The 52,500-nt window shown below is 45.7% G+C and overlaps 3 protein-coding genes across 3 annotated transcripts; 1 reads left to right on the top strand and 2 right to left on the bottom strand.

The window, feature by feature from the left end:
- Nucleotides 1-8,712: 8,712 nt before the first annotated feature.
- LOC308175292 (D(1C) dopamine receptor) lies at nt 8,713-10,071 on the bottom strand (the record flags this gene model as incomplete). The annotated part of the gene is made up of 1 exon (XM_080550217.1): nt 8,713-10,071. The coding sequence occupies one exon, from the start codon at nt 10,069-10,071 to the stop codon at nt 8,713-8,715; it is 1,359 nt and encodes a 452-aa protein (XP_080406343.1).
- Nucleotides 10,072-12,444: 2,373 nt separating this feature from the next.
- LOC308155387 (TBC1 domain family member 12-like) lies at nt 12,445-26,051 on the top strand (the record flags this gene model as incomplete). The annotated part of the gene is made up of 13 exons (XM_080528705.1): nt 12,445-12,962; nt 16,824-16,947; nt 19,873-19,997; nt 20,757-20,839; nt 21,281-21,398; nt 21,884-21,990; nt 22,704-22,784; nt 23,011-23,105; nt 23,568-23,639; nt 23,998-24,126; nt 24,936-25,045; nt 25,327-25,585; nt 25,983-26,051. 13 exons carry the CDS (start codon nt 12,445-12,447, stop codon nt 26,049-26,051), a joined length of 1,890 nt encoding a protein of 629 aa, XP_080384831.1.
- Nucleotides 26,052-29,433: 3,382 nt separating this feature from the next.
- Nucleotides 29,434-32,567, bottom strand: LOC308155379 (F-box only protein 39-like; the record flags this gene model as incomplete). The annotated part of the gene is made up of 4 exons (XM_080528692.1): nt 29,434-29,565; nt 30,249-30,425; nt 31,212-31,587; nt 31,747-32,567. The coding sequence occupies 4 exons, from the start codon at nt 32,565-32,567 to the stop codon at nt 29,434-29,436; spliced, it is 1,506 nt and encodes a 501-aa protein (XP_080384818.1).
- Between the last annotated feature and the right edge of the window lie 19,933 nt (nt 32,568-52,500).

Here is a 52,500-nt window from a genome sequence, read left to right as displayed (position 1 = left end):
ATCCGCACACTTGTGTGTATTTTATACCATTCCTCATTCCATTCCATGCACTACAATGAGCCCGTCCTCCACTTTCTACCTAAACCAGCCTCCACTGGACTACACCATGCAGTCTACTTCAGACTACTGGCTGTATCAGTCGTATTATGTAATGCGATTAGCTTGTTCTAGGACTCCAGTAGCTATTAGCGACCAGCCCTGGTCACACAGTGTTTGTCTCTGTCCTTGTTTACCTGGCAAGGTTCCAGTCTGACGAGAGAGACTACACAGAGCAGGCTCCAGCCTTTTTAGCAGTTATTTGAGCCTTTCACTCCTCAGAGCACAGACCCCATTCACGTAGAACATCATCAACTAGATTTTGGGATTTGACATGTTGGCCCACAAGAAAATAACTTTAGGCCTGGCTGGTAGGCCTACTGTTGTTACTCTTTAGTGCTGTTGCACCCTTCAAATGAAAAACATTTTTTCCAAATTGAATCCTGTCAAATGTTTGTTTGTAAACTTTAACGAATCAGAAGATTTGAGTCATCTTCTTGCAATGAGTGTTCTCTCTTCTGGGTGAGACGTGTTTGAAAGAACAAGTGTTTGAAAGAAGAACATTTCGATTTGAATATTAAACCACATTAACATCTTAAGTTAATATGAACATTGATTGATTGATTGATTGATTGATTGAAAACCTTTATTGTCCCCAATGGGGAAATTTTGTTGTCAAACAGCTCAGTTAGGGCAGAAAACATTCAGTACAGAAAACAGAAAACATTCAATAAAAAACATAAAACAGTGCAGGCTCAATAAGTAAAAAGTTCCAAAAGTTCCATCTCCAGGTCTCCCCCACCCTGCAGGGCCTGGTTGTAGAGTCGGAGTGCAGCTGGAATAAAGGACTGTCCAAATCTTTTTGTACTTTGACGGGGGAGAACAAATCTGTGGCTGAACTTGCTCCTCATCCCTGCCAGCTCGCAGTACATCGGGTGGGAGGGATTGGCCAGCATGGCCGCCAGTTTTTTCCCCATCCTCTGTTCTGCCACCACCTCTAGGCTGTCCAGCCCGGGACAGCCCGTAAGCCCATAAGAAACCATTAAGAATCAGATATCTTTTTCTAGGCTGCACAATAAACACGTTTACGCACGTTGATAGTCCGCTTTTCTGTGCGTTTGACTGTGGATCCTTGATGACGCCAGAGATTTGAGAGGACCAAAGCTCTGCTCAATTGTTTTTGGAGAGATGTTTGCAATCAATGTTCTGTAGCCGGCCGCCCCTTACCGACACCATTGAGTGTGATTAGAGGCTGATTGAGCCGCCAAGCGGTGCCCCCACCGTCACCCCTCGGACCGTAATGACAAAGGGAATCTAATTGTACAGCCGAAATGATGTGAAATGATGTGCCTCACGCAACAAAGTTACTATAGTGAATATTAATACGATGATGATCGCCCTTAGCGCATGTTTCCATGGCGACACTTAGGTAATCAGGAGCGCTTCATTGAACTGAACGAGCGCGAACACAGACATAATATTGACTGATGCTCCAGTACTATCGTACTGTCCAAGAGCGCACAGATAATTGTGTGTGTAATAATTAATAATAATGTATGTATGTAATGTATGTATGTATGTATGTATAATAATAATAATAATAATAATAATAATAATAATAATAATAATAATAATAAAAAAAAAAATAATAATAATAATGTATGTATGTATGTATGTATAATAATAATAATAATAATAATAATAATAATAATAATAATAATAATAATAATAATAATAATGTATGTATGTAATAATTATGTATGTAATGTATGTATGTATGTATGTGTATGGGGGGGGACAATGAGGGTGTTCTTTGGAGAGAGTGGTACTCTAAGGGGGTCCAGTACATTGCATGTCTCTATCATAACAATACCTTAAGAACATTCGAAGAACTGAGAAACATTTATAACTGAAAGACTTCTGGAGTAAAGACTTCTGGAGATTTCTTCAGTTTAGCGATTGCCTGTCTAAGGCGGGCCCAACAGGCACCAGCTTACCTTCCCAACCTCCTATAGCCTACTCTAAATGTATATTGTTTAGTAGTCTTCCACATCTGACTAGTCAAATCTACAAATACCTCATTGATGGATTTAAACGGCATTACCTTAGGCCTAAAAGCTGTGTGGGAAAAGGATTTAAGGGTCACATTATGATGAAAATGAGAGGAATAAACTAGTAAAGGAGATGCTAAATCCAATGAGAGATGTCAGATCGAAACTTACTCAATTTAAAATACTCAACAGACTCTACTGGACACCTGTGAGAAAGAATAGGGCAGGACTGAGTCATTCAAACATTCGCTAGCGATACCAAATAGATCAAGGAGATATGGTCCATCGGGGAGGGTCATGGAAAAGATTAGTGACAGCTTGGGTACTGGGGTGGTCCTTATATTACCCCTGCTCTATGACTCTTGAACAGCCTAAAATGGAAAGAATAGATGGGAGGAAGGCTCAGTGGCTAAAGAAAGCTCTCACTGCAGCTAAGAGGGTCTTGCTGAGGCACTGGATGGTTCACTGCCCTATCAGAAACTGCCTTGTATGAATGTTTGATAAACAAAATAAATGGGAAAATGGACACATACACAGAAATCTGGGACCCATTTCTAACACACATCAGGGAAACGTTAACTAAGATAAATCACTCATAATTTAAAACCAAGCCTAGAGTGCACCACGTTCGACTGGCGGGCAGGGGATGGGGATGGGGTAATGGGATGGGATGGGAGAAAAATAGTTTCCTTTCAGATCAAGTATTCACTTAGTCCTCTTTTTCTTCTCTTTTCTTTTTCTCTCCTTTCTTTTTTGTTTGTTTTATTTGCTCTTATTTTATTTTCTTAATGTAACCGCCGCTCTTACAATTCCTCTTATTTGTACCAGCTGTTTATTTGTACCTGCTGTTGTGTTTTCAGTTACTATATTTATCTGTTTACATTTATACTCTTCTTGCTGTGTCCCTTTCTGTTTTTGTGCATTGAACTGCCTTTTTGGATGTTTGTGAAGGAAATGATAAAAATCACACATGTTTCATATCATTCCTCATTCCATTCCATGCATTACAATGAGCCTGTCCTCCGATTTCTACCTCCACCAGCCTCCCCTTGTTTATGCAGCAGGGTCAATTGCATACTTGCACAGTCAAAATGTGGTATTGGTATATGTGTAACAGCCTCCAAGGATATGGGGAAAAAAGTATCTTCAATTGTTATTGTGTTTTAGGCACTTTTATACCTTTCATTTTTTTTACCTTTTTGAATTTGATGTTTTATTCACAACTGTCCTTCAGACATTCCGTTCAGCTGAATTCACATCAGGAGTATTTGTAAAGAGCTTCTCACTCCCAAAGCTGTGGGTGTAGTGGAGGCAAGCTAGTCTACGCTGTGGTTCTATGTCCACTTCCTGAGGCTAGAAGTACTGTCACCCTGGAGAGAGGACTCACCAGGGGAGGCTGGTGGAGGTAGAAATCAGAGGACGGGCTCATTGTAATGCATGGGACCCATGGAATGAAGAATATTCCTCATTCCATAAGCATTACAATGAGCCCATCCTCCAACTTGTGATGTGTGTGTGTGTGTGTGAGAGAGAGAGAGAGAGAGAGAGAGAGAGAGAGAGAGAGAGAGAGAGAGAGAGAGAGAGAGAGAGAGAGAGAAGGTAAAAGAGAACAAGAGAGAGATACCCATTGTTTAACTTTTTTCTTTCAAACCTTCCTCTCAGTAGATCTTGCCTCTGTCTTTCTGGCCAGCTTTCTTCACATTCAGGTCTATTTCAAGTTCAGCTTGTGTTTACATAACTTATTAACTTCCTGCTCACAATTTAATTATTTTAGCTCATGACATCATGTCAAGCCAAAACCAAAAAGTAATGAATTGTATAATCTGGGATATTATTATTATTATTATTATTATTATTATTATATTATCATGATAGTACTATTATTAGACTTGATGATATGAATAAATATGGGTTTGACAGAGATCCCCCACTGTCTTGATCCCAGCAGACCTTTTTGGCAAACAATTGTTAATTGCTATGGAAACAGACATAAGCAATCTGAATGGGACTGAGCCTCATCAAGCAGCTAACAAGCCTCTGATTAATTGCCTTTGCAGGATGGTTACACAAAGTAAATGTCAAATGAGCGTATCCTGGGTTTTGGGTTATGGTTATAGCTAGGGTTACGGCTTAGCCAAGGAATAGGGTTATAATTAGTCTTAGGGCTAAGGCTAGGTCTTGGCCAAGGGTTGGGCTAGGTTCAGGGTTAGGGCTAAGGTTAGGGCTAAAGTTAGGGCTTGGACAAGAGTTAGAGATGGGCTTAGGGTTAGGGTTAGGGCTTGGCCATGGGTTAGTGTTGGGATCTGGGCTAGGAACAGGCCTATGGTTAGGGCTAGTATAGTCAAATATACTGAAGACAATCAGGGTTTTGTTACATCTTGTTAACAGTTACACCATTATTACAACCCTTCTGTAATAGCGTGGACTGCCTTGCTTGGGTTTGTGTATGTTTTAAATGGAAGACTGATTGTCTGTCTTTATTGATTGCAGGCATTGATTTCACAACTCAATGGTTCAGGTAAGGGGGGGCAGGCTGTAATGAAATTAGACCAATTACAATGAACAACATACAGTTTCTCAGTATGTGTATAGTATCATGAAATGTACCACTTACTACATAGACTTTACTAAACAAGTAAGCTCTCTAAATAGTATCTAGTGATGAGCTTTCAGTCACAACCAATGTCTGTGTTCAATCCATAAAGAACCTCAGTGTATGTTACACTTCAATCAATAACATTGATACACAGCAACCTTTATAATGAAGGTAAATACTGTATGGGGTTGAGCCTCAAGTTCTCTGCTGATGCTCTTTGAACAAGGTTAGGGCGGGAGGCCATTTTAGGAAATTAATTCAAATGCAATAAATACGATTTTTTTCGTTTCCTTATATATTTGACAATTCCCAGCAGTAGCTCGCTAAATTATTCTGCTCTTGAACCCACGGACACATGTACCCAGCTTCTAAAAGACTGAGATTATGTCTGACGAACTCCCTCCTGGACGTCATGGCCTCTCTCCTTTACTGTGTGTGTGTGTGTGTGTGTGTGTGTGTGTGTGTGTGTGTGTGTGTGTGTGTGTGTGTGTGTGTGTGTGTGTGTGTGTGTGTGTGTGTGTGTGTGTATACTGTTATAAAATACGTTGATATTCTACTCCACATGTAGCAGCAAGTCAAGGACCCCTCTTATGGCAATTGCTGGACTGATGGCTTCAATCATAAGAAAGACAAAATAGAGACTGCAGATCAGTCCCTCTGAATCCTTCTGTCTGCTGAGGGGTAAGATGCCTCTTCTCTTTATGATGGGCCATTTCAACACACAGCTAAGCACACAGAACACACTGGAACACACAGCTAAAATGACATGTATGAGAAACTCCTCATCATTAACTCCCTCCTGGCCATCATGTGTGTGTGTGTGTGTGTGTGTGTGTGTGTGTGTGTGTGTGTGTGTGTGTGTGTGTGTGTGTGTGTGTGTGTGTGTGTGCGTGCATGTGTGCGTGAGTGCATGCATGTGTGTGTCTGTGCTTCTGTATAAATGGTGTTGGACTAAACTTACTAAACAGTCAAATGCATTCTTGGAGTAACATATTCTGTGTCATCATATCTCTGTACACCTTCACATTTCTGAAAAACTAAACTCAATACTCTGTGACTCAATGTCTCCTTTAGACAGTCATAAAAGCTTTGACAATCATCTCAGACCCAATGTTGCTGTCAAGAGCAGACAAATAACACCATACAGCATTGCATTCCCACTGGCTGTACAATCAATGCAAGCACGTTCAGAGCCATCCATTCCTTCAAGCTATTTTACTAGAACATAATCCAAAAGACAATATTCAGCATGTTGCTTACCGCAGCCTTCGATTGAATGAGCACTAAAAGTGAAACTAAGTCTTTCTATCTCCTCCAGGGACGGACTTGGACAACAAAGGACTTGGACAACAAAGGACTTGGACTTTCAGTCAATGGCCCTGGAGTTTCAGCCGATTGTCTGTTTGAGAGAATTGACCTGCTAACTCTGATTCCTACGTTCCTACTTCCTCAGCGTCCTTGGGTTTTTGAAAGGCGCTATATAAATTAAAGTTATTATTATTATTATTACTACTTACTTTTGATATTCAGGTTATTGAGTTATCGAGTTATACAAGTTAATCATCATTGAACTATTCAATTCTGAAAGTAAATATTACCTCTGGTGAACTGTAGCCTTCATATTCATTGTAACAGATCAGGGCATCACAAAACATGTCTTATTCTATTGCATGGGCATTACCATGAGCCCGTCCTCTGATTTCTGCCTCCACCCGCCTCCACTGCAGCAGACATGTTATTGCTCAGAACTCTCATCTCACAGTTGGCTGCCTGAATTAATTGAATGTTCTTTTTCAGGGAATGAAAGGATGGGATATTTTACCAGATGGTTTCATGTTTTATTTCTACTTTTGTCTACTAACTATTTCTGTTTGTCTACCAAACAAATCCGCTTCTGCGTGCACACATTGCATTTCGATCACCCCCCAAAACAATTGTGGATTAAATATTATGTTGGTCACTCAGTCCATCATCAAATGTCAACAAATGGAACAAATTAGTCAGGAAGCGTGACTGCAGCAGTGGGGTAGACTGAACACTATAGGTGTGGGAGGATAATGTCATATCCATATGCAAAAAAATCCACCAGGAATACCATAACAGTGTACACTGTCACATTTCAACAGCTGTCGCTTTTCTTGTGTAAATCCAGAAAGGTACTCAGAGATGACCGTCCCCCTGTAAGCCCTCTCTGGGTGACTCTGTGTCTGTGAAACACATCTGTGTGCCCACACACCTGCAGCTTAGTTCAGTAGGTCTCTACCTCTCCCTCGGTGTCCCTGGGGCTGCAGGCTTCTCTCTGTATCAGTCCTTTGTCTTTTGAAGATGAAAAGGAAGGGGGTGTGACTTAGTGGAACACACTCTGTTAAATCTACAGTCATCTCTTTAAAGTAGAGGGTTGTTCATTTCTGTCTGCACAAAGTCACTGTATAAAAAGGTACTGTCGTTGAGGTTGCATATAATATATGCATTCATGTGTGTTTCATGTGTATGGTCAATGCCCTGAGGTCAAATCAGATACTTTTAGATTTGTATTAACTCCATGTTTCAAGGCTCATTTTGAGACCCTTTCTTCACCCTTTGGATTTCAACCTGTGTGACCAACTCCTTTTTTAGCAGAGGTAGAACATATACACTATATTGTTCTGTTTTTACCAACTTTAGCAGAAAGGCTGTTGAAAATATAATAGGAGGGAGAGAGGGGGGGGGGGGGGAGAGAGAGAGAGAGAGAGAGAAAGACACAGTGATAGAGTATATATAGATCAGTGATTACAGCCTATAGATGCAGATTCACACTGGGACCAAGCCTCAGTCACTTTGTATAATAGTGTCGGTTAAATGGCATATGTTATGCAGAATAGGAGAATTTCATGTGCTGGATGAAGCAATGGCATTTATTTAACAATAAAAAAAAGCATAACAATGTAGCACTTGCGGTACTCAAATATTTCTTCTCAAGTTTTATTAATTCACAAATGGTTTAAAAAAAATGCATACTAGTGAATCTCAGGACAATTTCTACAGCTGATTTCATACAAAAGCAAGTTGATTGCAGCCCATTGTCCTCTACGTATGAACTCTCTCAATGTAGCTTCCAGAATGATTTGTTAACCAAAACAGCTTATAAATGAATAGATTCCATGGCGATTGCTCCATGCAAGGGTTATACTTAAATACAACAGGCTTACGGTACATCCATTCCTTTGGCAATGGAATAATAAATACACTCAGAATGAAATGGAATTACAATCAAGTCACAAAACACTAAACAGTATAACCTTGGAAAAAAGCATTAGCTTAATTATAGAATAAAAATAGTCTGCAATATCATTGAAATAATTAATTATACCCCTTGGTTATGATAAAGTAGAAACCTTAATGAGAGCAGTAGTGCTATCTCACCATATCAATAGGCATGGGACTACTCCATTGTTTATGTTTTTGATGCATCAGAGATTGATGTATAGCTTCAAATCAAATCATATTTAAGGAATTTCATCCATTGAGCACTAAAGACTACATATCTGTCATAGGATTCAATGGAATCTGAATAAATTAATGTGTCCCCTTACGTTGGTGTGTAGTGGCAAAACGACAGATGTATCAAGGCATATCACTAATACAGTAACTATATGAATTACATGTACGGAGCATAGAAATGGATTAGGCTACTATATTATCAGATGTGAAAGAGTGACACTTGCGCATTTAATGCAACTAACTCCATAAATAAATTAAAGACAAATCGTAAGCTTAGAATTATAAGGTTCTATCTCCGTTTAGGGCAGGTCAGAGATATTGAGCGTCAACGTTTTTACATTCCATTATGTTTTGTGAGATGGAACCTTTGTATTTTATGAATTACTAACTCAAAAATGTCAACATTTTAAAAATAACACCACACAGGCATTAATAAACACCTAATGGATCAGATTATGTAAAAAAACTAAATTTTGACAAAAATTGAGATAGAACCTTATAATTCTAACGTCACGAAATGATGAATCAGTCAAGTATAAGGCGACATTCTTATTCATGGATTTGACCAGGGATCGAGTCGCATTCCATAGCTCCCGCAGAGGTAAAAGGCGTTATGGTATCCAGTGAAAGTTCCCCCTCACACTCAAATTGGACAATGTTGGGCAGCAACAGGTTCTTATGGTGACGGGATGTGTCTGACATCAGAGAAACTTTGTCAAACGGTGCATGGTTTATGATCTCCCCTGCTGCGTTGAAGACTGCGTAAGGATTCTGGGCAGAAGCCAAGACCTGCTGCACGTCTTTTTGGAGAGTCGTGTCGTGGTGGTAGGACACCAATTCGTTGCTAAAATTAACAGCCTCCACCGTTGAGCTTGAGCAAATCTTATTACAGCCTAGGATCGTTGTAAAGGCCTTCCTGAAATCCGCGTTGAATGCGTAAATGACGGGGTTCACCGAGGAATTAGCCCAACCGAACCAGACGAATATGGTGAACGTGGTGTCACTTACGCACGGGGGATCGCAGAAAGGCACCATGCAGTTTAAGACAAAAAAGGGGAGCCAGCAACATACGAAAACCCCCATTATAATAGAGAGCGTCTTGAGAACTTTGGTTTCCTTTTTAAACGAGGTTTTCAACGAATTTTCGTGCTGTGCGCAGATGTTTGGTTGTTGGTTCTGTTGCGCTTGTTCCACGGCTCTTTCCAAGGAGGATATCCTCCGTATCTGTTTTTGCGCGATACGGTAAATCCTAGTGTAAGTGGCGATCATAATGACCACGGGGATGTAGAAACTGATCAGGGAAGATGAAATGGCATACGTCTTGTTCAAGTTCGCCTTGCAGTTGTCTGTGTGGTTGGTGAAGTTCGCATCAGCCAACGGTTCCTCCTCCTCAGCCTTGTGCCAATTCAGTTGCACGGGTATGAAGGAGATGAGAATGGACAGTGTCCACGCCACTCCGATCATGATAAACGCAACTCTGTGGGTCATTTTCCGTTCATATTTAAAAGGACTCGCTATAGCCCAGTATCTATCCACGCTTATGATACAGAGGTTAAGAATAGACGCTGTCGAGCACATGATGTCAAACGCGATCCAGATGCCGCAAAACCTTCCGAACAGCCACGTGCCGGTCACCTCCGAGATCGCCTCCCAGGGCATCACCAGGACGGCGACGAAGAGGTCGGACACCGCCAGAGAAATCACGAAAAAGTTCGTCACCTTGGAGCGAAGATGCCTGAATTTAACCACAGCGACACACACGAGCGTGTTCCCCAGGAGAGTGGAAACGATGAGAAGGAATAAAACGCAACCGGTAATAAGCCCGCGCAGCCCGTTATTCCCACCTGCCTCCTCCTCATCTGCGCCCTCCGACCGAACTTGCGTGTCATTTGCTGTAGAGTTTTCCATTTGTAGTTTTCGGTCTTTGATTGACTAGGCTACATCCCTTTTACAGCCAATTTAACACCAAACCACTTCATATATTCGCTCCATGTTGTGTCTATATTCACCACTGGACTGCGGTGTATCCTAACCCATGCGTTACAGAAACGGTCCAAAACAGCCCCTCGATTCGCTCTCTTGTGATAGGCTATGACTCATAGCAGCAGGTGAGACGAACTGGACTTCAGTCTTCAGTCTGGTGAGGTCCATAGTGTCCGCTGCACTTCAGACCTAGATCGAAATAGTTTATTTGAAAAGACAGTATTTTCTAAAGGATTTAGAATTTGCTTGATCTATTTTGAAATCGTTTTCAAAATGTTCAGTAACAGTCAGTAGCCTAGGCTATGTATGTTGGTCTTATTTCACATTTTACATCATTGTATAGAAAAAGTGTAGATATTAAACATGAGGGTTTAATAAAGCTTGTCTGACATTGAGCAGTGGTCTGGCCCTCAAACCTTTTTTGTTTCAACATTATTAACCTTGATATCAATAGTATTGACATATCAAGGTTAAATGGATTCATATAAAAATAAATAATTCTGATATCAAAGTTTATAATATTGATATCAAGCGAAAGTTCATAATGTTATCATAATATTTGTTTTATGTCATAGCATAGGCCTACTTCTTCAGTTTGATATAAAGTCTAGTTGTTCAACTCAAAGACATATCTATTATGTTTTGATTTAATTTAATTATTTAATTTCATTGCACGCGCTCTAGTATTTCTCATCAGAATAAGAAGACGTGTTTTTCATCCCACAGTATGAAGAAACGACGGACAGAACATTTGCCTACGTTCAGTACCCAACATTTGTGCAATGACACGTTCTCACCAGCAGATGTCACTACCAGGCCAACATTTAATGGCTCTCGGGCCCAGAAGAGTTGGGAGAGGAAAGACATGACGTCAGCGACATTTCAAAATGGCTCCTAGCCATGGAAAAGTGTTGCTGCATTTGAAGGGATATACAGATACTGTATCTCCCACGTCTAGTTTAGTCCTGGTTAAACCATTGTGTTGACATAGAAAAAAACTAATTTAAATACATTCTAGCAAGTGTTTGAGGGTCTGGTAGCAAGAGTGAGGTTCAGACTAAAATGGTAGCAAACGCGTTAAAAGAACAACGAGAACTGGGGAGAGCTCCGCCGGAGGAGGTGGCTGCATATCGCTGCGGGATTTTCTGTGCGGAGCTGCTTTTTTAAGCTCGTTTCCGCCGACTGAATGAAATGGAAACAACGGAACATGGACTCGGTTCGGTTCTTGCATTGCCCGGCGTCGATGTCAATGAAAACGAAGAGTCAAGAGGTAAACCGTACGGTGCACAGATCGACCGCAGTATCACCAAGAAGTCTCGCCCTTCTTTGGAAGACAGCGTAAGCAAAGTACGCCCGGTGGATGATGACTCGGGTCAAACGGGGAGGAAGGGTTATGATGTTTATATAGCCAGCAGCAATGGGAGTGTGAATGTCAACGTAGACTCACACTGTTCCGTGCTACCATCGCAGCACGTTCGAGTGAGTGGGAATGAAATAATGCTGGATCTGGTGGCTCGATCTGAGTGTCTTCCAGTTCCAAATCGGATGAAGAATGACGGCTGTGTCATGTCAGACCAACACAGACTCAATGGATTTACTGAGTCATCGGTGGAGCTAATGGTCGGGTTAGGGGGGAGCGGCGGGGGGGTCCTACGTTCCTGCTCAGACACAGCTGCTGCTGCTGCTGCTGCGAGGAGCGCCCTAAGACCAGAGGAGGGGAACGGAATGTTACTGCAGAATCCACTGAACCTCCAGGGAAAGGAAGTAAGGGAGACCCTGGACCCCTGCTCCTCCTCGGGTCAGGAGGAGACCCTGGATCCCTGCTCCTCGGGTCAACCGAACGACGGTTATTATTCACAAGAGGAACCGAGACCACCAAAGCCTCCCCCCTCCTCGTCGCTTTCGCGGTTTTCACGCACGGTGGTCAAGCATCAGTGTAATTGCACTACTTGCACCACCTCCTCCTCGACTGGTTCGGATATTATTAACATCATGACTAACGGGGATATGATGGACAGCCTGTCAAACACAGATGATGACACAGATGATCCTGATGTGTTGGACACTTGTTATTGCAGCCATTTAGACACACAGCCATGCCAAGTACTTGGCAGCCTAGTCAAGGAAGGGGGGAAAGTCAAAGTCGCGAACGGTGGCTTCTTACATATTGTACACGAGAACGATTCAGAAACGTGTGACTTTATTATAAGAAATACAACCGACAATTCAACGAATGTTCCGTTTGATGTCGTGGTGCAGCACGCTTCTTCTGATCAGAGACCGGTCATAAACATCCGGATGTCTCCTTCACCGGAGTCACGTGATGCCCATAGCGGGGGGCTACCAGCGGTGTGTGTGATCTCTCCCGAGGGGGGCGATCGCTCCGAAACCACCAGTGCCAAACTCCCATCTTCTCCATGCCCCCCGTCGACACTCTCACTCTCCATAAACACCAGCCCAGACAGTCCCATGAACACGGGGGGGTCCTCCAGCACTAGAGAGGAGGACTCGAGTGAGTCCAGTCTGGCTGCTAGGCACCACCTTACCCTCAGGACCCCCAGGACTAATAACCCAAACATCGCAGTGTCTCTCAGCTGCGACGCCACCCCTCTCGGCCCACCGGACGGGGGCTTGTTTTTCGGGGGGCCGGAGGAGGAGGGGGGCACCACCACCGACACGTTTGAGCTCAGTCGCCGTCGAAGAAGTGCCCCAGACAAACTTCCTGAGGACGGGTTGGTGGTTCTGTCAGATCCGTCCGATCCGTCGGATCAGGGGTTGATCACCAAGAAGTTCGGAATAACCGATTTTTTCACCAGGTAAAAACCGAATAACCGATTTTTTCACCAGGTAAAAAATATCAAAACAATCAATCAAACGCCTGCCAATATGTTGAAGACCCCCTCCTCACGTTGATTTCCCATAGCCAGCCAGCCAGGGTTGTTGTGAGTTAATAGCCTGGATATTAGTCATGCCCCAGTTAAGTGTCATTGATAGTAAGGGATATGGTTAGGGCTCAATGAGCAATTGCTTAGTTAATCTTCCCCTCAGGGGTTTGACTTTTGATGTCAGACACAGTGTCATTGATACAATGATGATCTGTTTCCAGTAGCTCATTTAGTCCACAGAGCCCATGGCACATCACTAGCCATGCCACTCTGCAGTCAGTGTAGTGAATGTCATGCTGCTGTTTAATGCCATGGCCATGGGGAGGGTTGTTTGTGTGGCAAGCCAGACTAGGTTCCTGTTTTACACTCTTTCCGGCTACTGTTCCCGGGTGGCTGTTAGTGCAGTCTTTGTGTGTGTGTCTGTGTGTGTCTGTGTGTGTGTGTGTGCGTGTGTGTGTGTGTGTGTGTGTGTGTGTGTGTGTCTGTGTGTCTGTGTCTGTGTGTGTGTGTGTGTGTGTGTGTGTGTGTGTGTGTGTGTCTGTGTCTGTGTCTGTGTGTGTGTCTGTGTGTCTGTGTGTCTGTGTGTCTGTCTGTGTGTGTGTGTGTGTGTGTGTGTCTGTGTGTGTGTGTGAGTGTGTGTGAGTGTGTGTGTGTGTGTGTGTGTGTCTGTGTGTGTGTGTGTCTCTCTTTGTGTGTGTGTGTGTGTGTGTGTGTGTGTCTGTGTGTGTGTGTGTGTGTCTGTCTGTGTGTGTCGTTCTTGGCATGCTTGCTAATTGAATTAGCCTACGTCATCCTGCGGTTAATAACTTCCCCATGCAGAGTGACAGGTTGGTTGAACACGAGACAGCTGGGTATTTTGTTTTGTTTTGTTTTCTGCAGATGGCTGATTAAATAGAACCAAAGAAGTAGGAGGAAGAGTATTTTTGATGGCTAGCTATGAATTCTGAGCATGACACAAACTAGAGATTTCCTCTTTAGCGTAGGTCAAGAAAGGAGGTTCCCTTTTTTTAAAACTTTCCCCCCCTACCAATGTCTATCAGTCCCTGACCTTTTTTTGCTGTCTGTGGTTTAAGTTTTTATTAGTAGTAGGCTATTTATTTTTATTATACTGTATGAATGAATGAATGAATGAATGAATGAATGAATGGTCTTTATTGTCATTGATATAGTACAGGTACCAAACAACGGAATTTGGGAGGGGGGGCTCCCCTGGTGCTAGGAAAGAAAATAATTTTTTTTAATTTTTATTATACTGTATGTGTGGATTATACTGTGGATGTTATCACCATGGATGTAAAATGTCTGAGTACTGAGGAAAGTGTCAGTGCGCTCATCGTCCATTTCAGATCATTGATTTGTATTCGTGCGGCCTAGGCTAGCCTAAATTCCCAGTCAGTCAGTATAAAACTCGGTCCGCCTAACAATGCAACACTTCACTATGTAGCAGGCTCAAGCAGTCAAGGTTAATTTCACACGTCTATTAAAACAACAACAACAACAACAACAACAACAACAACAACAACAACAACAACAACAACAGTAGTTTTACCAATGCTCAAATGCAAGCTGAGGCAGTTTTGCCAGGCTGAATGCAGGGCCTCATGAACTGCATCCTCCCCCTGGCATGTTTCCAGCCTGGATCCTGCAGTGGGTGTCGACATGGCAGGTGTGGGCTAGTTTAATTAGAGGGAGATGCATCTGGCAGAGGCTGTTGGGAGTGTTGTCGTGGTGAAAGGAGCCTGTGCAGCTCTGAGAGATGTTTTATTTATGGGGAGAGAAAGAGGGCCACATCGCCTTAGGAGAAGTGCTCCCAACATCAGATCTAGGGATCGGGATTGATAGGATGTGATTGATACTAGCGATGTGCATAACTAAATGTTTTCATATTCGAATAATCGGTGGGTGCTATGAACGAATAATCGATTTTCCCGATGTGTGCCGACATTCACAAAGGCAGCCATGGTTCTTCTGCAAGAAATCACTTAATATCTTAACCGCATAAAAACCCACCTTTTAACGGTGAAAAATCTAATTTATTCTGGTATTAATCCCTCTCAGATTGGGTTGAAGACGCCTGAGCACACAAATATGTTTGGGCAAGATCTGACAACAGGGGCAGGATGAAATGGGAGAGTATTTTGTACAGCATTAATTTTCATTTAGGGTTTCTTAGTCAAAGAAAAAATCTGCTACGCCTGCCTGTGTGGCACTAATATTATTAGCATAGGATATTTACCCTTAGTAGCGGACATGTTGATCGCTTGCAGTGGCACTCGTGCGTAGAGTGTAAAAACATGGCATTTCTGTCATTTTAGCCCATGTTGCGTCGAAAGATGTTTTAACATATTGCTGGAGTTTCCACTCTTACTTGAAATTATCATTTTACAGATGTTACAAGTAGCAATGTTGTAATTCTTTGTGAAATGAAGCTACACTTTGGACCCGCGTTTCTTTCGAGACTCAGCCATGACTCCTTGTTGCAAGTTTCAGAGTTTGACGTCATCATGACGTGCAACTGTCAGCACATGCGCAAAACATGCCGGCAACGATAAGAGGAACCAATAACCTCATAGGTAGGCCTATATGATTCCGATGCATCAAACAATTTGTTACCGGTTCCCAACTGGAACCAGTTCTCGATTCCCATCCCTAATCGAATCAGCGTTTGATACCATTCCTCATTCCATTCCATGCATTACAATAAGCCTGTCCTCCGATTTCTACCTCCACCAGCCTCCCCTCTGGCATGCATAGTGGCTAGCCTACTAGTTAATAATCGTAGCTACCCTACTCACTCACAGCCACTGTTGTTGCTGCTGTACTGGTGAGTGGGATGTCTTCCTTTAAAGATCAGTCTTGTGGCTCTAAAGCTCTTTTGATCGCTGCACTCAGGGTGCATAGCCCTGACCTGAAAAAGACGAGGGATGGGAGAATGTGTTCGCAGTTTCTTTGGATGTTACATTACAAGAACCCTCCCACCCACATGCCTGTAGAATGATTGCTGGTTGTTACGTGTGTTGTCTTTTCCGACCAGGTAGGACTAGTTTACAGAGAGTTGTTCCCTATGCTGGTTTGCATCATTGAAGACAACCTGAAGGAACCTGTTTTTGGAAGCGATTGTATTTGATTGGTTTTCAGTCATTGGTTTTGGTGTTGACGTGTCACAAGGCGTCACCCAGTTCAAACGGGTCTCCACCCCTTTGTGTAGCTACTTCCTGCAAAGGATTTCCCCAGGTTTTCGTAACTAAGAAAGCCTGATCTCAACAAGGTTACAGTAAGGCTAGTACTGTATTGATCAGTAGAAAAGCTAGTTTCCTTCATTGCTCTTTAGAGTAGTCTTACAGGTCCTTCATGAAGATCCTTCAGCAAACACAGACCTTGGGGTATATGAGAAACGGAGAGATGTTTACTTTGCCGAAATGTCTCAGAACCAGTGAAGTGCAAACAATCCTGGCCTCACCGTTCCACTCCCCTGCGCTGCCCCAGACAGACACAAGACAATATTTTCTCTCATATCTCTCTTTGCGGCAAAAGCTGTGTGTGTGTGTGTGTGTGTGTGTGTGTGTGTGTGTATATATGTGTCCTTTTCCTCCTCCACCAACCAACACATCTCCTCTTTGATCCCCCCCCCGTTTTCACTATGTACTTTCTGCAGTTGCCCTCTTCTCTCTCTCTCTCTCTCTCTCTCTCTCTCTCTCTCTCTCTCTCTCTCTCTCTCTCTCTCTCTGTCTGTCTTCCTCTCATTTAATTTTCACCTCTCTCCCTCTCTCTCTCTCTTCCTCTACCCTCCAGGAGCCTATTTTCTAGGAAGCCCAAAGAGCCCAAGCCACCTTCCCAGAATGCACCGGGGTGGACGTTGTTTGGGAAGAGCCCCTCGAGGGAGAATGCTGCTAAAGACTCTGAGCCCATCCAGCAGGTTAGCTCTCTCCTCACCCAACCGCCACCCACAGGAGTCCTGCCCGTGCTTATTGAAAAACCTGCACTCACAAGGGGGTTGTTGCTTTTCCAGTTTCTACCCAGGGCTAAGTTCCCCTGAAGGCTTCCCAGCACAAAGATCATCTTATCTTACTTATATCTTATATCATCTTACTTATATAGTGCTTTTCTACACACAAAGACGCTTTACAAACTGAAATATCGAGTAATAATAAAAAGAAACAAAAGATAAATAAAAGAAAGTATAGGGGTCTAATTCATTTTTAGATTACTAAATCTAAATCCAACCAAATCTTTGTAGGACAATCTACTCTGTGTGCTGCAATTACAACTAGATTTCGGGCGGCGAAGCGGCGAACAAGCAACGCCAGCGTCCTCTCTCTCAACCGGCATTTTAAGATGAAAGTCGATGGACAAAAGAGGATCTTTAGTGCTGTTATGAAGCTTTCGGGAGAAACTTCCGGGGGGTTGTCCCCCCTTCTGTCAGTAGAAGTCAACTCACTCATGATGAGGTCATGGAAGGAACATGTTCACTTTCCGATGTTGTGCTGCTACTGGTGCTGATGGTGGCAGTGGGGGTAGGAGCAACAGGTGTGTGTGCGTGTGCGCAATTAGTTTATACCTCGGGCGGGGTGGCTGGTCATTTGCAGCTGAGGACCCAGCTGGCGGCTCTGTGCCCCCTTCCACACCTCCCCCATCACCCCCCAATCCCCACTTCAGCATGCATGGCTGTGTGTCAGCTGGCAGTGACTGTGCCAGGCCGTCTACCCACTGGCCCTGTTCCTCTGTCTGTTGTTGACCACGGGCATTAGAATTCCATGGGTGTTAGAATTCCTGCCATGCACACCACAGGTGGTACTTCCTATAAGGGCACACAGCCACACACCCACACACACACACACACGCATTCACACACTCGCTCGCGCACACACTCTCTCATGCATACACATACTCACAGAGGATCTCTGTGTCAGTGTGATTTTAAGTAGCAGTCACCTGAGGTTGAGTGCTACAATTCAAGGCTCAATGATTAACAACCATTTGGGCCCAGTGGCAAACAACCGTCAGACATTGACAAAATGGGTTTTTATTTGTGTCCCATCAGGAAGATAACCCAGACACTCTATAGCCTATGACAACTCCAGGGGTACGGACGTTGTCATTTTCTTTTTAATAAGTCACATTAAGGTTAATTTACGCTTTGTCGATCGGCACTGTCGACAACTGTCAATCTGAAACTGAAAGGAGAAATGGCGTCTAGTCAACACTTTTGTGTGTCCCGTGGGGTGTCACACACTTTATTATGTCACTGAAGCTGTCATAGATCGTCTAGTGACGATAGTCACTCTCCCCGTCTCATCGGTTGTGCATGGAACTACTGTGTACAGCTGAGGACAACACTTTGACCCCCATAAATGATCATGTGAGCGCCACCACCATTACTGCAGGATGATCGGGCACTCACTTCACTAACTATGGTGGCTGTAAGGGCCCAATCCTAACGTGAGCATCACAGATAAAATAACTCCATTGGGCACTGCAGGCAGTGAGAGAAAAACCTCAGCTCATCCAGACTAACTTCCTGAGAGAGAAAACTGTTGTCCTGTAGCTGACCCCGGTCGGTGAATGACGTTTTTATTGGACACACACACACACTCTCTCTCTCTCTCCCACGCGCATCCATATACACACACACACACGCGCTAGGCAGAAGACGCCGAGACAAAGTGGACACTATTCCAACTCTAGAATGTCTTCCTCACCCTCTGCTGCCCACTGCTGCCAATGGAGGGTGCAGAGATGGATGAGCCATGGGTGATGGCTGAATGTGGCAGTTGTTTAGGTTGAACAGCAGCAGAAGTGGTCTTCTATACGGCGCAGCGCAGAACAACTCATCTATTGACGCACAGAAGGAGTGGGGGGACAGTGTAGGCTCCCCTGACATCCCGTCCATACATCATATGCATATGATATCATAAATCATGTTTATTTATCATATGCACAGGACATTAAACAGTATAATGAAATGCTTTGGGCGAGTGACTTCTCAACAGTGCAGTGAACTATAATGAGGATAGGAATCAAATATAAGAGTACTGTAATAGCAATACACAATATACAATCAATAGTACTAACAGTGAAACAATACGTGTACTGTAGCATCCATCCATAGACGATCTCCATATTATTGATTTGGAGTATGGAAAAAAACAGCTGCGTTTTTAAGCATGTTGACATGAATTACACGAACATACATTTATAGTTGGTTGTGTATATTTTAGAAACACCAGGTAATTACATTCCGTCTGAAGCGCTATTCGCCAATTAAACACTACTCACCAAATAAACACAGACTCACCAAATAAACAAATCTCATCTCATTAAATGAAGCAGCCCTCCTGTTCCTTGTTGGCCACAGTGCTCCGCATCAGGCCGACCAGCTGGTGCACATTCACCACCAGGAAGGACCTAAGAACCAGGGGAGGCTGGGGGAGGTAGAAACCGGAGGACAGGCTACCATTCCCTATTCCATTCCATGCGTTACAGTGTGCCTTTCCTCCGATTTTCTGCCTCCACTGCTAAAAAACAGTGTTTGTCCCTCCTCTGTTTGGAAAATGAGCACACAGCTAGTGGCCCTCAAGACTGAGGTCTAAAAGGCAATAAACCCGCAGGCTGATTCTATTATTTTGTATTATTTATTTTACTATTATTATCTCTCTACCTGTATACAAATAGATGTGATATTGGAGTTGATGAAATCATCATGTCTGTCTGTTTATCAATTGTATCCTATTTCACTTGTAACCCATAAGAAACATTTATTTTTATTTATTTTTTTACTTGTAATTTGTCCAAACATACTCCCTTAACACCTGTCCCTTGTCCCTGTCCTGTGTGGGTGTAGGAGGACCAGGCGACAGGGGGGGCAACAGCCTCCGGCCCCCAGGCCCACTTCCCCGCAGGGCGGAGGAAGAACCTGGAGTTTGAGCCTCTGTCCACCACAGCTCTCATACTAGAGGACAGGCCAGCGTGAGTATCACCAACTACATGTCCCAGAGTGCACTGCCTCTGTTTGTGCACAGGCAGGGCCAACAGAGCCCAACAGGCCAGTTTGGCGTGTTATACATACACTCTGTCCCAGTGCAATGCGTCTGTTTTGTTTATAGTGCCAGTCAGCTTGGCTATGGGTTTGTTTACGAAAACTACCACCAGAGCCCTCATACAGTACAGGGAAGGGGAAGGGCTGTTTCCTGGCTGGAAAGCATTCAAGTTACCTCATCACAATGCAAGCCGTTCATAATAATTGTTACCTCATCGTAAATGCTCCAAAAAGCAAGAACATGCCACACCCTAGTTTGGTGAGCTGCAGGGGTGGCGGGTGAGACTGAAAAGATAAGGACACTCTCACTTAACACTAGAACAGCCGTGAGGTTGACCTGTGAGTAAAGAAAAATGTTTCTAATTTCAAAATTTCTAATTTCAGGACCCTCCTTTCATGACTTTTCCTAGATATGTGCGTTCTACCACCCAGTATCCTTACATTTTCAAAATCACATCAGGATAAGCTAAGTACTATTAGTATTTCTGTGTAGGAAGCAGGTTAAGCTACAAGCGGCCAACTAGTGGTCGTTGTGTGTAAATAGCAGCTTGAGAATTGTAAAGAGGCGGCTCTTTTAGTAGGTAAAAAGGCACGGCTGTTCTAGTGTTGGGCAACGTTAGGGCTGCAAGCTGCTGCCTGGAGGGTTTCAGCGGTCCCAGGGCTGATCCCTGCTGTGTCCCTCTGACCAGGAGTCTTCCTGCCAAGTCAGTGGAGGAGGCCCAGCGCCACAGGCAGGAGTACGACGAGATGGTGGCAGGAGCTAAGAGGAGAGGTACCATATGGAGCTATACTATACTACACACACACACACACACACACACACAGTCTTTCTCACTCACTCACTATTTTACACACACACACACACACACACACACACACACTTTCACAGACACACACACACTCACTCACTCACTCACTCACACACACACACACACACACACACTCTTTCTCACTCACTCACTATTTTACACACACACACACACACACTCACACACACTTTCACAGTCACACACACAGACACACACACACACTCACACACAGACACACACACACACACTCTTTCTCACTCACTTACTATTTTACACACACACACACACACACACTTTCACAGTCACACGCACAGACACACACACTCACTCACACACACACACACACACACACACACACACACACACTCAACCCAACGCCTTCCCCTCTGCCGTCTCTCTACCAGAGATGAAGGAGGCCCAGAGGAAGAAGAGGCAGATGAAGGAGAGGTACAAGCAGGAGGAGAGCATCGCTAACGCCATGGTGGTCTGGAACACAGAGATCCTGCCCAACTGGGAGAGCTTGTGAGTACACCTTCCATATGCCCCACGTTGTACATGGAGTCCCCACGTTGTACATGGAGTATACCGCCGCACGTCTGTCTGCTGTCCACATGACTTCAGTTGGACTGAAGGGAGCTTGTTATGTGTGCAGCAGGGCAGGCTGGGGGAGGTAGAAATCAGAAGGCAAGCTCATTGGGATGCATTCTGTACCCCTTTTGTACATAATACTGAACAACATCTATAAAGCCACAAATATAAAGTTTGAGTGCAAATACAGCGGGTAAAAATAAGATATAATACAATACCAGTCATCTCTGATTCTGCTCACTCCTTCTTCGTGCAAATCTTACACACAGCCTCGTCAAGATTTGCTGGCTCGCTCTTGTCATTTGGTCAGAACCCGAAATGCTTACAAATTCCAAAAATCGAACAGTTGATTAGATTGGTTGTATGGCTAATAAAACAGTGTTTGTTTGTTTGTTTGTTTGTTTGTTGTCCTGTGGCAGGCGTAACACGCGGCGGGTCAGAGAGCTGTGGTGGCAGGGTCTACCCCCCAGCGTCAGGGGCAAGGTCTGGAGCCTGGCCATCGGCAACGAGCTCAACATCACCCCCGGTAGGACACACTACGTAAAGGGATGATTCACCCCCAACAAATAAAAAAGAATCATTTCTTACTCTCTCACATACCTTGTCTGTTGACCCAGTGGTGACACAATCACTGTCATTCTGAGGCTATTCGTTTAACATGGATTCTCAATCTAACCCTAACCCAAAAACGAAAAGTAACCTTAAAGTTGCTTTAATTACGTTTCTTATTTGAATAACCTATTTCTGCAATACTCTATTTTACGACAATATGAGTAGATTTAGGTATGTAAATGCAAAGCTACATGCTACGTGTCACTGTGCAAATGCAATGAGCGGCGCTTCACAGATGGTCAACGGTCAACATACAACATCTACGGTATGTGAAAGACTAAGAAAGTATGATTTTTGGTTGAACTATCCATTTAACAGACCCTGTATACATTGTTTTATGGACACAACTGAACAGAACATGCCTTCAGCTCATGAGGTGCTCATGGGGCGCTCTGACCTCACAAAAATCGAATTTGCTCCAAAATCCTACAAACAGAATACGCCCACATAGCCTCCTACCCATACTCCCCACAGCGGTCAGCAAACACCGTGTTATTAAACTGCTCCAATTATCCTGACAGCTCCAGGCCTACTGCCTACACTACCTTTCAGGTAACCACGGCGACTTGTAAGAGAAGGGAAACAGTCAGTCAATGGCAAAGTCACGTTTTTTTCCTGTCTTTGCAGAGTTGTACGAGATATTTCTGTCCAGGGCCAAGGAGAGGTGGAAGAGCTTCAGCGAGACCAGCTCGGAGAACGAGACAGAGGGTGGGTACCATGACAACCCAAAAATAATCCGTTGTCGGCGCAGGAACAAAATCCCGACACACACACAGAACACGTCTTTTTAGCTTTGTTTACCTCCCTAAGGGTGTACAACAGGGTTCTACTGTGCTGTTTCTCTCAGATAGATCAGAAACAAGTAGATTCTGTTGGCCCTGATGGTTGGCAGACTTGTGTTTTTAAATGTGAATTATTTTGTTGTTGATGTTAGACTGCGGCGTGTCGCTGGCGGACAGAGAGTCCAGTCTGGACCTGATCAAGCTGGACATCTCCAGAACCTTCCCTTCTCTGTTTATATTCCAGAAGGTACGTCTCTCGTCTGTCATCTCCCCCCTTACCCTTTCATTGGCCTTCCACGGAAGTCACTGTTGTTGTTGTGGGTGTGTGGGTGGGTGGGTGTGTGTGTGTGTGTGTGTGTGTGTGTGTGTGTGTGTGTGTGTGTGTGTGTGTGTGTGTGTGTGTGTGTGTGTGTGTGTGTGTGTGTGTGTGTGTGTGTGTGTGTGTGTGTGTGTGTGTGTGTGTGTGTGTGTGTGTGTGTGGGTGGGTGGGTGGGTGGGTGGGTGGGTGGGTGGGTGTGGGTGTGGGCGTGGGCGTGTGCGTGTGCGCACAGTATTGTAAAATGTTCATTGTCAGCTTGATGTTGTCTTTTAATTTCCAGGTCATTGGCTGGTCTGCTGGTGCTGTAGTGTGTTCTGCTGCAGGGGCTTTTCTCTGTACCATACTTATACCTTTCTCTCTCTCTCTCTCTCCCTCCCTCCCTCCCTCCAGGGCGGGCCCTATCATGACCTCTTGCACAGCGTCCTGGGGGCCTACACCTGTTACAGGCCAGACGTGGGCTATGTGAGTATCAAGACCAACTCTGACGCCTGACCCGAGTGAAGCTGCTCTACCTGTAGCCTCATTCCCAGACACTTCTGCCCCCAAATGCGCGAAGGGTCTGGTGGACCAGCATGTGTCAAACTTGGCCTACATTAAGCCGATAGAAAGAGTGTCAAAAGGGCGCATAGTCATTGACTTTTACTCTGCATCAATTCAGTAAATCCACTCCACCATAGGCCAGGTTTGAGTCGTTGTGATCCCAGGCTTATATGAGCTGTGCTCAATGGCCTGGGGATGAGGTTGCTCTCTGCCTGTAATCGTGGGTGCGGTGGTGTTGAACATGTCCTGATCCCAGACCTGTGTTTCCTGCGTGTCCCAGGTCCAGGGCATGTCCTTCATCGCCGCTGTGCTGATCCTGAACCTGGAGGTAGCGGACGCCTTCATCGCCTTCGCCAACTTGCTCAACAAACCCTGTCAGATGGCCTTCTTCAGAGTGGACCATGACCTGGTACTGGAAAACACACACACGCACATTTTAAATGCTTTATTTATGTCCACATACATGTACAATTCTAAAGGACATAAATACTAACAGTGCATTTTGATATCATGGAAACAATCTGTTACAGTAATGCTGAGCCAACAACCAGTTCTGCCACACACAGGATGTTATTCACACCAGATGATACCAGTGGGTTGACAGATACAGTATCAATACTGTAAAACAGACAGTATCCAGCTCATGGGTACAGGAAGCACCGCCTTCTCCATATTGAGCGGCTACCAATAACAGCGGATACTGAGCAATATTTTGCTAACTGTTTGGCCCTTCTCTTAGGTAGACCAGCCATTTGAAGGCCTCTAACAACAGACTTATGAACATGGCCCAGGCTGCCAAATATGAAAACTAAAAGTTGACATCTGTAACCCAGTTGTGATATGGCCTGCTCCAGCCTGCTCCAGCTGTTGGTATTTTAAGATTTTGGTTAAAAAGGCTTCCTCTAGGCTATGGTCAAAGGTGCAGCCAACTTCTAGAATAAGCACCTCTCTCTCCTCACACGCACGGACACACACACACACACGCACGCGTGTACATTCTTGCTTTCTCTGTTCAAATGCCTGAGTGTCTGATAGTTGTGTCTGTGTTGACAGTTCTTACCATTAATCTGTCACATCATGGTTTCGGTGTCCAGCGAGCGTTGTTATGAACATCTTTCATTGTTTTATCTCGTTTTGTTGTTTAAAACGGAACACTTGTGGATAGTCCCGATCCCTCCACACAATCCCTCTGACTCCCCTCGTCTCTTTGTTCTTCAGATGTTGAAATACTTTGCTGCTTTCGAGGTGTTCTTTGAGGAGAACCTCCCCAGGCTGTTCAATCACTTCCAGGTCAACAACTTGACCCCTGACCTCTACCTTATAGACTGGTAAGTGTGCTGTAGGGGGGGGGGGGGGGGGTAGGAGACTTGTCACTTAGAGAAATGACAACTGGCGCTGTGTTTAAGACACAAGGTGTCGCTGCTCTTTAGTTGTTCTCCCTTTCCCCCCCCACCCCTCTCTCTCTCTCTCTCTCTCTCTCTCTCACTTTCTCTCTCTCACACACTCTCTCTCTCCCTCCTAATAATTATTTTCCCTCTCTCTCACTCTCCCTCTGTCCCCCTCCCAATCGTCCTTCTGTCTCTGTCTGTCTCTCTCTCTCTCTCTGCAGGATCTTCACCCTGTACAGTAAGTCGTTGCCGTTGGACGTGGCGTGCCGCGTGTGGGACGTGTTCTGCCGGGACGGCGAGGAGTGTCTGTTTCGGACGGGCCTCGGCATCCTGAGGCTCTACCAGGAGGTTCTGCTCCAGATGGACTTCATCCACATGGCCCAGTTCCTGACCCGCCTGCCTGACGACATGGCCCCCGACCCCCTCTTCAGCTGCATCGCCGCCACCTGCATGGTCAGCAGCAACCGCAAGTGGGCTCAGGTGGGTTCGGACCCGGGCGCCTCACTGGGACCGGGGCAACAGACTCTGTATGTTGGGTGGAAGATGCAGGATGTCATGGAAGGAACGCTTACAGTACCTAATACCTGTCCTGTTGGTTTAAGATCAGGGATTAATACCTGTCCTGTTGGTGTTAGATGAGTGATTCCACCAGGGAAAGATGTTTGTTTTATATACCGTTACTGTTTCCATTCCCTGCATTACAATGAGACCGTCCTCCGATTCCCCCGCTCTAAGTCCTCCATGGTGAGTCATTCTTGCGGGAAAGGAGACCGACAGGATAATGATAGGACTGATAGGTCCTCTGTACTCTGCCTCCACTGGGACCCACAGAAGGTGAATTTTGTATTTCATGATGTGTTTTATTTATTTCCTTTAGGTCTTCTCTGCTTTGAAGGATGGGAACAAGGAAATGGACAAGAACCACAGTCCAGCTCTCAGAAGCTAATGGTTTACACACACACACACATAGAGGAGCATTAATGAATCTCTTGCATATATGAAACAGGCTCGTACCAAACAGGAGGAGACACTACAGGGGGTACCGTAGTAACTAAAGACGGCGTCAGCAGTTCTAACTTAACCGCTGTTTGAATGTCAGTGCAGTAGAGAAGCATCTGTGGATGATCAAAACCAGATGTGTCGCTCGGCTTAGCTAAATAGACGTCAGGCCTGTGAAGATGTTCATGTCGTCGGTATTGAGTCACTTGGTAGGAGGAGTCGACCCCCCCCCTCCCCTCCCAGCTCCAGACAACACTCCATTGGTTTGCTTTCACAACTTTTTTTTTGTATCTGCAATCTCATCCCTACCTCTCTTAACACACACACACACACACACACACACACACACACACACACACACACACACACACACTACTACTACACTACACCAGCATCAGAACAGGCCTTAAGTGGACCATGAAGCCACTGGCTCCACCATGCAGTCTGCTCAGATACACACAGTATGTGTTTTACTATCAGACTGTACAGCTGATGTTTGTCCATTTTTTTTCTTTTTATGGTATACCAAAATTCCGCCATGATAAAAGTGTTAATAATGTGAACTCGATGTATATGAGCTTACAGTATACTCATGTATGGTATACATACAGTATGTCGCTCAGATGTTTTCAAAGGGGTTTCGGTATCAGTGACGCTCAGATTTAGACACAATCAAGAACATGAAATGAAGAGATGAAATGTTTGAAGTGTGAGTGAGTGGATCAACAGTAAGTGCTCTTGACCATGTGGTGATATCAGTGTAAAAGGAGGCGAAAAAACTACTTTTGAATTAAAAGTGCAATAGTGATCTTGAGGGGACAACCGGTTGAGGTGAACTGTGAAACTGAGGTTTCAGTGTTTCAGAGAAGAACATGGTTGACGTGTTTGTTGGTGGTGTCCTCTAGTCATGCCTAGTTAAAGTACAAATGCTTTGATTTAATATTTAGAACCGGGGGGGTGGGAGGGTACATGAACACAATTTGTGTGGGTTTATTTTACAGCTATGTACATCAAATTAATTATTTTATTTTGACGGCCTGTTTGCATATTATTTAAGTTGTATCTGTGCTTTCAGTTGTATGTCATCTTCATTTCAATTCTAGTCACATAGCTTCTTTTTTCTTTTTTTGTTGTACAGTTTTCATACGCCTTACTGGTATTGTATATACAATGTAATGTAAAAAGATTCTCTCTTTCATATATGGCCACTAGTGACTTGTAAATAAATATCCCCCAAAATTTAAACAGATCAGATTGCGATGTGAAAATATGTCTTCTGTGGAACACCTCTCTTTGTGTGTGTGTGTGTGTGTGTGTGTGTGTGTGTGTGTGTGTGTGTGTGCGTGCGCGTGTGTGCTTCCCACTTCCTTCACTCAAAGATACTGATCTGAAGAACTTTCCGAAGACGTTGCTTGTCCAATTTAATATTACATTTGTTCCAGATGTTGTTCCGCATTAATATTCAAATATTAAATAGCTATTTCCACCACGGTGTCAGGGAGGTGGGCTGTCAGTCGCTGCAGCAGGTGTTCTTCCAGGTGGCTGTGGTGGGGCCACTGCTCTGAGAAGGAGTGGCTGTGGTGTGTGTGTGTGTGTGTGTGTGTGTGTGTGTGTGTGTGTGTGTGTGCGCGCACTGCTGCTGTGGTGGGGTCACAAGGGGGCAAGTTCAGTACATTCTGTATGGGTGAGTGTAGCCTGCTGCATATGGAGTGGTCAGCAGTTCTGTCCCTTACCACTGGGCGGCGCTGGAGGTCTGTAGTACATCCCTGTAAGATGACCATGAGGAGGTCCGCTGTTATCGGAGAAGGTTGGTTCTGGAAACAATGGTATCAGAGTGAGTACTAGACGGACTGTGTGTGTGTGTGTGTGTGTGTGTGTGTGTGTGAGAGAGAGAGAGAGAGAGAGATGTTGATCAGCAGTCTTCTCTTACCACTGTGGGGCACCGGAGGTCTGTAGTTCATCCCTGTAGATGACCGTGAGGAGGTCCACTGTGATCGGAGAAGGATGGTTCTGGATCCAATGGTATCAGAGGAAGAACAGTAAGTACTACACTGCGTATGTCTGTGTGTGTGTGTGTGTGTGTGTGTGTGTGTGTGTGTGTGTGTGTGTGTGGAACAGGGGGAAGTGGAAGTCGAGAGTCAATGAGAGGCAGGGGGCTTGTTTGTGAGACCCACTGACATGGGGGAAAAACTATTCAGGTTTGTTTCAGACCTTCGGGACCTTTTTCTGGATGGAAGTCTTTGGATGAGGTGGTGACCGGGGTGGGAAGGTCAGTGGGAAAGTCAGTGATCCACCTACAGCGATAACTTGTGTGTGAGATGGTGATCAGCAGTCCTGTCTCTTACCACTGGGGGGCGCCGGAGGTCTGTAGTACATCCCTCTGAAGATCACCGTGAGGAGGTCCGCTGTGATCGGAGAAAGTTGGTTCTGGAACCAAACCAAAGTATCATATACACCTATTTCAGACTCCTACTGTATGCGCACACTGTCAGAAATCAGAATATGGAGTATCGCTCAGCACTGGCGAACTCATGGGGGGGGCAGGGAAGGCAACCGCCCCTCCTTGTGCCCCCCCGGTTGAAAAACGTCTCGCTTAAGTGCCCTTTTGAGTGGCGAAAATGAGAGGATGTGCCCTATTGGTGCCCCTCCAATGGTCTAAATTTGACCATGTGCCCCCACCGTTGAAAAACGTCGCACTAAAGTGCCCTTTTGAGTGGCAAAATTAGAGGATGTGCCCTATTGGCTGCCCTTCCAATGGTCTAAACTTGACCATGTGCACTGATGGGGTCCCATGTTGTGCCCTTTTTTTCTTTTCGCCCCTGCCCTTCAAACAGCCTGAGTCCGCCACTGTCGCTCAGTGTTTGTTTCAGTCGGCTCTGCTCTACTGTATCCCTAGAACTGTCTTCTGTGAGTGATAGTCATTGACCAGAGTCGTCCATTATGGCTCCAGTTTGATTCAGAACCACGGACAGAGCTTCAGTCAGGTCCGCGCAGGCGAGGAGCACCGATACAAACATAATTACTCGCGCGTATCTGAGGTGATTTAGTTTGGAGGTTGTTGCACTCGCTGCTATCCCTCTTCTGGATGGAGAATAGATAACTGTGTGGATACATACGTTTGATGTGAGGTTCACTACGACTACGTTGACGTGGTTTTCTACGTACGACACGGGTAAGATCAAATTTGATCCAAAGTACTTTCTATAAATGAGGCACCTGGAGTTCGTTTTGCAATATTTATAGCAACTTTAATACAATAAGTGATTTTTGAAGGATTGTAAAAGCAATGTGGAGGATTCTATGAAGCAGCAGAAGTGTGTTCTGTGCGTTCAGACCATGGCAAATGAAGATATGGCAAAGTAGTTGAGCTCCGAGGTGATGAGCTGTCTGTAACGAGAATAGATGTCCTCCAGCTGTCGGTCCTCATGCTGTGTGTCGTAGTTGTTGGTGTAGACCCTCACCTGGAACACACGTACACAGTTTATAAACCACCCTGAACTGGTCACATTATTGCACGTATGCATTTTATGAACCACACTGGACTGTTCACAACATTGTTACACATGCGTTTTATAAACCACACTGAGGTCAGTTTCACAAGTAGTACAAAACCATAATAAGAGAGTAACAATTGCAGGTCAATCTTCTGTGCGTAAACCAACGAAATGGATTAAATTAACAACTCTGGTCTAGGAAAGAAGTGGCTCTGGATTGTCAAAAGAGATAAAGTACTACTTTAGGAAGCTGACTCCTGGGCTGGTTACATGAATACACATGCAGTGTATAAACCATGGCAGACGTTGCTCAATAAAACATAATTTCCAAACACATCAAATGTCCTCAGTTGTTTTAACCCACAGTGACATTCTGCAATGATTCAGATCACGTTTGAGTTTGCCTGTTTTTACATTAAAGGGGCAATCAGGGATTGGTACAACAAATGTTAGACTTTTAGATTAATTATATATAGCTATTGATTAAGAATATAACTTATAACAGCTTATGATGGCATTCCTGGCTGGGTGTTCAGGGCGGGCGCTAGACCACTGACCCTGGTCTCGCCAGACTCATCAAAAATAAGCCTGGATTTTCCTTAAGCGATGTTGGTGGAATACCCCCCAGGTCAAGCTGCGGTCTGACCCACCTTGATGGTTCTGAGTATGGTCTTCTTGTCCAGGCGTTTCTGCAGCAGCTGGTCCAGGAAGTTGATGTCTAGGAAGGCCCAGACCTTGAGGTAGGTGAGCCTGGGGCACATCAGAACCAGCGCCAGCAGCTCCTCGTCCACCGACTCATGGCTGTTGTTCAGGTTCAGGGTCAGCTTCTGAAGGGAGGGGAAACAACCACATCAAGGACACCACTACATTAAATAGATTTCTAGGACCCCTAGGAGCCTGAACAGGAAAGGGACATCAGGGGAGGCTAGTGGAGGTAGAAATCGGGCTCATTGTAATGCATGGAACAAAATGAGGAATGGCATCAAACACCAGTCCTCATTCCATTCCATGAATTACAATGAATGGTATACAACCCATGTTCCTCATTACAATGAACTCACATAATCAATAACACCCCTATAGCATTAGCAACACTCCACTGCTGACTGCTACTGTGTATTGACAGAGCAGAGCATACCATATAGTACAAGAAACATCCTCATTCAAATCAACATTCCATGGTGGGTGTAGTGGCGGCCATCTTGTGGTCATCATTTGGAAGTTTTATCTCACAGCCTTATTAACAACCAACTAAACTCAACTGACATTGGAATGTTCAGTAAAATGACGCTTGCTATTAGTCCCGCCTCTGAATTAACTTCTCTCTGTGTTCTCCACCTGCAGCAATAATGGTTACCCTAGCAACTATATATAACAATGCCTTGTCGGTTTGAGGGACCATGTCCATTCTAAGAATAATAATAATGCTTATAATTGATTACATTTATAAAGCGCTTTTAAAATAAATAAATAAACAACAACAACAAAAGCAAAACAAATACATAAAACCATGTCATAAAAGCAGCAATCAAAGTCTAACAAAGTCTAGCAGTATTATCATTATGAGTATTCTACTCATTCTATTTCTATGGAGCCCTTCCCAACCCCCTTACCTGTAGACAGTTGCTGTACCTGGGCACCAAGCTGCTCAGAGCTGGCTTAGCGCTCCAGTTCGGTTCACTGTAGTACCATCTGGTGAGACTGAGTGACCTCAGAGGGATCTCTCTGAGCAGGATCCCACCCAGAGGGTCCAGGTTCAGGATCTGTTCCACAGAGATCTGGACCTGCATGTCTGGGCAGCGCCGGGCCAGGTGAGACCAGGAGTCGCCCCAGATCACCTGGACGTGCGGCTCGAGGATGTGGCAGCGCAAGGTGAAGGAGCGGAGTGAGCCGCCGCCGCAGAGGCTACGGCACGACACGGCCAGGCCGGCGAGGAGCTCGTTGGACAGACAGGTGTAGCTGAGGGTGAGGGAGGAGAGGCCCCGGAACCTGGTCAAAATCAAATCAAGGTGCGTTTTAAAGTATGTGTGTGTTTGCAGGCACATATGCACAGTTGCACACACACACAAGTCAAAAAAGAGTAGCTAATAAACAAGAGTATGTAGGAGCCACTCAAACAAACACACACACACCCACACCCACACCCACTTGTTGATGACCTGTGTGAAGCCCGGACTAATGTACACCGCCAGCGTTCGTGAGAAGAAGTCCTCCAGGTTGAGGGTGGCGATCCCGGGCCTCCGACCCAGATGGACATGCTGCTGGGCAGCCGCCACCGCCTCCAGAACCTCCAGGCCCTGGGGCAGGTTGAGACATGCCTGTCGCAGGCTCAGGTGCCCCAGGTGAGAGCCCTGGCTCCGCAGGTAGAAGGTCAGGCTCCGGACCAAGGCGGTCCGGACCCTCCGGCACCAGCCCGAACAGTCCAGCTCCATGTGGGGGATGGTGAGCGAGCGCAGGCGTCCGCCCGTCTTGCGGAGAGCAGCCAGGAACGTCCGCATGGTCTGCTGGAGGCGTCGTGACACAAGGGAGTTGAGTGAGTGGGAGAAACGGACCTCCAGGTGTTCCAGGTAGCGGCCGTAAACACTGGCGTAGCAGACGGCCGAATCCAGCTCGGAGCGGCCCCTCGTGGAGATGCGGCCGGAGAAACTGAAGGTCCGGGCCCTCCAGAGGGACGGGGAACGCATGATGTGGTGCCAGTGGCGGCAGACCAAGGTGGCCCGTGCCCGGTCCTTGTCCCTCAGACACCTGAACACCTGGCGAAGACACAAGTCCGGGAGATAAGCCCAGCCATATTTTGGCTCGTCCTCTTCTTCCACCTCCTCCAATGCTTCCTCTCCTTCCCCCTCTTCTTGGGCCTCCATCACTTCTCTTTCATCCTCTCCTATCTGCTGCTCCTCCTCCTCCTCCTCCTCTTCATACTCCTCTTCCGAGAGGCGGTCCTCCTGTTCGGGTCCCTCGGGGTAATCCATTTGTGATTAAATATCGCCTAGAACTAAGCTTTAGTTGTCTATATCTACCTATGTGTCTCTGGGTTTAAGATGGACAACAGAGAAGAGTCCATTGACGGCCAGTGTGGAACCCTTGTACGACTTGCCAATGACTGACTCAATGACTGACTTGCCAATGACTGACTCAAAAAACATAGTTCTGGAACCTTGACGTGTTTTATTGTCATTGTCATTTATGACACCGTTGTTACGAGGTTTTGTGACGTCACAGTAGGCCATTTGGCCTATTTAAATTCTATAATATTGCAACAGAATAGTGCTGTATGTGTACATACAGTAAACTTATCATCACTGGTCACACCAGTGTATGCAGCATACATACATAAGCATATATCGCAGGCTTGGTGACATTTTACAGGAGAGCCAACACAAAACAATAATAATAATAATAATCTTATATATACAGTATGCGGCAATGCTATATTGTAGACAGCTTTACACACCCCATGTCGTCAGCCAAAGAATTGCATATATTGATGTAAACAGTACACTTAAAACTATGAATGAATGAATGAATGAATGAATGGTCTTTATTGTCATTGATATAGTACAGGTACCAAACAACGAAATTTGGGAGGGGGGGCTCCCCTGGTGCTAGGAAAAAAAAACAGTACACTTAAAAACAGTACACTTAAACAGTACACTTAAAACTATGCAACCATTGATAATACAACATACAATTACTAAATGTCATTTAGTGAAATAACCTTTCATCAATTTGGTAAGGGATGGGGGGGAGAAATGTAACCACTCTCAAAGTCATAGACAGAGCTGTGGATGCAAGGATGACCATCCATAAGATCAAAATGATAGTTTTGAAGCTATACAGTGTTTGTTTACAATTACGTTGTTTACAAAAAAAGTGTATAGGTTAGTTAGTAATTAAGTACAGTATATTTTTCAAGAATAATAATAATTAATAATAATACATTTTATTTATATGGCGCCTTTCATGGCACTCAAGGTCGCCGTACAACAACTAATCTAAAAACAGCCACAAAATTCAAAACACAAAATACATAGAAATATACAGTATAAAACATAGCCAGCAGCAGAGCAGCACGGGAAAAGCAAATCAACAGGGATACGCCTGCGTAAACAGGTGGGTTTTGAGGTGAGTTTTAAATGAGATGATAGAGTCAATGTTCCTGATGTCGGGGGGGAGGGAGTTCCAGAGGCGAGGGGCGGAGCGGCTGAAGGCTCTAAACCCCATGGTGGACAGACGGGCTGGGGGGACGGTCAGGTTGATGGAGGAGGCAGACCTGAGGGACCGGGTGGGAATGTTGATGTGGAGGAGGTCGGACAGGTATGGAGGGGCGAGGTTATGGATGGCCTTGAAAGTGTGGAGAAGGATTTTGTAGTCGATGCGGTGTTTGATGGGGAGCCAGTGGAGTTGGTGTAGAATGGGGGTGATGTGACTGATGACAGGGGTTCTGGTGACAATACGGGCAGCAGCGTTCTGGACCAGTTGGATCTTGTGGAGGAGTTTGTGGGGGAGACCAAAGAGAAGGGAGTTACAGTAATCTAGGCGGGAAGTGACGAGGGAGTGGACCAGGATTGCGGCGCTGTTGGGAGTGAGTGAAGGGCGGAGGCGGTTGATATTACGTAGATGGAAGTAAGCAGACCGGATGGTGTTGTTAACGTGGGAGTGGAATGAAAGGGTGCTGTCGAGGACGACACCCAGACTCTTAACCTGGGGGGAGGGGGAAACCAAGGAGTTGTCTATGTTGAGGGTGAAACTGGGGTGCTTGGTGAGTGTGAATTTGGAGCCAATGAGAATTACCTCTGTTTTATTGCTGTTTAGTTTGAGGAGATTTGAAGTGAATCAGGATTTAAGTTCCTGTAGGCAGGCACAGAGGGAGGAGGGAGGGAGGGTGGAAGTGGGTTTGGAGGAAACGTAGAGCTGGGTGTCGTCCGCATAACAGTGGAAATGAATGTTGTATTTACGGAAAATCAGACCAAGTGGGAGGAGGTAGATGATGAAGAGGATAGGGCCAAGGACAGAGCCCTGGGGAACACCAGAGGAGAGGGGGGTCGGATGGGATGTGAATGATTTTAACTGTATAAACTGAGTGCGGCCAGAGAGATAGGAATGGAACCAGTGTAGAGGGGTGTCAGATATACCAATGGAGGCTAAACGGTTAAGGAGGGTGGAGTGCGATATAGTGTAATATATAAGTTTAAAAGTCCAACATATTATTATTATTATTATTATTATTATTATTATTATTATTATTATTATTATTATTATTATTATGTAGCCGTCCTAGATTGCCAGTATCATGTTTAACTTGTGACGATGACTACTAAACTACTGATTTTAACATAATATGTATCAAAATGTTCACCTGTGTCCCAATATTCAGCGCTGTTTGAAAACAATGCTCCCCATTCACACAAATGGTGGAATATTCAAAACTCCACTCTAGCGACAGCTGGATTTCTATTTCAAACCCATTTATTTCAAACGTGTGACTGGGACAACAGTTTTTACGGTACACAAAACATATTATGGACACATGTGCATCTGGTTCCCAGGATTCCTACAGTGTGAATATCTAAGCTGTGACATTTATACTTTTTGAGACAGAGCTGTCTGAAGCTAGGCATGCTTTTCTCAAGCTACTATTGTATTGCCGGGCATGTGATGCATAGGCGACTCCTGATTGGTTTAAATCTCATGCTACGGATACACACACATTGACACATTTTAGATGCTTTATTTATGTCCACATACAAAGAACAATTCTAAAGGACATAAATACTAACAGTGCATTTTGATATCATAGAAACAATCTGTTACAGTAATGCTGAGCCAACAACCAGTTCTGCCACACACAGGATGTTATTCGCACCAGGTGATACCAGTGGGTTGACAGATACACACACACACACACACACACACACACATACACACATCACTTATAGAAGTGGTTGCACCGCTTAAAAATGGGATACAATGAACAATCTGCTTGGGAGGGTAAGGAGGTAGGGTAAGGAGGGAGGGTAAGGAGGGAGGGTAAGGAGGGAGGGTAAGGAGATAGATACTAGAGGGAAGAGAAAGAAGCAGACGGAGAAGGAGACATGACAGAAATGAGGATAGACAAAGGGAGCGAGAGAAGGAGAGGAAGAAAAGGCAAGAGAGAAATTGAGGGAGAGAGAGACAAAGAGAGAGAGAAGAACGAGAAAGAGAGAGAATGGAGGAAGGAGAGAGTGGTGAGAGACCGACTCGAGAGTGTTATTAATCTGAGTGTCAGCACCTCAACCCACACTCCTCTCGGGCAGAAATCAGGGTTATCAAAGCCAGTTTCCCCAGATTTAAAAGCACACCTCTACACAGAGAGATGACAAAAAATAAAACTAACAGCCAGGGATAAATAGAGGAAAGGAAAGACTGTACATTACACAATGGCTCTTAAAACAGAGACAGCGGTCAATAAGAAAACAAGTGGTAAAAAAAAACAGGCTAACCTTTAATGGTCAGTTGGATGGCAGTTGGTTTAACGATGTGCTGAAACATGGAAGTCTGTGGTCCAACATTCTGTGGAGAAAATGTTGATGTTGATGTCAGATATGTTTGTAATGGGGTTAACTGGTCATCAAAAAAACTAGGAGGAAGACCAAGGCACGCCCCATAAAGTTAAAACACCCTTATTATTATGGCATATTCAATGGGACAAACATTGTACCAACTCGCCATGGCCTTCATTAGGAAGTCTACAAGTGATACATACAACCCAGTGGCGGCTGGTGATAAACATTTTGGGTGGGGCACAGGTTATGCTCCACGGGGAAGAATATCAACTTTAAAATCTGGATTTACAGTCGATTTTAGCATGAGAATATATATATAACTTAATTATTTTTTATATATAACTTATTAAAGGGCAAACTGCAAACACAACAAAAATATAATGCACAACAACTGACAAATCAACTGGAATAGTCTTTGTTAGCAGAGTAGACCTAATGTTAACAGAATGGACTTATACCCTTTGTCTATCTGTGCAGCGGTAAGGTGAATAATTCTAGCAGTACTGTCCAGACAGTTGTCTTGTTTAGCCATTCAACTAGGCATTATTTATTCAATGGAGAAAGACATGGAACACAATGCAATTGTGATAATAAATGTGTTCTTTGTTACTTCTTTAATTAAATTAAAGTGTACCTTTCTATTATCATACAATATTTCCTTAAACATGTAAACTCTATAATCATGCAGTTGTCTTTCTATTAGTTGTCTCTCTGTCATACTGAACTGTTTGTTATCATCTTGAACTATCTCTGTTGCTCACCTCACCTCAGTTCTGTCTCTATTGCTCTCCTCTCCTGTTGTCTGTCTCTCTGTTGCTCTCCTCTCCTGTTGTCTGTCCGAATATCGGTTGTTAAGTCGCGACGTGTTTCAAAGTTGGCTGAGGCGCTGTCTTCGAAATGCCGCAATAATAATAATAATAATAAAATATATTTATATAGTGCTTTTCCGAGGCTCAAATACCCTGACAATATGGGGGAAACGGGAAAGTGCTGTGTCCCTTGTTGTATGAATAGATCCGAGTCTAAAAAACTATTAAACTGTCATTCTACCGCTGTAGTACACTGGTATTCTGGTGCGGAGAATTTCTGGTTTGGACCCGGAAATTGCAAAACGTCACGTTTGACGTCAGACTTAACAACCGGATATTCAGGGCTCTCAAGTCTCATGCATTTTTTTATTTTTACTACCCCTAGTGGTAGTGGCCCTAGGCTGCAGCCTAGGTAAGCCTATAATCTGCGCATGCTCGAGGCGCATTTTTTGCACCTCGACCGAGAAATAGGAGACAGACAATTGGAGCGCTGCTACAGCTCACGTGTAAGCCAAAAGTATTTGGACTGCCATAGACTGCCATTCGGCCGGCGCCCCGACTCCTCCCCTATGTATTTTCACAGTGAATTTTACACACACACAGATAAAATGTTTATTGTATTGGAGGATTTTTAATGAATGCTGATAGGCGCCGACAGAATATCAGCCGCATTTTATGAATAAACAATGTTTATTTTAAAAAAACTTTTACAAGTAGCAACTAGGAAGTGGGGGCACTTTGGAAGGTGGGGGCGGTGCCCTAGCGCCCTCTATTGGCCAGCCGCCACTGCTACGCGGTACTGTGAAGTTTGTTATGGTGCCGTATTCTACATGACACATAGCCTAGGGGGCCTGAAAGTCACCGAAAATTGTCGCAGTAGTCAGTCATATCTGTTCTATCCAATCTGTCTATCTGAACGTTCTGTAACAACGCATCCTCCGATTTCTTCCACCCCCAGTCTTCTGTGGTATTCTGTAGTAAGCAAGTAGTTAGAAAAGAATGAGACCGGGAGACACGCTGCTGCTGTTCAATTCGCCATTTATTCAACTCTCGTTCTTCGCCTCCGGAAGTGCATACATCACTTCCGTCACTGCATACATCACTTGCATACTAGCGCCCACTGGCGGTATAAACAGGACACAACATTTCCCCCTTTCTTAAAGGGATTACAGTCCTCAACGAATGCAATATTCTGTAGACTGGTGTCAGTACAATTGAAATAAAATGAAAACGAAGGAAATGAAAATGAATGAATCAGCATAATGAATAACAACAATAAACAGTTTATGACAGTGAAACATGAAATGAACATTCACTTTTGTCATTGCATTGTAGGACCTTTTTGTACTAAGTTAGAACCGTGTTCTATCCTACCCTTTTTGTACGTTCTCTACGGCACAAAGTCTACCAGCCACCTAGGTGGGTTTCTGACTCTCAGGTTCCTTCTTGGACCTGGTTCATTAAACACATTCTCTGTCTCGGGCACCGTGAACTCCTCTAGCTCAATCTCCTTTTCACCACTGGTGCCAGACAGAGCATCCTTGGGGAAGCGTGTAAGCTTGGATGCATTCCATTTTCGACCATCACTGAGCAGGTATGTATTCTGTCCTGCTTTACTAACTACTGTCAGCGGTTCTGTGAATCTTGATGATCCCTTTTTTACATGCTCCGGTCTGCGGACACGTACGGTGTCATTCACTTGGAACATGGGCACTTTCGCTCCCCTCATTCTGTCTGTGTACTCCTTACTCTCCTGTTGCTTGCGTCTCACTGTCTCCTGCACTTTCTCATGTGACTTAATTTGTTGTGAGACAGGGAGGACATTTAGTTTTGTACGCATCTTTCTGTTCCTCAGCAACTCAAAGGGAGTAGCTCCTGTAGTAGCATGCGGCGTAGCGCGATAGTTCAGTAAGAACTCTGTTACTGCATGTTTCCATGGCTTGTGCATTCTCTCAGCCGTCTGAATACACTCTTTGAGAACTCGATTAAATCTCTCAATAGCCCCGTTGGCTCTTGGATAATAAACACTGGAACGCAGGTGCTTTATCTCTCTCTCTCCCAGAAAGCTTGCAAAAGCATGGGAAGTAAACTGACATCCGTTGTCAGAGACCAAGAAGGAAGGGTTACCTTCACGACTAAACACTGTAGTCAAGAAGCTAATAACCGCCTCTGTAGTTACAGTAGAGACAAACGCCACCTCTGGCCACTTACTGTAATAGTCTGTGAGTGTAATAGCATAACGGCAGTCCCATGTCGCACAGTCAAAGGGACCAACAATGTCAATGGCCACCTTCTCCCATGGTCCACCTGGCAGTTCCACTGGGGTAAGTGGTGCAGGCGCAGTTTTGGCTGTTTTGTCATTGTATTGACAGGGTACACATGAGCCTACTAATGTCTGGACACATCTGTCCATTTGCGGCCACCAATATAGCTCTCGTAGTCTCTGTTTAGTACGCACTATTCCCTGATGCGCTTCATGAGCTAAATTTACAACTTTAGACCGTAGTGTAGTAGGAACCACCACACGGTCGGGGCCTCTCATGACAAGTAGTTCATCCACAGCCAGTTCATCTCTCACTCTAAAATATGGAGCAAGTTCCTTTGTCACATTCTTACTGCATTTTGGCCAACCTTTCTGTATCTGCTGTCTCAGTTGAGTCAGTTCAGGACAGGCCTCACAGGCAGCAGTGAACTCGGTCACAGATATGGCATGTGAGGAACCTGTGAACACAGTAGCCACCATGTCTGGCTCCTCCTCCACCTCTCCTGTCGACGGCAGAGGGAGTCTGGACAAGCAGTCAGCAGTCACATTACGTTTCCCTGGATGGTAAGTGACATCATAAGTAAAGCATAGTAGACGTGCAGACCATCTCGCTATTCTCAGACCTGCGCGACCCGTACCCCTGGAAGTGAGTAGGGTTGTCAACGCTTGGTGGTCTGTGCGTAGGACAAAACGATGTCCCCACAGGTAGGTTCTCCACCTTTCCACCGCCCAAACGCATGCCAGCGCCTCACGCTCGACGGTAGAGTACTTTCTCTCTGCAGGAGAAAGTGTCCTGGACGCAAAAGCTATGGTTCTTTCTGTATTGTCTGGGTGAATCTGGCTCATTACAGCCCCCAATCCATAGTTAGAAGCATCGGTAGTGACATAAGTAGGTAACTCAGGATCATATAATGCTAAGGTAGGACTCTCAGTAATCAGTCTCTTAACCTCAGTAAAACTGGACTCTGCATCCGCTGTCCATTCAAACTTAGTGTCAGTAGATTCCCTGAGTGTAGCACGTAGCGGTTCCACCACAGTAGAGAAGTCAGGTATGAATTTACTATACCACGATGCAAGTCCTAGGAAGGACCGCAGGGAGGATGTGTCGTGCGGGGCAGGCGCGTTCGCCACAGCACTGATCCCATCCTGTACTGGCACAGCATCTGGTTTAGCCTGTATTTTGTGCATAAAACCTTTTGCACACCCTAACTCCTGTACTAGAACCTCTGGTTCGGTCTGTGGAGTGGTACTCTGTACAGTAGGTGCTCGGAGCACAGTAGGAGAGCTAGCAGGGCTAACAGTAATAATTTTGTTACCCTCAATGCACATCTGCAATGCTACAAATAAATCTAGTCCCAGCAATGCATTTCCTGATTCAACCACTATCAATGAACCTGTAACTGAATGTCCATTATGAACAACTGTAGCATGCATGCAACCTTTAACAGGAATTTTCTCTCTGGAGTAAGTAAGCAGATTCACTGTAGGCTCAGCAAGGACACATGTATGGAAAAGTGTCTGGTAAGTACTCTCTGAAATAATAGAAACAGATGAGCCTGTATCCACTATCAGCTCAACATCATGGGAATGATAATTTGCATCAACTCGTACAGTACACATAATTTTATCATTCACGACGGCCCCCTGCATGTAAAGCACAGTAACGTCATTCACCATTACCTCACGCACCTCTTTTTGAGCCGATCTACACACCTTGGAAAAATGTCCAACTTTTCCGCATGTATTGCAAGTCACCTTAACCGCTGGGCATGTAGGCTTGTTAGCTAAGTGTCCTGTGGATCCGCATCGGAAGCAGGCGCGCTGATTCCCAGTTGTATCTGGCTGGCTGTAGACCGTGGCAGGTGCAGTCGTCGTCGGATCTTTCTTCTTGCCCTTGTCGAACCTCCTCCTCGTCGGCTGTTTCTCGATGGCTCTCACCGAAGCTGTAGCTCCAGAGAGAACGTTGGAGTTCCGTAGTCCAGCCTCGATTTGTAAGGCCATTGAAGTAGCTTTGTCCAGAGACAAGTCCGATTCAAGCAAAAGTCTGTCTCGTATGCGTGTATTAGCAACACGCTCAATCAGTTGATCACGAATCATTTGTTCCTCCATGGCACCAAATTCACAAGCTGCAGCTAGCTCGCGTAATGAAGCAAGGAACTGATTAACCGTCTCGTCAGGACCCTGAGCTCTCTGTCGAAATTTGTGACGTTCAGCAATCACATTCACCTTAGGAACAAAGTACTTTTCCAGTCCATCCACGGCAGAAGTGTAGGTAACACCCGTATCCTTTAGCGTGTAGAACAGTCTTTGTCCTTCAGTCCCTAGTGCATGGAGTAGAATCGCGCGCTTTCTTTCCTCCGGCCATTTTTCTCCGGTAGCATCAATTACGAGCATGTAATTTTCAAACATTCTCAACCAAGTAGGAAAAGAAATAGCAGGTTCGCCTGGCACAGGCATGAACGGTGTAGGTAAGGGTACGGAAATAGCCATCCTCGTCGCCAAAAATGTGGTATTCTGTAGTAAGCAAGTAGTTAGAAAAGAATGAGACCGGGAGACACGCTGCTGCTGTTCAATTCGCCATTTATTCAACTCTCGTTCTTCGCCTCCGGAAGTGCATACATCACTTCCGTCACTGCATACATCACTTGCATACTAGCGCCCACTGGCGGTATAAACAGGACACAACATCTTCCGGTCCACCAACAGACCCCTCCTGCTCTCTCCTCACTTGTGACGCATCTAACGCCAAAAATACACCGCAAGCGTCAACCTCAGCCGCACCTGTGCATTTCATTTCGGCGCCCATGTTAATGGGTTGGAGCAGCCATACAGGAAGCATGTCTCACACTGGCTGCTGCAGCAATTAAGCCATCTAGAGATTAGGACTCTTACCCTTACCCTTGAAAATACACCGCAAACGTCAACCTCAGCACTGCGGCTCTACTGCCAGCTCTATCTTTGTACATTGAGTTTTGCCTGCAATGTGCAGCACGTAGAAAAAAATAGGTGAGAATCCTAATCTCTAAATGGCACACGCGCTGCTGAGGCTTGCAGTGTATTTCAGGGGTAACCGTGCCAACCCAATGCAGAGATAACGTGAAGGCTACATTTGTATTTAAATACATGTTACACTTACAACCTAACGGTGTGCAGCTCAAGGACTGGCCCATGGTCTTACTGGCTATTTTATTTTCATCTTGAACCAGCCAATATAGTATCTATTGACTCATCATGCACTCACTGTGTACTTCAGTGAACCTCAAGCAACTCGATGTAGGATGTCATAGTGTCCACTAGAGGGAGTATAACCTCATACAAGTCAACTGCTCTTACCACGCATCCTGTGTGCATGACAAAACTCTTACTTCACTAGTCACTTTGGAGCAGTGGAGGCTGGAGGAGGTAGTTATCGGAGGACAGGCTCATTCTAATGCATGGAACGTAATAAGAAATGGTTTCAAACACACCTCCGCTGGTATACTGGTCTGGGGAGGTATGATTTTACATTTTTACATTTTGGGCATTTAGCAGACGCCTTATTCCAAAGCGAACCATTGGTATGAACTGGTATGAACCAGTGAGGTGAAATCTGTTTCAACAGTGAGGGATTACAGGAAGAGAGATGAGGCCATAGGGCTCCAGTGAAATTAGGAGAGGGTTAGGGGACAGTGGGTGAGAGAGGAGCTGGAGCTGGGGGAGCAGGGCTAGGGGCTGGGGGAGCAGGGCTGTTGGAGTAAGGTTGGGGCTGGGGGACCAGGACTGTTGGAGTAGGGCGGGGGCTGGGGCTAGGGGCTGGGGCTAGGGGCTTGGGCTGGGGGAGCAGGTTTGTTGGAGTAGGGCTGGGGCTAGGGGCTGGGGGAGCAGGTTTGTTGGAGTAGGGCTGGGGCTGGGGGCTGGGGGAGCAGGGCTAGGGGCTGGGGGAGCAGGGCTAGGGGCTGGGGGAGCAGGGCTGTTACTGGGGGAGCAGGGCTAGGGGCTGGGGTTGGGGCTATGGGAGCAGGGCGAGGCCACAGCCGCCTGGGGAGAGCCTGGAGATGAGTGATCCACTCAGCCGGGGCCGCCCACCCCCGGAGGACAGGAAGGAGAGTGTTGACCGTTAGTCTGCACCCCTCCCTGCCCCCTCTCACAGAGGAACACCACACTACCACCCTCTGTTCCCCCGCTGGCCCGTCACAAGTCTGCCTGGGTGTCAAGCTTGTTGTTTTAGTTTGTTATACGGTGCCTCCATGTCCTGATTGTTGATGTTCGGCAATCATGTGTCTTCTTTTAGCTACTGTAGGTGGGACAGAGAGCGGATGGAGGGCCATGTTGAGTTCAGTCCTCTAGACTGTAGATGTGTGTGGTCTGAATAGCGCAAGCGGTCGTCAGTGTCGTCCCCCTCGGTTGAGAGGTTTGGCCTTTCAGTGTCGGCCTTTGAGGTTAAAGTGAGAGGCGGTGTGTGGAGGGGTTTAGGGGGCGCCATGGTCATGGTTGAGGGGTTTAGAGGGCACCATGGTCAAGACTGAGGGGTTTAGGGGGCATCATGGTCAAGGCTGAGGGGTTTAGGGGGCGCCATGGTCATGGCTAAGGGATTCAGAGGGCATCATGGACATGGTCAAGACTGAGGGGTTTAGGGGGGCGCCACGGTCAAGCCTGAGGGGTTTAGAGGGCACCACGGTCAAGCCTGAGGGGTTTAGAGGGCACCATGGTCAAGGCTGAGGGGTTTAGGGGGCGCCATGGTCAAGGCTGAGGGGTTTAGAGGGCACCATGGTCAAGACTGAGGGGTTTAGGGGGCATCATGGTCAAGGCTGAGGGGTTTAGGGGGCGCCATGGTCAAGGCTGAGGGGTTTAGGGGGCGCCATGGTCAAGGCTGAGGGGTTTAGAGGGCACCATGGTCAAGACTGAGGGGTTTAGGGGGCATCATGGTCAAGGCTGAGGGGTTTAGGGGGCGCCATGGTCATGGCTAAGGGATTCAGAGGGCATCATGGACATGGTCAAGACTGAGGGGTTTAGGGGGGCGCCACGGTCAAGCCTGAGGGGTTTAGAGGGCACCACGGTCAAGCCTGAGGGGTTTAGAGGGCACCATGGTCAAGGCTGAGGGGTTTAGGGGGCGCCATGGTCAAGGCTGAGGGGTGTAGGGGGCATCATGGTCAAGGCTGAGGGGTTTAGGGGGGCATCACGGTCAAGGCTGAGTGTTGACATCCAGGTGTTCGTCGAAGACATTTCCACCAGACCAGTTGACCCTGATCTGAGACAGAAATAACGAAACACAGTCTGCTCTTGGTGTATCACTGACGACATAAAAAGGCGCCTCGTTGTCTCACGGTCAAGGGGGAAGACTTGCGGTGTTCCCCGTCAAATCCATTTGGAGTATTGAGTTCATGGATGTCTGTCTACCCGTCTCGGCTGTAGACATTACGTCGCGAGGCCTCTCTCTATCTGTGTCACTTGTTATGACAAGGTCATTTTGCTTATGTCATTTGGTTTTATAACGCCTGATAAGCTGAATCATTCATGGGTATCGCTTTCCCTGTTTTTTCGGGCCCGTCATACGTGACGTTCTCGCCCCCAATACAAACACGAGGTCTAATTGAGAAACTTGATGCGTTAAGGATACCAATCGCACCGAGAGAGACGGAACATAACGTGACGCAGAGAGAGAGAATCTGCCACGGCAGGGAGAGTGTTTGTTGACACACACACACACACACACCGTGGCAGAGCGGCGAGTCAGTCGCTGACGTCGATTGCCGAAGGGAAACAAGACTGGGTCACTCTTCTCTGTTTTTGTGTGAGTTCCTCGTCGTCATGGAGACCCCTCTTTTCTCTGATGGGTGGTGAACAATGGGGTAGATGTTACACAGATAGAGCACGCCTCCCCGATGGTGTTAAAATGTGAGGCCGGGAGGGAGGCGCAGGGAGGCGCAGGGAGGCGCAGGCTTAGGAGGAGCAGCCGTCCGAGCAGCACTCAGACCCACCGCTCCAAATGCTTTAATCTCCTGCTTATCCCTCCTCTCTGTCATCCTAGGGCCGCGGAGGTGCAGGGGGGGGGTGGTGCACCGGTCTCACACACATACACACACACACACACACACACACACACACACACTTACATATACCCGTCAGTCAGTCAGTCAGTCAGTCACACATACACATACCAGTAAAACATAATTTTCTTCTTAAAAATCAATCAATTCCAACGTAAATGAATCTAGATTAAAATGTCCCTACGCGGGGAGTCTCTTTGCGTGTGTGTGTTGAGTGGCAGCGGAGCCCCAATGGGATGTGTGTTTCTGCTGATTTGAAGCTGCATACCCCATCAGCCTTCTTACTGCCCCCTCAGACATCAGCCTTCTTACTGCCACCTCAGACACCTCACTGGGCCCGGCTGCATACCCCATCAGCCTTCTTCCTGCCCCCTCAGACACCTCACTGATACCCCATCAGCCTTCTCACTGCCCCCTCAGACACCTCACTGGGCCCGGCCGCTCACTGGGCCGTGATGGACTGCGGGGTGTGAACCAGAGAGCAGATGAGGAGGTGCTGGTCATAGTTCCTAGAGGTCAGAACAGCCCCCCCTCCCCTTCCTCACTTCCTCTCCCCTCCCTCTCCTCCATTCTCTCTCTTTTTCTCTCTTTCAGGAGTCTTTTCCCAAATCTGAATGGTAACCATGTGAGACTTCAGAGCTCAACATACCTCTCCCGCTGAGGGTTGGGGCAGGCTGGGGTGGGGCTTGGGGAGGGCTAGGGGCTGGGGCATGAGGGCTGGGGCAGGGGGGGCTGGGGAGGGACGGTGGGGGGGCACATTGTACCCCTGTCTTTCCTCAGACTAACCCTGTTAATCCTCCTGCTTTAATACCCTGAGCCGGGAGTTCCCCACCCCAGAGGTGCTATCAGGTTCTCTGGATCCCCAGGTCCACTTGCCCCCCCGGCTCCCCCTGACCCCCCGCCCAAGGACGGGGTCGGCCCGGGCCCTGTCACGGCCTCCATAGGATTAGTAGTCATATTACTGGGGAGAGAAAGAGGGGGTGCCCACACCCCCACATACACTCCCGCCGAAGCCTTGCTGACACGCAGTGCCAGACTTTCAACTGCCAAAGGTGGGAAGGGTGGGGAGGGTGTGTTTAAAAATATAACCTCTCAAGGACCTTCTGTAATTTAACACTTTTAAACACCTTAAATCTGTAATATCTAGAAATATAAATGTGGTTAGTTAGTTCAGTATTCAGATACAGGTTTTATTGCGGAGTATAGAGAACTCGCCCCAGTGGACATCCAAACGTACGTCCTCATTTGCGAGTCAGTGTGAGTGTCATTGGCAGGAAAGGGGTGACCGAGGCCCAGGCCAAGTTCTCTTTAGCTCCCCTTACACTTGCGGGAGTAAAACGTGCACCGAATGGCCGTGGAAGCAGTTAGCCCAAAGTTGCAATTAGAAGCGCATTATATAAAGGATATTCAGATAACAAGGGAGCAGCCACTGCATCAATGAGGTCATTGGGCGTCTTTGTTGAAGAATTAATGAGATTTTTAATAAAACAAAAATGTGCTTCCTTATTGTGATGACCTAATGAGTGCAACAGTATGTGGGAAAGTTTGGGGTGGTGACCTCCCCCGTGCACCTGCGGGTCTCTCTCCGAGGCCTCTGTCCTCTGGAGGTCTCTACATTTGATGTGAATCAGCCACCCAGCGTTTGTATTCAATGGGAAATGAATGTTTAATTACCAGAAAATGCTATCAGCATTTTGCTCCAAACAATGAATGGCATATAGAGCTCATTGAGGTTATCAAGAAGGGCCCACTGGTCAATTGGGTCATTGATTTGGATTGTTTGACAGACCCCAGAGGAGCAAGTAAAGTTCAAAAATCCCAAGTAAAATTGAGAAGTTTGTCACAGAATCTGTTGGAAAGGCCTGTCAGGAGCGATTATGGTGCATGAAAGGGTCAGGCGATCAAACGGCCAAGTCCCCCGCTGCAGATTTAATTTGAATTTGCATCCCTTTGTTCCTGACCCCTCATGAAGCATGATCTGATTATAAGGGTGAACAGTTACAACGGGGAATTGTGTGCTTATTTGTCTAACAAAACTGATCTTATTTTTTAACATCCGAGTTATAGATACCGATCGAAGAGGGAAAAAATTCAACATAAAACGTGTGGTTCAAAGCAGAGGGTACAGTTAAACACAGTGTGCTTCGTTTTATGTCGGGGAGACCGACTTTCGCGGAGGTTTTGGGGGAGTTTCGGGAGCCGCGGAGAGCGCTGCCTCATTAACTACGAGGCGCCGAGGCCCTGAGGCCCCTGACCTCCGCTGATGTAGGGTGACAGGCCAAACGGGAGGAGGTGATTGGCGGGCAGGTTCAGCGGTTGAACGTGCCACCACTGGTGTGCCCGGAGAGAGGGAGAGACACACAGACTTCTTCTCTGTTGTCAAGTCCACTCAAACCATCGGTCCCTCTATGCTGCTCACGCGAAAACATATTTTTCCCCTTTTTCCTTTCCACGGCATTCCTTTGGAAACAGCGTCCGCCTACTGACATGACCTCGGTGTGTTGTGAAGTTATGTTGTCTACTACACACATCTCCTCTCACATGGCTGTCGTTTGCCTTTATCAAACCTTGAGGACAGTTCGGTCCACCTCTTGCTGTAGCGTCTGTCATCACCATTATGTCATATTTGTTTTGTTTTTTAAATATGGTATCCAGGTCTTCAGATTTTACCCAATTTTGGGTTGTCTGTTTTTACTGTTTATTAGAAGGAGCTCTCCTCTCCATTACAGATGGGTGGCAGGAAAAGAATAATGAATACAGATTTATACATAATGTTTTTTATACATTTCTTCTCTCAGAATTCGAGGTGAAAGCTAGACTATTTACATTTACATTTTGGGCATTTATCAGACGCCTTTATCCAAAGCGACTAAGAATAAATACATCTGTCTAAGTGTTCTCTACACACTACTGCACCAATAATCGGTTCAGGTATGGCCATTCAAAATGAGTGTGGTTTTGGCCTTAAAGCGATATTAAGGGTGGGTCGAAGACCAAGACCAAAGGGTATGAGATCAAACCTGTGATGGCCCTATTACAAAAAATGCCCCCTAAGCCCTGCTCTGTGTGTGGCGCTTTTATCACAAAAGGCACAATATCTTGTGGCCTCTAGTTGGCCCACTAATAGTTGAACTACAACACTGAGGAGGAGTAGCACATGCACGGAATAATTGGAATAAAACAAGCCCACTAATAATAATAATAATAATAATAATAATAATGATAATAAAAAGAAGAAAATTGAGCATGACAAATAATAGTAGTGTGTTGCTTCGCAAGCCCACTAATTATGGTAAAATGTAAGGTAAATGACAGTGAAATATATTGAATGTCTTCAGGTGTGACTTGTGGGGCCCTGGGGGGGTAAGGTTAAGACAACCTAGATTATTTCTTTGTTGTTGTTGTTTTTTTTCCATTAATGAAAAATGTTCCCTGTTCACAATTAGTGTTGTGAATAAATATAGTCTGGGAAAAATAATAGTTTTCCAATTGTTTAAATTATTTCCGTTTGTTTGCGTTGTTTGTCTGTGAACAATTAAATGTAAATGTAAAGTCTTTAAAAGCTCCATCATCACTTTTTATAAAGTCATTTTCCAATTGACAGTAACTGACGTCAAAATGACGAGGCCTGCAATGATATGATTTCATAAACCCAAATGGTGCACTGAGGGGTGAAGAGCCATCTGTTATGAAGTACACTTTGAACCCGAAAATAATGACCCTTCCTTGTTCATTAGTGTCTACTTGGTCAATCATAACACATCAGAAATGAGTTTACTATTCAAACGCAAGACAATTGACCTTGTATGTGCCCTTCTTCACCATAGAGCTGTCACCGGGCTTCACCCAAATTGAGGCAATTAGTGGCGATGTGTCTCCCCACTAAGATGAGTGTCTCCACTCTGCGCTAATGACGGCGCCAGAACATGGCCTAATCAGCTACGGATTCCCCCAGAGTTCACATCCAACCAGGGCTGGGACTGGGAGGCCCCAAGCAAGTATTCTGCCCCCCCACCCCACCCACCCACCCCACCCACCCCACCCCCCCAACACACAACATGCAACCCCTATGGCTCATGATTACGTGACGAACTTTGGAAGCGTCTAAGGTACTGTACGGTAGGTATGACTTAGCATGTTGTTCCAGACTCTAGACCTCCACCTTAAAAAACATGTGTCAGGCTCTGGAAAATATTTGAGGCGTGCTTCATTGCCCTTGTAGTTTGCACTGTTGGGACTATTCCATTGGTTCCATTGTACCAGGCGAACTCAATGAAGTGTGGCTGAAGTATTTGAAAAATATTGGACATACTGTATGTACTGCAGGTGGAGGCCTTTGGAGGTAGAAATTGGAGTGTGTGTTTGATACCATTCCTCATTCCTTTCCATGCATTACAATGAGCCCATCCTCCGATGTCTACTTCCACCAGCCTCCCCAGGTATGCAAAGTACTGTATTACCCTTCTTACAACACATACGTTTTGCTGCCATAGTTGCTGAATAGCAAACATCAAACACAACAGAATGACACAATACGCCATCAAAGGCCTCCTGAAACCTCCCCCATCCGGCAGCAGACATCTCAGTCTTGTGAGTAGGCGTGATGGTTGTGTACTTCTGAACCACAGACACACCCTCTGCTTTATGCACATAATCATGGGGGATTTGCCTGCCTGGTTGACAGAGGTGGGACTCATCAGGCAAGGTGTGGCTGGGTCCTCATTAGGCTGGGTCCTCACTGGGCCTGTGTCCTCACTAGGCTGGGTCCTCACTAGGCCTCACTAGGCTGGGTCCTCACTAGGCCTCACTGGGTCCTCACTAGGCTGGGTCCTCACTAGGCTGGGTCCTCACTGGGTCCTCACTAGGCCTCACTAGGCTGTGTCCTCACTGGGCCTCACTAGGCTGGGTCCTCACTAGGCTGGGTCCTCACTAGGCCCCACTGGGTCCTCACTAGGCCTCACTAGGCTGGGTCCTCACTAGGCCTCACTGGGTCCTCACTAGGCTGGGTCCTCACTAGGCCCCACTGGGTCCTCACTAGGCCTCACTAGGCTGGGTCCTCACTAGGCCTCACTGGGTCCTCACTAGGCCTCACTAGGCTGGGTCCTCACTAGGCCTCACTGGGTCCTCACTAGGCCTCACTAGGCTGGGTCCTCACTAGGCCTCACTAGGCTGGGTCCTCACTAGGCCTCACTAGGCTGGGTCCTCACTAGGCCTCACTGGGTCCTCACTAGGCCTCACTAGGCCTCACTAGGCTGGGTCCGACTCCTCACTAGGCCTCACTAGGCTGGGTCCTCACTAGGCCTCACTAGGCTGGGTCTTCACTAGGCCTCACTAGGCCTCAATGGGTCCTCACTGGCTGGGTCCTCACTAGGCCTCACTGGGCCTCACTAGGCCTCACTGGGCCTCACTAGGCTGGGTTAAACTTGGGAGGGACTCTTCCATTTACATTTACATGTTTGACATTTAGCAGACGCCTTATTCCAAAGCGACTTACAATCAATACATTTGACTAAGCAGGTGAATCATCAATCCACCAGTCGTAGCAGGAAGAGTAATCTAGCTCAGGCCCGGGGCCATTGATAGAAGGAAAAACCTTCTTCTATCACCTTCTTCTAAACGCAGCCTCCCTGAGGAGGTTAAGGATACTGGTTTCAGTGAATCAACTCAAACTTACTGTAGGTTAAAATGTGCTTTTTTGGGGGGATCAGTTATAGTTTTGGATCATTTTCGTTTGGTTCTTCTTTCGGGTCTGAATATCATGAAGTGTTGAAGGTGACATCTGGGTGTATTGCACAGATACATGATATATATATCCAGAATATCTGAAAGACCTTTTGCTAGCATATCAGCCCAATAGAGCTCTCAGGTCTTCTGACGCTGGTTTTCTCTGTGTACCACATGTACAAAAGAAGAGATTTGGTGAGGCTGCATTTTCATTTTATGCACCCAAATTGTGGAATGCATTGCCAGATTACATTAGGGATGCAACCAAGCAAATATGTTCAAGTCAAGACTAAAAACCCATCTTTTTAATATTGCCTTTAAATGACTAAATAATTTAATTATTATTATATAATGATTAAAGCACTTTGAGCTGCAACGTTTGATTTGATTGATTTAAATAAAGGTTATTATTATTATTATTATGATACAAAAATATTGTTTACTAATAACTATGAACATTTGTGCCTCAAAAACTAATAAACACAACAACAAAATGCTTTATTTGGTCCCAGTGCGGAGGAAAATAGCTAAATAATCATTTTAACCACAGGAAATCATCCTCAAACGAAGGAACAGTTGTACTCTCTTCAGACACTTTTGTCTTTAATTCCATTTATGAATTAAAACTTCACCAGATCTTCAGCGGCCTGCTGTTATTGAATAAGCCGATTACCCCCAAAATTCTAATTCAGAAGACGAGAAAGCATTTTTTAATAATGGCATGGAAAAAATCTGTGTCTGTTTAAATCCTGACCTGTCGCTGACCTTGAAACGAGCCCCATATCTGAGAAGAGGGCAAGAACCCGGGGCTTCGGATAGATGTAATTACTGTGTGTCTGAGCTGGATTATAATACGGCTGATCACAGAGAGTGTTCTCCACTCAACTCCACACAGATAAGCTCATCCGTGTCATTCAAATTAAAACCTTTGATATCGTTTTTCTTTCGATGCCTTTCTACGGATTTAAACTTCCTTTTCCTGCTACTCTTCGGGTCCTGCGCTTCTGTGGGAAGCGATAAGGGCATAACCTATCTGCCGAGCCATACGCCTGCGGTATTACTAAACCAAATCTGTTGGGGGAGCGGGGACATGTGGTCGGGGGGTTAGGGCGAGGGGGGGGGGGGGGGGAGGGCGGTGGCGTGTATGACATCCTACATTGGTGAGGGATAAACGCGTCTTTTCAGTTCGAGCAGAATCAAATCCTCTGCTTATGCAGAGGGAACAGTCGTTCCCTTCTATTTTGTTCCCTCTAAGTGGGTTTAAGGTGCCAGGCCCGTCCAAGGAAAACCCCAGAGACACAGAGAAAGCGCTAGACTTTTTTTATCCGTTTATTTTACTAACTACTTGTTTTGTTATCAGGCGTGCCAGCACAGATGTATGTGTGACGTACAGTACTCTCCATGGACTCACACACACTCTAAGCACTCAAAATTCAATTTTCCCAAAGATATCTCTGATGCTGTTCATGCACGGTATAATCCTCAGAAGTGTTTGCCTATGCCTATTGAAAACACACACCATAACTGCTACTACTTCA

This window comes from Nansenia antarctica, assembly GCF_963989245.1.
Source record: "Nansenia antarctica genome assembly, chromosome: 1".
Lineage (NCBI taxonomy): Eukaryota > Metazoa > Chordata > Actinopteri > Argentiniformes > Microstomatidae > Nansenia > Nansenia antarctica.
Note: the sequence above shows the minus strand (reverse complement) of the source record. Positions and strands in the feature narration are given on the sequence as shown.